General features: G+C 41.1%; 2 protein-coding genes across 3 annotated transcripts; both read left to right on the top strand.

The window, feature by feature from the left end:
- Positions 1 to 224: 224 nt before the first annotated feature.
- Positions 225 to 15,896, top strand: LOC139465291 (cytochrome P450 3A14-like). The gene is made up of 14 exons (XM_071246971.1): positions 225 to 298; positions 2,115 to 2,202; positions 4,240 to 4,292; positions 4,835 to 4,931; positions 5,726 to 5,842; positions 6,762 to 6,850; positions 8,914 to 9,065; positions 10,698 to 10,834; positions 11,491 to 11,599; positions 12,307 to 12,464; positions 13,483 to 13,571; positions 14,052 to 14,189; positions 14,778 to 14,928; positions 15,819 to 15,896. The coding sequence occupies exons 1-14, from the start codon at positions 225 to 227 to the stop codon at positions 15,894 to 15,896; spliced, it is 1,530 nt and encodes a 509-aa protein (XP_071103072.1).
- A 13,342-nt stretch (positions 15,897 to 29,238) lies between these two features.
- Positions 29,239 to 53,320, top strand: LOC139465290 (uncharacterized). 2 transcript variants are annotated; one of them, XM_071246968.1, is made up of 13 exons: positions 29,239 to 29,329; positions 34,682 to 34,762; positions 36,510 to 36,754; positions 39,641 to 39,731; positions 40,234 to 40,362; positions 41,663 to 41,800; positions 42,701 to 42,924; positions 43,349 to 43,497; positions 43,838 to 43,977; positions 46,466 to 46,556; positions 47,328 to 47,499; positions 48,544 to 48,664; positions 50,207 to 53,320. In XM_071246968.1, the coding sequence occupies exons 2-13, from the start codon at positions 34,696 to 34,698 to the stop codon at positions 50,413 to 50,415; spliced, it is 1,776 nt and encodes a 591-aa protein (XP_071103069.1). In that variant the 5' UTR covers positions 29,239 to 29,329; positions 34,682 to 34,695; the 3' UTR covers positions 50,416 to 53,320. The 2 variants fall into 2 exon arrangements, with proteins under 2 accessions (XP_071103069.1, XP_071103070.1); XM_071246969.1 differs by lacking the exons at positions 36,510 to 36,754; positions 39,641 to 39,731.
- Positions 53,321 to 53,827: the final 507 nt, after the last annotated feature.

Raw genomic sequence — 53,827 nt, 5'->3', positions numbered from 1 at the left:
CAATTAAATATATCGAAATTGTTCACAACAGGGTGCATATATAATACTTAATTAGACACCCTAATAAAACCATTGTCCAACAACTATTTAAAAGCCTTGCTGTGTCAGCGTCACTGACAGTCAAAGTGGACCTGCTTTTCTGCATAGTTGATGGACCAGCCTTCTTATTTCTGAACGTTTTGGGCATTAGAAAGGACGTGCATGACTTTACCCGTCATATCAACATGGAGATATTTGGTCTTGTGGACGTGCCACTGAATCTCCTTCTGGCCATAGCGGCGGCTGTACTGGCCTATAAGTAAGTAGACCGTCATATACAATCACTTATTTCATGCCAATAGCAAGTTTCAGAGGTTTTCCTGAAGACAAGCATTATATTACACAAGTCATCATTCTAAGCTTCCAAAACGTTGTGACGCTTCCGTGGTCTAGTGGTAGAGCGTCCTCCCGGAGAGCGGCAGGTCCGTTGTTCGATCCCCGGCCGCTTCATACTAAAATACGTTAAAAGATTGTAGTTGTTGTGCCCTGTCTGGCGCTCGGCATTAAGGGACAAAAACAAGGACTGGTCGGCTCGGAGTCAGTATACTGTGTCTGAGTGGGGTACTCATCTTCAACTGAGGCATGGTTTCTCTGTGGGATAGCACTATAAATCGACATCAGTCCGGACTTTTAAAAGCAGCCACACACACATGCATGCACATCGCTATATAATTACAATAGTGTAGTTAAACGCCGTTTTTAATAGTATTTAAGTCCTAACAATGCGTGTCAGAAAGTTCCCAAAAACAGTTCCAACTGATGCATGTCTTAGACGTTTACTACTTTTGTGAAAACCACAAACCTGAAAACATAGTCAGGGCGAATCTTGGGTTCGAATCCACGATCACCGTGTTATGGCACACCTAGGGGACGCAACTCTGCACAGGGAATTGCAGCATATTACACGCCTGGGCGGCCTATGCTCACTCTTCAAAATGAGTAGTTTAGACTTCCTTTTTAAACAATAACATGCTATACTTATATATTGTTGAGAATAACAACATTCGCCCTTTCTAGAAAATGGCTAGTGGTATTTTGAAGTTCGTTTGAAGTACAAGGACCAGTTCTTACGGTTAAACAACTTCTCGATAACATTTTTGTTTCTATTATTTGTTGTTTAACGCCGCGCTCAGGAAAATACCAGCTATATGACGGCGATCTGTAAATAATGAAGCATGGACCAGATAATCCAGTGATTGACATCATGAGCATCGATTAATGCACTTGGGATAAGATGACACGCATCAACCAAGTCAGCGAGCCTGACCACCCGAACCCGCTCGTCGCCTCTAACGACAAGCATAGTCGCTTTTGGCGGCACGCATGGGTTGCTGAAGACCTATTCTACCCCGGATCTTCACGGACCACTTCTCTATGACAATAAAGGCGACGTTTTGGTGTAGATTGTGACGTGATTTAGGTGAAGTATGGGGTTATATACATAATGGATGGTTTCTGTTTATACAATAAATGGGATGGATGTACAAACATAATGACGTTTAAACATATTTACATGCTTCCCCTTTTCGTGAACACCTGGTATCATCACTAATCACTAATCCATTCAAATAACCTTCGCCGCTCTGTTGCCTGTTACGCCTAGTGGAATCTGTTTCGGCGGATAATCAAGATTGGTTATTCTCTTGTGGTGACGTTTTAGATTTACATCGTCCGCCTGAGATATCAACCTTGAAGCAGTCCTGAAAGAACTATCAAACGCCAGTGTGCCTCATTCCTTTAGAAACCGCCTCCGTGTTCTTGTGAACGAGACATACCAAAACATTTTATAACATGGTACTTGTTGTGTCTCTGTCTGACAACAACATTGCGGCGATGAAACAAGGACTGTGACTGAGTGTTATCCATGTATCCATGTTAAACTGCGGCATGCTATCGCAGTGGGCTAGCACTATACAACCGGTATTTGTCCGGACTAGTTTACACGCGCACGCACGCACATACATGTACATCCGTATATATACGTGCAATAATCTTGAACGACGTGACGTTAAACCCAATTCCACCTCGCCTAATCTTTTGATCTTTTAAAAGTACACCTAGTTTCTATGTTACAGATACGGCACCCGGAACTATGATTACTTCAAGAAGCAGGGCATCCCTGGACCAACACCATACCCTATTATTGGAAGCAGCCTTAGCTTTGTAGGTTTAAATAATCACTTAAACATTTCCTATGTGTAACATGGCTTTTGCAGATGTACGTGTCGTGTTGTTAAGATGAGCAATTCCGCAAAATATATGTTACATAACGTAAACTATAACAATTTGGTTAATCAGGCATGACATAACTGGCATAGCGTCCGTGGCCGTTCATAGCATTTACGTCAATAATGGTAACAGAAGTACATGATGAATGGCCAGGTTCGTAAGGGCAATCCTAGTCTGATCTCTACAGACGTGTGTCTAATGCCTCGCGTTTATATTCACTTAAAAAGCATCAAGCGCCCTCTGCGTCACGAGGCTTTGAAAAACCTGTGCACTGTCCCTAAATCTATGGCATAGAAACCATGTTCTGAAGGAATAATTCCTTGTCGAAAATAAGGACAAGAATCACGACATTTAGAAAGTGGTATTCATAACAATTCATTGTGTGAATTAATGACAAAATTGATGCTTAACTTAAACATGCTGCTGCAGGGTGTCACGGACAGCTGTTGGTTGGTTGGTTGTTTAACGCCGCACTCAACAATATTCCAGCTATATGACGGCGGTCTGTAAATAATCGAGTCTGGACCAGACAATCCAGTGATTAATATCATGAGCATCGATCCAAGCAATTGGAATCGATGACATGCATCAACCAAGTCAGCGAGCCTGACCACCCAATCCCGTTAGTCGCCTTTTACGACAAGCATAGTCACCTTTTACGACAAGCATGGGTTGCTGAAGACCCATTCTACCCAGGATCTTCACGGGTCCATTGTTGCTACAAACAACTGTTTTGGCCTAACCATGAATTCCTGTAATGAGATTATCAAGAACGTGTATCCGCCTCAATCCTCGACCTCCTGCATCCAGTGAGACATCTGATGCGCTCATGGGGTAGGTTTTTGCCATTCTCGGTGCTGAGCCTGTATCACTTCCTGTCGATTGGATACTGTTGGGTCCACCTTCTCTACCTGGCGTCCCAGGATGTCCCAGATGTCCACTTGCATACTTTCTGCAAACATGTATATCATTGTACTCTCAGTTGGAAATATCTAAAGACTTACAAATACAATTTTAATAAACCATATAAATAATCTTCATTTCTTACAATAAGCATTTAAAGAAATGACAAACCAAACTAAGGTTTCAAAATAATAAAAAGAACAATGCCACGTTTCCCTAATTTCAAGAAAAATATAACTTGATAAATAGCTCTGGACCCTTCATAAACATGAATAACTGATTTATGAATAAATCATCCTGAAAAGCCCTAATGTGTAACGTTCTGATATTTGTCCCTTTTCAGACCGCCATCATATAGCTGGAATATTGCTGAGTGCGGCGTAAACCAAAAAAAACCCCAACCCTTTTCAAATTACACTGACAAATACAAAAACGTATCTGCTCAAAATGTTTCTATTTAGAGGACCCGTGAAGATCCGGGGTAGAATAAGTCTCCAGCTGCAGCAACCCATGCTTGCCATAAAAGGCGACTATGCATGTCGTAAGAGGCGACTAACGGGATCGGGTGGTCAGGCTCGCTGACTTGGTTGATGCATGTCATCGATCCCAATTGCGTGGAGGTTTCACCGAATTGGTAATCGTCTGAGACCTACATCACTTCGGGCGTTCCTCTCACATGAAGCTGACACGCCGCGATATTACTGGAATACTGTTTAAATCGGCGTTAATCCCAACTCACTCACTCACTCAATTGCGTGGATCGATGTTCATGATGTCAATCACTGGATTGTCTAGTCCTGATTCGATAATTTACCGACGGCCGTCATATAGCTGGAATATTGCTGAGTGCAGCGTTAAACAACAAACCAATCAATCAATTCTATTTAGAGCAAGAAAGTGTAGATAAACATCCCGGATACCCATTAATTTTGAATCCGGCCCCGAATGTTCCAGAAACCTGCATTATGTTCATTCATTTGTTTTGTTTTGTTTGTTTTTTAACGCCGCACTCAGCAATATTCCAGCTATATGACGGCTATATATCATTCTATGTTTCTATTCCTACAGTTGATCTTCTCCAAGTTCTACTCCTGGAAACAGCAGTATGGAAACATCTTTGGGTAGGTTCACCTATCATCTCTTTAACAAACAGAGCAACGTTTAGATCACATACATGGAAACGATCGGGCGGACAGGCTCGCTGACTTGGTAGAAGAGAGTATTTATTTATCTCACATCATACTTTCGATTGAGCAACCCATGCTTGCTGCAAAAAGGCGACTATGCTTGTCGTAAGAGGCGACTAACAGGATATGGTGGTCAGGCTCGCTGTCTTGATTGATGCATGTCTTCTACAACCCATGCTTGTCGTAAAAGGTGTCTATGCTTGTCGTAAAAGGCTACTAACGGGATCGGATAGTCAGGCTCGCTGACTTGGTTGACGCATGTCATCGATCCAAATTGCGCGGATCGATGCCCATGATATCAATCACTGGATTGTTTGGTCCAGACTCAATTATTTACAGACTGCCGTCATATAGCTGGAATATTGTTGAGTGCGGCGTTAAACAACAACCAAACTAACATCCTCCCCGAAGAGGTTTTGTTTGAGGTAGTTCTTGGTGTTCTAATTATCATGCCATGTGTTGTTTCGTTGCAATAGGATCTTTATAGGAAAGGTCCCAGCCTTAGTCATTTCCGATCTGGACATTCTAAATGAGGTCTTTGTCAAAAGTTTCAACGTTTTCAGAAACCGGATGGTAAGCATTGTCACTCATTAATCATTTTGCCCATAAACCTGCAACAATGCTATGTTATCAGGATGGACATAGAGATTGGTTGGCTTGTTGTTTTACGCCGCACTCAGTAATATTCCAGCTGTATGACGGCGGTCTGTTAATAATCGAGACTGGACCAGACAATCCTGTAATTGATATCATGAGCATCGATCCACGCAATTGGGATCGATGACATGCTTCAACCAAGTCAGCGAGCCTGACCATCCTATCCCGTTAGTCGCCTCTAACGACAAGCATAGTCGCCTTTTACGGCAAGCATGGTTTGCTGAAGACCTATTATACACCGGATCTTCACGGGTTGGATATGAAGAAAATAGGGCGTCGGGGAAGATCAGTGGTTAAAGTGTTCGCTCGTCATGCCGATGAACCGGTTTCTCCCGCCGTGATATTGCTGGAATATTGCAAAAAGCGGCGTAAAACCATACTCATCCACACGAAAGGAAATAACCGTCGAAAGTGTACCCGTCACAAACACATTCCAAAGTCCACCTACATAACACATACCGGTTTTTATGGTACAGGTAAAAATAGGACATCGGACATTTTGTTTGTCACTGATGCGTCAAATTTGAAATATTACCGATGGCTTGAATGTTGTAACCTAGATCATACTATTTTGTGTGAGTGGTGTGAGCAACTATATACAACTGAATCAACGTTTAGAGGTCGTGCAAAACCTCGCTCACCCCGACAGATAGTGATTACAGTTGACGCGTGTTCAATAATAAAAGTTTCTGTTCTCATTTCTTTTCCAGAAATCCATTATCATACCGTACCCATTCAGTTTGTCTGTGTTTTACCTTGACAACGCCCACTGGAAGAGAGTCAGAGACATCATCTCCCCAACCTTCAGCGGCGCCAAACTGAGGATGGTGAGTCCCGCTCCTTGTCTTTGGGTGAGGCATCTCATTGTCTCTTCCTATACATATAGGACATATGATCATGGTCGGTGGATGGTATGCTTGTGGTATTAATGTGCATGCCACGTCGCAAATGGTATTATCAATATGAGCTCATGTCATTGTAAAAATGATGATACTGTATGCTACAATTAAAATTGTTTCCCGTTTATTTTGGTCTCCAGGACAAGTAAACGACAGAAACGTTGTTTTCAACTTGAAAGGTCGTATATTTTTGGGGTTTAACAATTCATCAATGCCTTACCATAACTGGGGAAAGCCCCGTAGACCCGTAAAGGTCAGGTTTCGAGAGTCATCCAATCATGTCATTGTAAAATGGATGATACTTTGAGCTGCATTTAGATTGGATGACAGAAGTCTTGGCTTTTCCCTGCGTATGAATATTTTTCTTCATACGCATTTGAAACGGTGAATTGGATACTATTTGTCAGAGCAACTTAATTCTTAAGTCTTTTTCTGCATTCTGCTAAGTTGGTACGTCTAGTGGTCCACGTGTCACAGTGCGTTATGATGTTATGACATTGAACAACGACGGTTCCTATAGAATTGGGGGCACGGGTGATCCAGTCGTTTAAGGAGGCGCATCTAGATGCGTCCCTTGTGCATGCCGGAAACCTATGATTTTGGGTTTGAATCCTGATGTGCCCCGATTATGTTTCTAGGTTTGTCAGCACTGTACCCGTGCTCGTGTGTGTCATCAAAGTGCTAAACGTCTGATACACGATTCACTTCCGAATTTCCTCCCACATTGAGCTGACTCGCCGTCTTATAACTGGAACACTCACTCGCATAATCACACTATCAAATAGCGAAACAATGAATTCATTGTAGTGGCATTAGATGTACAGAGAGTAAACTCGTCTATTCTTAGATGTGTGTTGCCATCAACGATTGCGCAAAGACTCTTTCTTACAACTTATCAAATGCGACTGAGAAGAAAAAAGGGGTGACTGTCAAAAAGTAAGTATTTTTGTATCATGCTAAACTTTGTGAAACAATTGATTTGCCTTTGCATGGGTTTGTGACGGGTGCATATATGGTCCTGATTTTCTCGTGATTACTGAAAGTTTTGTTGCTTTTATTTAATCATATGCTCGACCATATGCTTTTGAAGGGACTTTTTTAATTATTTGTCTTGTAGTGAGTGAGTGAGTGAGTCAAGATTTAACGTCACATCGGCAGTATTTCAGCCATATCGTGACGAGAAATACATTAATAATACATAAATTTATACAATATAAAAAGCTGTCATCGATGGACAGTACAATAACTAGAATATCACAGAGTCTATTTAAAACTACTTGAGAATATATAAAAGTCATAATTATTAGTGAACAACACAATGTAAAAATGGGCTAGAGATCGTCAGTGACTAAAGGGAGATCACCATACTAGGGACCATGGGGACTTACAGTGCCTTTGCTTCCTGCATGGACCCTGACAGGATTTATATCATCCCTTCAGTCAATGGCGACAGTGTACCAATTTAGCCAAAAATTAAAATGACGAATATTCTACGTTTAAAAGCCTGGCATGCAGAAAAATACTTCGAATGATATGGGACTTACATACCCTCTTAGGGGGACAATAATTTTACGCTACTTCAACCCCCCTCGAGGGTACAGCCACTAACAATCTAAGTTCTTAATTCGCACTACCAATTTTTAAAACAATACAGCAACTAAATCAAAATTTATGTATAAGTTCTATTTCTTTTAAAAAAACCATAGTATTAAATGAGAGTTAACTTTACTAAAAAGGTCCTTCACTGTTTTTAACACTATCTATCCCTTGTAATGGAAAAATCAATGACTATATCATCGTCAGTTTTCATTTAATATCGTTGGTTGGTTGGCTTGTTGTTTTACGCCGCACTCAGCAATATTCCAGCTATTTGACGGCGGTCTGTAAAATAAATTATTTTACAGACCACCGTCATATAGCTGGAATATTGCTGAGTGCGGCGTTAAACAACAAACAAACAAACAAACATAACTTAGCATACGCATGCCTTTAGATATTCCCTACCATGTCCCAAGAGCTGCCAGTGCTTTCAACGTCCGTCCTGCATTTGGTGGAGTGAATGTGTGAGTGAATAATGTTTTAAACTGATCTTAGCAATTAGCTAGCTCCTTGTGGAAACACAAAGACAAGTAAGTCGCGTCACCCATTTTACACACATGGAAGAATCTGAATTACGTCCTTGGTGCGACGGAGGACGCTTAATCATCAGGTTAAACCTAAACCCTTTGCCATACCCCGAAGACGTAGATCGTTACGAACGACGTCGGTGCTTGCCCCAAACTCAATTGTTAACAGGCCGCTGTGATAATTTATTTGTTTGTTTGTTGTTTAACGCCATACGCTGGAATATTCAAGCAAAATGACGGCGATCTGTAAGTAATCGTGTGTGGACAAGACAATCTATGTGATTGACATCATAAGCCTCGATCCATGCAATTGGGATACCATTACATGCGATCCGTGAAGATTCCGGGGTAGAATAGGTCTTCAGCAACCCAGGCGACTATGCTGGTCGTAAAAGGCAACTAACAGGATCGGGTGGTCAGACTCGCTGACTTGGTTGATGCATGTCATCGATCCAAATTACGTGGATCGATGCTCATGATATCAATCCTGGATTGTCTGGTCCAGACTCAATTATTTACAGACCGCTGGAATATTGCTGAGTGCAGCGTTAAACAACAACCCAACCAACCAACCATTACATGCATGAACCAAGTCAGCTCACCACCCGATCCCGTTTGTCGCCTCTTACGACAAGCATAGTCGCCTTTAACGGCATGCATGGGTTGCTGAAGACCAAATCTAACCCAGATCATCACGGGTCCCGCTGAAATAAAACTGGAATGATGTTTACTTACATTATATAATACACTTATTGGGTCACTAACAAGAACGTCTCCATGATTAGCACAGAGTCTGAATTATATATCACAGAAAGCAATGTGGACGTGTTCCTTTGACTGCAACTACTTAATTGTCACACATTTATCTTTCAGATACTTTGAAGCGTACACGATGGATGTCATTTCAAGAACTGCCTTTGGTATAAAGGTCGATTCTCAAAACGAGTTTGATAACCCTTTTGTCGCTCATGCTAAAGACATGTTTAAACAATCAAACATGAGAAGATTGTCATCACTGCTAGCAGGTACCTTGTGCATTTTTTTAAGAAATGTGTATTTTCATTCTACCGCCTTGTATATAAATATACACACCGAAAAAAATTTAGAACCCCTTCGATGATAAATCATAACATGTCACTATTTTTTTTACTGTGATGGCAATGATGATTATGATAGATTGATTGATTTGTTGTTTAACGCCGCACTCAGCAATATTCCAGCTATATGACGGCGGTCTGTAAATAATCGAGTCTCGACCAGACAATCCAGTGATTGATATCATGAGCATCGACCCACGCAATTGGAATCGATGACATGCATCAACCAAGTCAGCGAGCCTGACCACCCGATCCCGTTAGTCGCCTTTTACGACCAGCATAGACACCTTTTACGGCAAGCATGGGTTGCTGAAGACCTATTCCAACCCGGATCTTCACGGGTTGTATATCATAAAGTTGTGTAGTACACCACCGTGTACAAATATTTGATTTTTATTCTAAATAATGTAATTATTTGTATGCATTGGGATTTGTTTGTAACGTGTGACTGACAAACATTTTGCTAAATTCAATTAATTTGATAACATGTGTTTTTAATAATTGAAGCACCAATGGGACATTCAGATCAGAATATATGTTCTTTTACAAAATCATTTCAATTATAGTTCATGGTGGAATAAAGTTTATTTTTTAATTTAAAAAATAATGATTCATGACACTAGGTCACAACCATTAGTGGACAGAGATACAATTTTCAACATAATGTCAGAACTGCGTTAGTGCGTCAAGTTGGCCCATACTACAGTTACACAAACGTATTGTCGTTCCTTGTCATGGTCACTTAAGCCATGACTTTGCATCTCGCCTTGTCAGCATCGGGGCATCTCAGTCAAGGGGTGGTTAGCCAATCAACACTAACTCCGAATTGTCTCCATCAGCATTTATACTCGCATAGTAAAGAAACGCAACGCCAGCTTTATACTCACATTAGTTTTAATTACTCTCAGTCCATCTTTCAAAACATGGCAGGATCAGACCGACGAGGCTCATCACTGAGTGGGGACAACTTAGAACGATCAGGATTCAACTCGATCGGCTGCAAACCGCGCTCTCCTCTCCTAATGTTGACGGCATCATTTTAAAGTATTCCGGTCTGGCCTGTCTTTGTCACATGTCCTCATAGATCATCTTAATTGGTCAAGAACAACATCAGACCATGAACTCGTATTTGTGTCGTGATCAGAAAACTACCGGAACCTACTAACCATTTAAATATGTCTGTTCATTAATTGGCGACAACACCACCGAAGCTACATGTATCCCGAAATACCCTGTGACTGTCATCGCCCTATTGATTTCCTGATTGTTTGCGCCAACACTTCGGCTTTCTGTCTCCATCGTTTTTAAAGCTACAACCATCAATTTAAAGGTTGTAATTTTCTGAGGTTTTGGGGATGCATTTTTACCTTATAACAATATTGCCTTGATTGTGAAATGAAAATAGGATATGCTTCTATTCATTTACAGGTTATAGCAAACAACTCTTTTTAGAGGTGCACTTAATATAAATTTGCTAATATGATCACACGATTTTTATCACTTGTTCCACATATACATATACATGTATGTACTTATGGATATATTTTCCCACATTTACAGGTTCAGTTCCTGGACTTGCACGAACCTTAAGGAAGCGAGGGTTTGGAATCTTTCCACAACACGTCATGACCTTTTTTCAAAGAACCGTCCGGGAAATTATCAAAGAGCGACAGGACAACACACATGATCAACGACAGGTTAGGCATTACATTTTGGGCCAAATGTGGTGGTTATAACTCCTGCTGAGGGGACACGCATAATAATATTTGAAAAACCAAAGCTGGACTAGAGCTAGTGTTGGTTATCGTTGCGGTGGTTAATATCATGCTCTGCATTTCCATTTATATCAAATACATAATATACATTATCACTGTTAGTGGCCCTGGGTAGAATAGGTCTTCAGCAACACAAGCATGCCGTAAAAGGCGACTATGTTTGTCGTAAAAGGCGACTAACGGGATCGGGTGGTCAGGCTCGCTGACTTGGTTGATGCATCTCATCGGTCCCAATTGCGTGGATCGATGCTCATATTGTCAATCACTGGATTGTCTGGTCCAGACTCGATTATTTACAGACCGCCGTCATATAGCTGGAATATTGCTGAGTGCGGCGTTAAACGACAAACCAACCAAGGATTCATGTTGATGATGTCAGTCACTGGATTGTCAGGTCCACACAAGATTATTGTGGGCCGCTGTTATTATGCTGGAATATTGCTGAGTGTGGCGTTAAAGAACACACAATCAATCAATATTACAGTTAGTATTATGCTTAAACAACAGAACTACCTAAACTTGCCTTAAGCAAAGACGATGTTTAAAAGAATTATACAAAAGTATTTTCGTATTGACAGCAGAGACCTGACTTCCTGCAATTATTGATGGACGCTGAGATAGAAGCAGATGCAGACAATAATGTTCACGCAGCCAATGGTCAGTTCACAGAGAAACATTCAGTCAGACGTGAGTACTAATTACACTCTTGAGTGAGTGAGTTGTTTGGAACAGTATCGTGATTATATATCAGCTGAAAGAGGGAGGTAGGCCTAAAGTTGTGCATATCGTAAATGTTTACCTTTGACGTGAATTACGATAGTTCTGGTAACAAATCAGAGATCATACTCGGAGGAACCGTGAAGATCCGGGGTAAAATAGATCTTCACCTACCCATGCTTGCCGTGAAAGGCGACTATGCTTGTCGTAAGAGGGTGGATTGGGTGGTCAGGCTCGCTGACTTGGATAATGCAAGTAATCGATCCCAATTGCGTGGATCGATGTTCATGGTGTCAATCACTGGATCGTCTGGTTCAGACTCGATTATTTAAAGACCGCCGTCATTTAGTTGAGTGCGGCGTTAAACAAGAAACATGCCAGCACATCACATCTGTGAAGATCCGGGGTAGAATAGGTCTTCAGCAACCCATGCTTGCCGTGAAAGGCGACTAACGGGATCGGGTGGTCAGGCACCATGACTTGGTTTATGCAAGTAATCGATCCCAACTGCGTCGATCCTTATTGCGTGGATCGATGGTCATGATGTCAATCACTGGATCGTCTGGTCAAGACTCAAGCCAGTGAATGATATCCTGATTATCGATCCAAGCAATCGGGATTGATGGCATGACGTGAATGACCCGATATCATCTGCGCACCTTTTACTATATTTGCAGGTCTGTCGACAGATGAAATAGTTGCCCAAGGCATACTTTTCTTCATTGGTGGATACGAAACGACGGCTTCAACGCTTGACTTTTTGTCCTACAGCCTTGCCACGAACCCGGATGTCCAAGAGAAGGCACACAGTGAAATCGAACAAGAGTTGGAAAATGTCAGTAGTAATCTTATCACATTAATGTTGGTTTAATCGGGGGGGGGGGGGGGGGGGGGGGGGGGGGGTTAACGCCGCGCTCAGCTATGTGACGGCGGTCTGTTGGACCAGACGATCCAGTGATTAAGATCATGAGCATCGATCCACGCAATTGGGATACGATGACATGCATCAACCAAGTCAGCCAGCCTGACCACCAGATGCCGTTGGTCGCCTCTTACGACAAGCATAGTCGCCATTTACGGCAAGCATGTGTTGCTGAAGACCTATTCTACACCGGATCTACATTCCTGTGGTAGTTCAAATCATCAGTATTAATATACTTATAATAGCAAAATCACGACAGAGAGTACCCGAAGTGGGATTCACACATTGTACCCTTGTCGGCGTGAAGAGTGAACGCTTTAACAGCAGGTTTTAAACCGGTGCAGCAGGTTTCTGAGATATACTAATGGTGTACATACGCGCCTGAATGAGTGAGTGAGTTTGGTCTAACGCCGCTTTTAACAGTGTTCCAGTTATATCACGGCGTGTCAGCTAAATGTGGGGGGGGAAAGCCCGAAGTGATGCAGGTCTTAGACGTTTACCATTTACGTGAAACCCACGAGCACGGGTATGGTGCTGACAAACCTAGAAACATAATCCGGGCGAACCGGGATTCGAACCCACAATCATAGGTGTCTCGTGTGACCAAGGGACGCGACTCTGCGCAGCGCCGTTGACGATTTCGCCACCCACACCCCCCACAAACGCGCCTGAGAGATACACTCAAGGCAAATATATATAACACTTTGATAAAACAGAACACTCCTGTCGACTTTTCATACTCAATGAATTATCATGTATGCAATGCGAAAACAAGAAGGAATCTCAGAAATAAAACTTGGTTATTTTAACTTTTCAGAAGTAAATCGATAGGCATACCATAGGGTTCGAAGTGTTAAATGAGATTCATCTTGAAACACTCGATCAATCTGATCAATCATTTTGTCCATCAGTCAGAGGTATTTTTCCCCAGGAGGAACCAAATTACGACAACATAAAGAAACTGAAGTATCTGGACAGCGTCATTACCGAGACGCTCAGACTCTACCCACCAATAATTGCGTAAGTTTACAAAAATCGTAGGACCAGGTTGTTGCTTCTCTCCATATCTTCTCAGGGATTTGTTTGTTTGTTGTTTAGAGCCGCACTCAGCAATACTTTAGCTATGACGGCGGTCTGTTAATAATCGAGTCTGGACCAGACAATCCAGTGATTGACATAATGCGCATCGATCCACGTAATAGGAATACGATGACATGCAGCAACCAAGTCGGTGAGCATGACCACCCGATCCCGTTAGTCGCCTCTTACGACAAGCATAGTCGATTTTTACGGCAATCATGGCTTGCTGAAGAATTATTTTACCCTGGATCTTCAGGCTCTCGGAACCTGTTCGGGTTGATTATCGAGACTGATTTATTCTCAGGCGTTTACATATATTTGATTGTAGATGCCAGCTGTATTAAAAAGAGCCACCTTTTGTGAACTGATCTGAAACAGTACATGTGCTTGAATTAACATCAGTGTACTACTATATTTAAGGTTACATCGCAGAGCGTCTGAGACGTTTCAGATCAAGGGCTTGACAATCCCCAAGAATCAAACTGTCCTTATCCCCACGTTCGCCCTGCAAAGAGACCCTCGGCTCTTCAAGGATCCAGATTCCTTCAAACCAGAGAGGTAATGTTTTGTTTGTTTGTTGGTTTGTTGTCTAACGCCGTCTGTAATTAACCCTGGCTGTAAATAATCGAGTCAGGACCAGACAACCCAGTGATTGACATCATGATTGGTTGGTTTATTTGTTGTCGCCGCATTCAGCAGTGATTGATATCATGAGCATCGATCCACGCAATTGGGATACGAAGACATGCATCATCCAAGTCAACGAGCCTGACCACCCGATCCCGTTAGTCGCCATGCACTTACGACAAGCATGGGTTGCTGAAAATCAATTCCACCCGGATCTTTATGGGTAGAAAGGTAATACGCCATCTACCAGACGTGGCTAATGGAGGATTAAGTTCGAGAAACCAAGGATTGGTTTTGGTTGGTTTGTATCACGGGTCTCATCATTATGAAAACAAATAATCCCAACATATGTTCCTTCACTATCTCTCATTTCCATTTAATATGCAAACACGGATTGTAGAAAGACTTCCGTCAATTTTAAGACAAATATTTTCCTTTTTGTCAAGATATAAAACTGAAACATGATATGTTACTGATGCCAGTGATGTGAAAGGTTATTTCCCATTAAATCTTTTTCAGACATGATGAAAAGTCCAATCCACTTTCCTTCCTAGCCTTTGGACATGGTCCGAGGAAATGTATTGGAATGCGTCTAGCCCTGGTTGAGGCTAAAATAGCTCTGGTTCATGTTCTAAGAACTGTGAAGTTTGGACGAATGCCAGACACGCCGGTACGTTTAATATCAGTTGGTTGGTTCGTTTGTTGTTTCACGCCGCACTCAGCAATATTCCAGCATTATTACGGCGGTCTGTAGTAAATAATCGAGTCTGGACCAGACAATCATCCAGTGATTGATATCATGAGCATTGATCAACGCATTTGTGATCGATGACATGCTTCAACCAAGTCAGCGAGCCCGACCACGCGATCCCGTAGTCGCCTTTTACGGCAAGCATGTGTTGTTGTAGACCAATCGCTGTATGACTGGAATAATGCCGATGCGACGTTAATTTTTTTAACCCGGGTCTTTCATATTAGTAATATAATCATCATTGTAATAGTCATGCTCGGTTGTAAACGATCTACTGGCGTCATCGAAAGTTGTGTAGTTTATTCGGATATTGTCTTATGCTAAAATCCACTGAAGAAAAAAATATTTATTCCAAAATAGACACCTTCCTGGATATGTAATTGGGTAGATTACATCCATCTAAAATACTATCACATCTTATATTTTGTGTTTAATCGCATATTCTTAGCGTTCTAACTTGTGGCCTCTTCTGCTACATATATTTCCGGATGTTACGTCACCAAGATAAAATCTCGCTCCAAATCAGTTGCAGGAATACTGTTCAGAACGGCATTAAACCCAACTAAATCACTCACTAATGATATTCCCCAAGACATCATATTCTTGACATGTATGAAATTTTCGAGGTATATTTTCATGACATCACCACAGGATATCATATTCACTTCATGCTCTCACAACATCATATTGATGACATCGCCGTTAAGTGGTGAATAATTCCTTTAGCATAATACACCTAATTATTGTCATGCTTTCATGACTAAATGTATAGATCATACTGTTTGTACAATACGTCTTGTTGTTTTCAGGACGTTTTGAAGTTTAAGAGCACCAACATTCTTCAGACAGACAAGGACATAATACTGAAGTTATCTTCAAGATGCTGAACAATGACGGAGAAACACCAGCCAAGATGCTGAACAATGACGGAGAAACACCAGCAAATAATGTATTCAAGATTGATATGGGAGGGACTTGTGAAGATTCCGGGGTAGAATTGGTCTTCCGCAACCACCGTAAAAGGCGACTATGTAAAAGGCGAGTAACGTGATCGGTGGTCAGGCTCGCTGACTTGGTTAATTTATGTCATCGCTCCCAATTGCGTGGATCGATGCTCATGATATCAATCACTGGATTGTCTGGTTCTGTCTCTTATCATTTTACAGAGCGCCGTCATATAGCTGGAATATTGCTGAGTGCGGCGTTTAACAACAAACAAATACAGAAATATATGGGAGGAACGTTATTGATTACGGCCGATGGATTTGAATGAAATTAACTTGTCAATTTTCTTCAAGACATCACTGAGCACTTGAGCAGGGGAAAAGGAAACCATTTTCTATCAATCGATGATTTTTACCAATTGGGTAAGGGTTCCTTGAGTGCAGTCTAAGCGCCAGTACCATTTTAAAATATGATAGCGCTAACTTAGACAAGATATATTCAAATAAAAATCAGACATACATGTATGATAATCACCTGACAGGCATAGTTTGCCCCTCAGTGTATATACTTTTCTCAAGGGTTTCACAGTGTAACCAGAGCCCTCTATTGTCAGTTCGCTACCTAGTTGCGCAAGAATCAACCGCACATTCCAGTTGTGAAGTCAAGTGCACCGTCGTCATATTGCTTAAATATTGCGACAAGCAGCACTAGATCTAGACCCAACTCACTCACTCATGCGATGTCCACAACAGTTTGTGTTACTACCTAGCAACCAATACAGTTATTCATACAAATGTTCATATTAATTACAGACTTTAAGACTTCTGTGAAAAGAGACCGATATACCTAATCTTAATCTTTGCGTCTCTAACATTCAAACATAATAAAAGCATGATCATATGGCTAATACGTACATTGTATACCTTTGACCATATTCAAGTGTCAGCGTACTGTCTAGATAATATGTAACAAATAAATATCAATGCTACATATACATATTTAGTTTATTTGTATTTCTTTGAATTGACTTGAATGAGTGACGGGTGATTCCGATAGGGCAGATCGTGCTTGCCCGTTTCGTTAACACCTTGTGTTACAACTGGTTTTCAGTGATCTGTTCATATAGTTTTTACTGCTATTGTGACTTTCACGCCAAATGGAATATGTTTCGGGAGATGCTCGAGGACACGCGAAGATCCGGGGTAGAATAGGTCTTCAGCAACCCATGCTTGCCGTAAGAGGTGACTATGCTCGTCATAAGAGGCGATTACAGTGATCGAGTGGTCAGGTTCGCTGACTTGGTTGTTGCATGTCATCCAATACCAATTGCGTGCATCGATACGCATGATATCAATCACTGGATTGTCAGGTCCAGACTCAATTATTTACAGACCGCCGTCATGCAGCTGGATTATTGCTGAGTGCGGCGTTTAACAACAACAACAAACAAACAGCAAACAAACGTTGAGTATGTTCTGGTTAAAGATCATATTAATAGAGCACTTCATCTCGGTTTTTGTATTGTAAACCACATTGGAGCAATATTTTACAGGTGCTTCAGAGAATTTATAGATATACCTGATGTGAAATATGACGTGCAGAATGTTTTGAGAGCAGAGATATTTTAAAGTTAGTGTTGCTTTGAGCGAAGTAAAACAGAGTAATATGTGAAATATACTGAGTGAAATAATTATGGAATGGAATTAAGTATGAAATGCGTTGAGTGATTGCATTATTGAAATACAACTGTGCTTTCTGCATTATTTCAGAACCTTATTTCAGAACCCTGTCTCTTCTGGAAGCCAGCGCGTCTGAGTCAATTGCACAAACACCATCACCAGAAAACAACCATGTCTTTATCTGTTTGTCTTCGAAAGGCTACAGGGACATCATCACAAGGCATTTTGAAAAGAGTATTTCTAGGTTGGAGTGCCCTTCAGATCCTACATTGATGAGAAATGTTTCATATTGACTAGTATTGTGCACAACAACCGTTGGTTATTGTTGGTTGGTATGTTGTTTAACGCCGCAATATTTCTGCTATATGACGGCGGTCTGTAAATAACCGAGTGGACCAGACAATCCAGTGACTGATGTCATGAGCATCGATCCACGCAATCCATGCACCCTTTCTCAAAATGCCTTGTTCCTGAATGACATCCCAGACATTCCCACAGTCTCGTCTTGGGCAAGCTGTGAGTCTTCGCATCCACTTGTGGCCAGGGGAGAGTACTTCGCCATCTGGGAATAATGTATTGGCAATCAATAAGCATGCGAAACACGGAAAGCGATACTTGTGTTGTCCACATTGATACGACAATTATTCCTTCTGCTATTTCTCTAATGATTTTCTGGATACACCTTCCAACCCAATTAAATGGAGGAAAATGATAGCAAAATTCTACCGCCATTACCCATGGTTCTCTTTTCCAAGATTAATATCTCTCAAGATGAAAGTTAACTCTAGAAGCAAATAGATCAATATTTGGTGATCCCCACAAACAAACATCTTCTCTGAATTAGGAGTGTTTTAACGTCCACTCTGTGGTCCTTTCTGGATTCTCTATCAGCTTCTTTATTCAAGACCCCCGGTAAATGAGATGGTGTAAGCCAAATATCTCAATGTCTACCAATATGCAGTCCTGACATGTTCTCACAGAACCAATGTTCTGCCAACTCTACTGCTGTCATTTCAAGACAAGTAATGTGCTTTTCAATTTCCTGCTCTGACCACTGACCATCTGTGAAGTGTAGGCTATACACAGCCCCCACTCCTTTTTTATGCTACCCGTGAAAATTCGGGGTAGAATAGATCTTCAGCAACCCATGCTTGCCGTAAAAGGCGACTATGCTTGTCGTAAGAAGCGACTAAAAGGATCGGGTGGTCAGGCTTCGCTGACTTGGTTTGATGCATGTCATTGTATCTCAGTTTCGTGGATCGATGCTCATGATATGAGGCACTGGATTATTTACAGACCGTCGTCATATAGCTGGAATATTGCTGAATGTGGCGTTAAACAACAAACCAAGCCAAAACCAAACCCTTTTTTGATGCATCAGTTTGCATAATGTCATCCGGATTGCCTTGAGAAATGAGATTAAATGTAGTGAGGGAAGAATTTTCCATCAACAAGTGTAAGTCAGGTTTACCCTGTGATATCTCCTAGGCTGCATCAAAATTTCCTTGCCGTTGGGTCAACTATCTGGACTTGTCATTATCCAAGATTCTATAAAACAATTTTACTGAAGGAAACCTGGCCACCATTCTACCAACAGTCTCGTCCACTAACCTAATAGATGGTTTTGAAAATTCCAACAATTTTCCACATGACAATTTCAGAGTGTGCTTTCTCTTCTGTCAGTCTAACAGTCATAGAGACTGAATTGTTTATGAACCTCAAACAGACAATTCCCTTAGCTCGATGAAATGTGAAACCTGCCTATGTGAAAAGTTCAGTTGAATCAGCAACATCTCATAAGTGCATCCCTAGTCTTGCCTAACAGCAATCATCAATATCTTCTGACAATAGACATTCTTTCTCAAACAGGAGACAGACATATTTCCTTGGCCCTGGGTGCTTTTTATTGTTGTTTGATGTATGGTAACCATGGTAACCGCCTACGCAGAACCCTTTGAGGAATCTACCTTGAAAGGGCCTTCGACATAGGTAAAACCCATGATATCCCTGTCCGGAGACTTGATTTCCGATTCGGCTTCTATCAGAAATGTCATCACAAAATAGTAGTGAAGTAACAACAGTATTTGAGCAAAGCTGTCGATATCGACTGCTCAATGTCAGTCTGATGAGATCTCTGAGTTTCTGGTAAAGTTCTGCTTTGGCATTGCATAGTAGGGCGACTGAATCAAAGTCAGATCAGTGACATCAACATATCGACTGCTCAAAGTCGGTCTGATAAGATCTCTGCGTCTCTGGTAAAGTTCTGCTTTGGCATTGCATAGTAGGGCGACTGAATCAAAGTCAGGTCAGTGACATCAACGGTACTCATGTCAACCTGTTTTTGCTGAACTGCCAGTATTACTTCCATAATTTGCACCATTGGGACGCCAGATTTAACCATTCTGTTCTGGTTATTTTGCATACTTAAGTACATGTATGTCCCTGGACTTTTCTGGATCTAAACTGTCCCAGATTTCTTTTTTACAGTAGATGTCACCAAGGCAATATTTTCTGGCACCTTATACCAGTCGAGAGTAGTTTTCAACTTACATTTGAAACTTATTATTTCTCTTCCCTCAGGACAATGCGCCAGTCAGTTATTGCCAGATCACTAAAAGAAAACATTTGTCATTTGATTTTTCATTTCATTACATTGCGTTCAAATGCAAAATAAATTTCAAGCGAGAAACAATTATATGTTACAATATATATGGAAGTTCCGATATATCATATATCCGGGATAGAATAGGTCTTCAGCAACCAATGCTTGTCGTAAAAGGCGACTTACGGGATCTGGTGGTCAGGCTCGCTGACTTGGTTGATGCATGTCACCGTATCCCAATTTGCGTGGATGATGCTCATGATGTCAATCACTGGATTGTCTGGTCCAGACTCGATTATTTACAGACCGACGTCATATAGCTGTAACAGGGCTGAATGCGGCGTTAAACAACAAAGAAAGAAAGAAACAAATATCATATTTCTGACAAAACGAACGCAATTTGTTTGGGTTGTCACAATGTGATGCGATACAGTGAGCTGCTCGGGAAATCTGTTTTAAAGAATCTTGACGTCAGTGGTGAGTGAGTGAGGTATTATTTAACGTCACATGGGCAATATTTCAGCCATATCGTCACGAGTGACGTCAGTGGGTGTGCATTGATAGTCGAAATTAACTCCCATTGTAGGTTGTGAAACAGGCGGATTCAGCTTCCGATCTTCGATCTAGAGCGTCCGATCTTCGACCGCGTCATACCAAAAGACGTTAACAGATGCTACATGTGGTTACCCTGCCTGTCTCTCGGCATTAAGGGGATAAAACATGTACTGGTCGGCTCGGTGGCCGTATACTGTGACTGGTGGTATTCATGTCAGACTGCGGCGTGATATTTCATTGGGCTAATGCTATAAACAAGCACACACACACACACACACACACACACACACACACACACACACACACACACACGTCACAATCTTGGACGCGACACTAATCCCAATTACACCACTACTCACCGCATAGTCACAATGATACGTTAGTGTTGGTTGTCGGAGCAGCTGTTTCACAGACTGAAAGCTATCTGACCATCCAGTACATGTACGTGTAACAGGCAGTGCGCAACTGAAATCAGTGGTTCTGAAAATGATATTTCTGATGTTGTATTGATATACAAAAAGCGCGTGTTTGTCTTTGCAGTTGATCTGCCTTCAAGAATCATAATCTTATAGTGTGGCTGTCCCTTGCCGTCATATAACAGTGATGAGATAACGCCTATCTTATAGTGTGGCTATCCCTTTAATATGTACGGTTTAGTCGTATTACATCTGACGGTCATATAAGGTACAAGGATATCACATAGAGTGGCTATCCTTTTAGTATGTATTTGCATTTTTTTTATTACACATCAATTTGTTTTGTAATAATACTCTACTGTGTTTGAACTTGATGTCCGGTCTGTTTTAATTGTATTCACATCCACATTCGCTACAGTTTGAGTAAATGTTGGTCTGTATTTATCTTGTACGTATCCTCAGATGCGAATTCCGTCCATCTGCCTCGTCAAGGTATGAGTAGGTGCCTGTTGTCAGAACTAAACATTTTAAATATACTCATTTATCATGACGTTTATCTCGTGTTTAAGAAAATGAAACACCGATACCTGCTGAATCGTTTTCACAAGAACACTGCTTTGTCAGATGGTCAAAAGTACTTTGACAAATCAACTCGGACAAAGAGGCAGTTACAATATATATGGAAGTTCCGATATATCATATATCCGGGATAGAATAGGTCTTCAGCAACCAATGCTTGTCGTAAAAGGCGACTAACGGGATCGGGTGGTGAGGCTCGCTGACTTTGTTGATACATGTCATCGTATCCCAATTGCCTGGATCGATGTTCATGATGTCAATCAATGGATTGTCTGGTCCAGACTCGATTATTTTCAGACCGCCGTCATATCGCTGAGTGCAATGTTAAACAACAAACAAAAAACTTCATAGAGACATCATTTGCAAAATAATTGCGGCGTTCGGCAACAAACAAATGCGTATTTTTTATGTGAATTGTGTGAGTGGCGGGTGCTACAGATAGATCAGGAAATGCTAACCCCATTTCGCAAACGCCTGATGTCATTGCTGATTCATATGTAATTGTCACCACTATTTTTACCTATTACGCCCAATGGAGTCTCTTTCAGCAGGTAATCGAGACTGGGTATTCTCTGGCGGTGACATTTTATATTTACGTGATGTGAAACTCTACCCCGATAAGCAATGAAATAAAGTTACTAGTATATTTGCAGTACATTCGGTTTGACAATAACAATGATACTAGTGATATTGAAATAATATTAAACAAAATTTATGTTGAATTTGCTGAGCTTCTGAAATGTTTTATTAACAATAGAAATATACAAATCCAATTTTATTGACAAAGGCCCATCGCCTCCTAAGTTTTAAACGCTGATTGCCCATACTGTTCTGAGGTAAAATACGATGGCGAAATGCGATTTAGCTTTGTAAAATAAGCATTGATGATGATGTTTAACCATTACGTTTTCCCGTAAAATGAAAGTTTAAGTTACACATGAGATTTCTTAAAATTATCGAAGAGCTGCGATGCATGTATACCATTCGTGAGTAAGTCATACTCTATACAAACTCCCTGTCCTAGTGGGTTCCATTCCTCTACAAATAACTCCAAATATACCCGTCACTACTCATTTTCCCTTTTACCTAGATCTGTCTTCTGGTACTTTGGTTACTCTAAGACGATCCCAAGGTACGGCTACATGCATTTTTCCTTACAAGTTTGTTTATATACTCTTCAAATAAAAAGAAACGCAAAGCCAGATTTGTGTGAGATAAGAAAACACAGTTATACAAGGAACCGTACAAGGTATTGAGCCAAAATATTGTGGAGAGAACACTTGGTGATTGTTGTATGCCAACTGCTGCAACGTCTGGGGTTGTGGTTGACGTCGGCGAAGCCGTCTTTCCAATTCATCCCACAGGTGCTCTATCAGGTTTAAATCTTGGGATCTGTAGGGCCAGGGGAGAACATCAACGTTGTTGTGTAGACAGGCACTTGTGATCCATGCTGTAGGTGGTCGAGCGTTGTCCTGTTGGAATACACCGTTGCCGTTGGCTGCAGCGGGGAGGACGTGTGGTAGGAGAATTTCGTTGATGTATCGTTGAGCCGTAAGATTGCCCTGGGTATGGACCAAAACTGTCCGGCAATGATGAGAGATAGCCGCCCACATCATAATGCTACCCCCACAAACCTGTCCACTTCCTGTACGCAGTCTCCGGCGTAACGTTCTCTCTGACGTCTGTTGACCCGTGCTCGTCCACCCCGTCGACGGAGAAAAATCTTAATTCGTCATTGAAATAGACATTTCTCCATCGCAGTTGAGGCCATACCCTGTGTTGACAACACCAATGCAGTCGTTGTCGACGATGTTGTCGACTCAATACGACGCGTCGAACATGACGTCTTGCTCGTATGCCTGCTGCTTATAAACGATTTTTTACGGTCTGGTCGGAGATTCTGCCCAGCCCGGGCATTTGGGATTCGGTTGAGGTGTCTGGTCGACCTTTCACGTAGGTGGCGCAGTCGCATGTAGCGATCTTTGGCGGGGGTGGTTACTGGGCGCTACAGTGAAAACCCTGGGTACAGCTACTCGGGATCCCGTGCCTGCAAGCGGCCTATGACGTTGTTTCTTTGCACTTCTGTTAATCTTAGCATGTTGTTGAACTGTTACTGTTCGATTGACGCAGATGCCAGGCAATCAAAAACCCTACACTTTAATTCAGTTCTCAGTGCTGCGGCTGCACGTGCAATAGGCGCAGCTCCATTGCCCTTTTGTGAATGCACTGGGTGCGTTTTTCCGATTCGTACGTGTTTCCCGACTAATAGTTTGCATGTCCTTGCCCTGATCATTCTGATCCGGGGAATTTGTCACTGACACTCAAACACATTAAGCCTCTTCACCTCTTGGTCCGTTAATTTTACTTTTATGACCAAAAATATCCCTATTGCGTTTCTTATTGTGAAGAGTTTAGTTTAACGCCATACTCAGCAACATCACAGCTATTTGATAGCGGTTCATAATTAATCGAATCTCGACCAAGCAAACCGGTGATTGATGATGTAATCCGTTTGGGGACAATGACAGGACATTCTCCAGGTGAGCCTGAAATTTGTTCTTCCAGTCGCCTCGTTCGTTGCTGGTTACATATTCTAACACTTACTTGTATTCGCTCATCTCAAGTAACCTACATATGTTCACTCATCTCAGTTGTAAATGTGAGTCTTATTTCTACAGAATCATTTCGCTTGGGTAAACCCTGTCATTGTGCTCAATACCATGTCGAGTCGCTGTCATGTATAGCCACGTTGCTCTGTAATGTTAATTTGGAATTACTCAAGTTTATCAGGATGTGAGTAATGGGTTTCTGATTACATACATTTCCAAGCGATGGCGAGATTATGGTTACCATAGATGATAGTCCAGTAGTTATTTCTGCATATGCTCCACATATTATAGATTTAATTTACGCCAATTATTTGCATTGAAAACTTTACAAGATCACGTTCAATATATACACTTAAAAAAGTCGGGGATACCAGAACTTAAAATTTCCAAAATTGTGAGAGATATTAGTTTCTGGTAATAGTTGTATGATAATGAACGAATTGGGAACACATGACATCCGTTAGTGAAGTATGATAGTAGATGTTATGACTGCCAGCGTTCTTGAAGGACGTTAGGGATAAGTGAGTGAGTGAGTTGGGTTAAACGCCACTTTTAACAGTACTCAAGTTAAATCGCGGCGTGTCAGCTTAATGTGCGAGGAAAGCCCGAAGTTTTGCAGGTCTCAGACGTTTACCCCTTCTATCAAACCCACGAGCACTGGTATGGTGCTGACAAACAAAATCGGGGCGAACCGGGATTCGAACCAACAATCATAGGTTTCTGGCGTGCCCAAGGGACGCAACTCTGCACACCGAATCGCGGCGCCTTAGACGACTGGGCCACCCGTGCCCCTGATAGGGGTAAGATAGGAAATTTGAAAGGTGACGTTGTTAGATCAGGAGTACGTAATAGCGCCACGATTAGTCAACTATTCATTCACTCGACATCCTGCTGGGAATCATGCAGGTGGCAAAGGCACTGTAAGTCCCCATGATCCCCAGTTAGGTGGTCTAGCTTTGGTTACCAGAGGTATATAGCCCAGTTTTATCTTGTACAAAGTCTACTGAAGAATTCTTTGTTTTTTATTGTGAACTGGTTTGTTTTATACATTAGCTGTGATACATGACTTACTGTTTTACTGTCCTTTGTCGACGGGTATTTACTATAATTAACTTGTTTTCATCGCAATATGGCTGCAATATTGCCGATGCGATGTAAAATTTTAACTCACTCACTCACTCATTCACTCGACGAGGCATACTGAGTCTCCCAACAGCGATTTGAGGGAGTCGGTCCCACTCCTCTAGTAGCGCTTGGCTAAGTTCAGACAACGTGGTCGGCGGCCTATGACGTTGACGCACACGTCTCCCTATCATGTCTCCCCAGTCAATGGGGGAAAGACTGGGCTCATTCCCCACAATGGCATTGTATGGATGTTGCGTTGCTGGAACGAGCGAACCCTTTACCCACAAGGCTACCCTATCATGCCGACATATTGAACAACCTGTACACGCGAGGCAATACCTCAAGGCATAATACATGTACATGCACAGCAGAAGTTTTGTCCCCCGCCGCGCCAAAGCGCGGAGCGGGGGACATAGTATTCACGACCGTCCGTACGTCCCACCTGTTTGTTGCCACGATATCTTAAGAACTAAACACTGGATTGTCTTCATATTTGGAACTACGGTGTATATACAGACTCCGCAGAGACCAGTCGGTTTTGGTGATCTTGACCCCATTTTCAAGGTCACAGCTGGCAAATCTGCTTTTGGAGTTGGAAAACGGTGTTGCCGCGATATCTCAAGAACTAATCGCTGGATTGTCTTCATATTTAGAACTATGGTGTATATACAGACACCGCAGACACCAGTCGGTTTTGGTGACCTTGACCCCATTTTCAAGGTGACAGCAGGGAAATCTGTTATTCGAGATGGAAAACAGTGTTGCTGCGATATCTCAAGAACTAATTTCTGGATTCCTTCATGTTTGATGATATTGGCTTTTGGAGTACGACAAATAGTTCCATGGAGGTATCTAACAGAAAATAATATTATTCAAAAGGAATACAATAATTGGAAAAAAAACACATATTGCAGAAGGCGGCGGGGGACATTTCGTCACTTTGTGACAAATACTTGTTATATGCTTATTTGTTTATAGGCTGAACAGCACCTGTGTAATTCCAGGCCATCTCATTGCAGGTAAATTGCCTCTATCTACTGGAGGGAAGACATTGTCTATGAAAACAGCAAATACATACAAACTAAAGGCTGAGTATAGATAATTTTGTTATCATTGGAGGTAAGTGACCAGAACTTTGAGAACACGCCTACGTGTACCCACTGAACACAAAAGGGAGTTTTGTTGTTAAAGACCACGTTACCTGAAGCATAACGCTTCTTGGGATGTATGTATCTTACATTCTGAAGAGCAGCCTGCCGTGTAAACACTTTAAAACGAAAAATAACATTACAGCTGGCATTATTAAGTTCCGTGGAGCATATCCTATTCAAATAGTTGGCCCTGTTGACACGTTTTATATATTGGATAGTTGGATAGTTGTGACTTTCAGTTTTAGACTAGCAAATGCATGCGAAGATATAACTTGTATTTAGAAGAACATTTGAACAAATATTTGCTAAGAACACTTGTCTACAGACCGGTCTCGATATATTAAGGGAGCGACGTTTCGTGTAAATAAATAAGATATGAAGTTACTTCATGAAAACAGTTTATATGAGGCCACTGTGTGATAATGAATTATTAGAGGAAGTTTATCCATAGACTAACATTTAGTACAATAAATAAAGTTATCTTATTTCAAATATTAAAAAGTATATTCTCTAGATACGTTTATCCTCAATATCATATTTGCAGCTGCGCAACAGTATTTGAAGTAATTTACTATATGTAATTTACAAATGTAAATGATTGAATCTACTTGTCTCAAACGAAAGACTATATTTGACAAATAGTCATTACAGCAGATATCATTTTAAGAGAAATAAACAAAAATGTACATTTTGAGTACTCTCTATATTGCCAATGAGCCAAGTATCAAGGCTACAGACCCGTGAAGATTCCGAGGTAGAATAGGTTTTCAGAAACCCATGTTTGCCGTTAAAGGTGACTATGCTTGTTGTAAAAGGCGACTAACGGGATCGGGGGGTCAGGCTCGCTGACTTGGTTGGTGTATGTCATCGTATCCCAATTGCGTGGATCGCTGATAATGATATTAATCACTGGATTGTCTGATCCAGACTCGATTATATACAGGCCGCAGTCACATAGCTGTAATATTGCTGAGTGCGGCGTTAAACAACAAACAAACAAACAAATCATAAAACGTGTTGATAGCCTTACTAATATAAGGCCATTGATGTTGTAACCCTGACCAATCGACGTTTGAGCAAGTCGTAAGACGCTTTGCGAAATCCTCGTTGAAACAGCATAGTGCGGCGTTAAACAACAAATGTAACCAACCAACCAACCAAAGCTCATCTCAAGTAACCTACATATGTTCACTCATCTCAGTTTTAAATGTGAGTCTTATTTCTACAGAATCATTTCGCTTGGGTTAACCCTGTCATTGTGCTCAATACCATGTCGAATCGCTGTCACGTATAGCCACGTTGCTCTGTAATGGGCGAACCGGGATTCGAACCCATAATCATAGGTTTCTGGCGTGCCCAAGTGCGCAACTCTGCACACCGAATCGCGGCGCCTTAGACGACTGGGCCACCCGTGCCCCTGATAGGGGTAAGATAGGAAATTTGAAAGGTGACGTTATTGGATCAGTAGTACGTAATACCGCCACGATTAGTCAACCATTCATTCACTCGACGAGGCATATTGAGTCTCCCAACAGCGATTTGAGGAAGTCGGTCCCACTCCTCTGGTAGCGCCTGGCTAAGTTCAGACAACGTGGTCGGCGGCCTATGACGTTGACGCACACATCTCCCTATCATGTCTCCCCAGTCAATGGGGGAAAGACTGGGCTCATTCCCCACAATGGCATTGTATGGATGTTGCGTTGCTGGAACTGTCAGTAACTGTTGAAACACGAGGTAATATAACACTGATATACTGCAGCGCCTTATTGACGACTGAGTTTGCGCTCCAACATGTGATGAGTGAGTGAATGACGAGCGAACCCTTTACCCACAAGGCTACCCTACCATTCCGACATATTGAACAACCTGTATACGCGAGGCAATACTTCAAGGCACCATACATGTACATGCACAGCAGCATTTTTATATGCTTATTTGTTTATAGGCTGAACAGCACCTGTGTAATGCGGCGTTAAACAACCAACCAACCAACCAACCCGCGACCCCATATGACAAATACTTCGAATGACATGGGTCTTACGTACCCTCTCATGGGGACAATTGTTTTACGATACTTCAACCCCCTTTGCAGATACAGCCACTAAAAATATCAGTTGGCCTGCAATGGCCAATACGACATCTTTGCATCAAATGACCTCTACAAATCTGGACTGACAACCCAAGTAGGTGTAACCGATTGTTGGTTTAATAGCATGTTATTTATTTTATATCTACAGGAGTGTCCCACTTCTTGTTAATGAGGTCGCTGATGTAAAAAAAGACAGGTTTGTAATCACTGTGAGGTATCACATATGGTGTCACAGATTTGTCGAGCGCTGCTTTAGCCTTTACAGAACGGACTGGCATGACTGGTCATGCACTCAATGAATACAGTGTTCATTTTATTTCCTCTGTCTACATCAAATAATTACTCTTTTGTTAGCTTCATTCATGTGAACATCTCTCTTGAAGTTGTCCCGTTCCAGTAGAGCGCTGATGCGTATCGAGATGACACTGCGCATTTCACTCGAAAAGAGAGAGAATAATATGCACGCTGCTACATCCGACGATCAGTCCCCCTTTTTCTCTGCAGCAGTCTGCATGTTCCTAGTTTAGTGAGTGACATAAACCAGCTGGAGGTCCTGTTGGTCAGAACCGGGTAAGTCGACACCTAAAATCACCATGAATGTCCATGTACACTTTCCGTATCGCAAGTTTACTTATGTCGAATAGTCTCGATATTTATCTTATGTTTATTTGTTCATTTGTTGTTTATCGCCTAGCTCAGCAATACTCCCGCTACATGACCATGTCCTGTAAATATTCGGGACTGGATAAAACAATCCAGTAATCGAAATTGTGAGCAATGATTCACACCGTCAGGTACGATGACACTCTGAAGTTACCGAGCCTGACTGAGAGATTCTGAAGTTACCTCTTTCGACAAGGTGATGTTGCTTCCTTGGGACCTGTTCTAATCCGGATTCCCCACAGGGGGATATATATATAAATTGATATATATCAATTGCAAACATATGAGCATATCCTGTCACAGACACATGCAAAGGCGAGTCAATTTGTCACTTGAAAACACACGATACCACATATCCATCATAAAAATTTGTGAACGCTTTACAGAGACCTTGAATGATTATTTCCAGTTCAGATTGGTAAATCAGTTGGAGGGAATTTCCGATTTGATGGTTATCAGGACATCGATATACCTGAATGCTGAGATAAACGTCTTGGCTAAATTACCTTGTTTTGACTTTTCCAATCCAGCCATAATTCCGATTCATATGCAGAAAAAAGCAAGTATCTCACCCCAACATTTCACATACTGTTTTCTCAGTGAAATTCAGATGTAATTGAACCTCAGAAGATAGATATGTAAACATAAAACGTCAGCGCCAGGGAATAACTACTCATGATTATCCGCCGATACAAATTCCAGTGGATGTAAAAGGCAAAATGGTGGTTAAGATTATTCGAGTGGGTCGCTGAAATCAGTGATTACACCGGGTTGCACCCAACACTCACGTAACTTACAAAAAAGAACTAATTCTATGCACATCACATTTAGTAACATATCTCATGGGTGAAGGAATGAAATTTTCCCTTTAGTCTATCATGTGGGATATTTGTGTACAAATTTGAAAAATGAAATGTTTTGATAGAATTGAACTTGTTTTTTGTTTTTTTGTTTTGTTTGTTTGGTGTTTTTTTTGGTGTGTTTTTGTTTTGGTTTTTTTGGGGGGTGGGGTTGTTTTAGAAATGCTCTATTGTACATGGTATTAATTCCTCTTGCCTCAAATACTTTCCGTGAATATATAGAAAGTCTTTCCGTCAAAGTGTTAAGGATTATGGTTAATCTTTGATGCAGGGATTTGGTGGACCCAGCAGTATATCTCTCTATGTACGCATATTTATGGCGCAGTACAAGTGAGTGAGTGAGTTAAAATGTAACGTCGCATCGGCATTATTTCAGCCTAATAAGTTCACATATTTACAATTTAGCTAATTATGCAAAGTTTTATTTGAAATTAAGCTGTTGTGTCGACATCTGCGGGTGAATAGAATTACTACTGTTTGGAGTTATGTGCAAGCAACCTGCTGGTTGTGATTAGCAGTTTTATAGTTAGTGGAATGTATGTTTATCATGTTTAGTGAGTTTGTGCCATGTTGGCTTGAATACCAGTTTTGAACTTTCGTTGGGTTGTAATGCTTATGCATACATGTTTCCCAAGTTTGTGCAAATCTTGTTGAATTTGCTGGAACTAAAAAATATATATATACTGAACTTGTCACGGGAACCGGAGCATTAGTGACATAGCAGAATTAAACAATTAAACGAGACTTACCTGTAAGTTGAAGTTTGATTGGGGTTCTGCTACGTCACTGGAATGCTGGAGGTTTACATGCCCTCCTCATCCCTCCCTCGTACCTGTAGTGGCACTTGGTGTCACAAGCATACATTGAATCCTGCCGCACGATCGCACTGCGCAATCTCATGTAAACCTCCAGCATTCTCGTAACGTAGCAGAACCCCAATCAAACTTCAACTTACAGGTAAGTCTCGTTTAATTGTTTACTTACCCTCCATGTATAGATAGCTTCGCTGTGACCCCCTTTTGACACGTTTGCACTTATTCACTCCCGGAACCGACAAAACGGTTTGAGGGGTTTCTCAAAGGCTGACTGTACCTTATATAAGTGCGAGACGAATTTTCTTGGTCGATAACAAAACTCACTGCGCAGAATAACAGTTATGGTGTTATGTCCAATATATCTGTCAATTTGGGCGAAACTTTCGAAACAGGCATAGATATGTACCCCATGACACCAATACTAAAGAGAGAAAACGTCGACCTTTAGGTTGGATTTGTGAACTGCATTTGGGGAATTCTTTGCATCTGATTATATCAGCAATTCCTTCACCAAATTTTGTTTTGGCACTACTTAATAGATTAACCTCTACGCCAACTAAAACATACGTGATAGGTAACTAAGACAGATAAAATAGGATCAAAATGACAAATATTAACAGAAATTCTTTTGAACACTCCCCTCAACACTGTATGACAAGATAAATGACTTCAACTTTCCAATAGTCCACTTTCCCTTCATGTCGAGCAATATTCCAGCAGCTCCAGCCTTTAGTGTTTACATTTCACAACTTTTGAGATACAATCGAGCATGCTCTTTCTTCCAAGATTTCAAAAAATCTTGCTCAGAACTTGTTTGATCAAGGTTACAACATTCAAGTTCCTCAGTAAAGCTTTCAGAATGTTTTGCGGTAGACATGTTGGGGACATTTCGAAATTTGACGCATCCGTGATTGAAATTATGTCCGACGCAATTCCCTATTTTGACTTGTACCATATATTCACGTGTTTTTTCAGGTGAATATTTCGACGTGACTGTTATCTTATCTGCTTGCACTATCTTTCCTAGGCATTGGTGGAAACTACTTTTACAGTCAGTTACCTCCACTGCCTCGGGAAGATGTACTTGCCCATGCGGACGTGATACGGGTTGATGATTGATCATTAAAAAGTTTTATAGGTGTTCGGGCAACTAGGCCCATTTACACCTTGCCCTTATTAAATGTTTGCCAAGTACCTGGATATTTTATAAAGTATCAAAACTGCCACACTCTCTAATATAAGCGGTGAAGGTGAACAATATTCCCAGAAGATAAAATACCAGACAATGAGAAGTCAATATTGAGAACTGTTAGAGACTCCACCATTGCCTTACGCTGATTAACATACTTTTGGCTATGCAATAATAAATGAGCTACATTATCAAACTGATTACACACTGTACAAGACCCGTGAAGATTCCGGGCTAGAATAGGTCTTCAGCAACCCATGCTTGCCGTAAAAGGCGACTATGCTTGTGGTAAAAGTCGACTAATGGGATCGGGTGGTCAGGCTCGCTGATTTGGTTGATTCAATCACTGGATTGTCTGGGCCAGACTCGATTATTTACAGACCGCCGTCATATAGCTGGAATATTGCTGAGTGCGGCGTTAAATAACCAACCAACCAAACCCCGTTTCACGTCACCTCACTGGTTTCACAATTTAGTAATGGATTTCGGAGGTCACCTCAGCGTTTCAATTTGGGAATGATATAACACGATTGTGATTTCAATTACCTGTAGATTTACACTTGACAGGCTAGACTTAATGTTGAATTGAACATAGCACTACCAGATTTACTGGTAACAACTAACACTACGGCTCTGCCGTATTTACTGGCACAAGTGCTTAAAACAACAGTACATTCTAGGATTCTCCATGCCTTTGAATTATCACATAAATGGCAAACCATTCGAATATTCTACAATATACCTCATTTCAAGATGAAAATTACTAAATCTCTCAAAGACAAAACTCCCACACGGCCCCCAAAATATGTCCATGAGAAGCAATATCATTCTGTGCCATCCAGTAGAGCTAAATCATCCATCCACCTATTGTCTCGAACTACGGTTGACTTGGTTTCCATAGTCTTCAGGACTTGAGTATTATTTTTCAGTGGTTTAGGAAACACGTGAGAATTTTCATTTTGACTCAGAGCAAGGGCTGAGTTGGTAAAAAACTACGCATATCCTATGAAATCTCATCACTATTCTACCCACTTTTCTCCTCTGCACCTGTTTAGGCACACATGTGAAATCATACAGGAGTGTCAGGTACGAAGTGTTTGCATTGATGTCAATTATCAAGTAGTAGTTTTGTTCCCGCGCGAATGCTGCTAAAGTTCAACTCAACAATCGAACGATCACTTCTTTCAAATACAGACACGCACACTGCCTTTAATGCATCAGTATACTTCATTACACTCTTTATTGTTTGGCCTAGATCAAACCGTAACATACCGGACGATCTCGAAGAGTACATAGAATTATTAATATAGTCTATTGTCTGGATTTGTCATTATATTTAAGAAATTAAGCATAAACTATGCCAGCTAAACACTGTGGCCAATGTGGCTATGTAACGGCATGTAGTTGAAGCTGGGCATGGAGTCATCCCAGAGCTGACATCCTTACTTTGACAGCTTGCTGACGGGGTAAAATTTGGTCATGTGGACAAGGCGTTCGACCTCGGATCAGAAGGTCCGCGGTTCAAATCCCATCCTGGGACTCGGAAATTTTATGGCCGCTACATTGGCACCCAACATGGGATTGAGCCCGTTCATATTAAATTTGAGCAAAATAAGTCTCAGTACCCTACCATGCGCCCCGGGACGTGACAAATTAAAAACTGTAGACCCGTGAAGATCCGGGATAGAAATAGGTCTTCAGCAATCCATGCTTGCCGTAAAAGGCGAGAAAAGGGATTGGGTAGTTAGGCTCGCTGACTTGGTTGATGTATGTCATCGTATCCCAATTGCGTGAATCGATGCCCATGATGTCAATCACAGGATCGTCTTGTCTAGACTCGATTATTCACAGACCGGCGTTAAAAAGCTCGAATATTGCTGAGTGCGGCGTTTAACCAACCAACCAGCCAACAAACCCTTCATCATTATGAGCCTATTTCCTTCTATCTGATTAAGAACCCGTGAAGATTCCGGGGGAGAATAGGTCTTCAGCAACCCATGCTTGCCGTAAAAGGCGACAAACGGGATCGGGTGGTCAGGCTCGCTGACCTGGTTGATGCATGTCATCAATCCCAATTGCGTAGGTTGATGCTCATTATATTAATCACTGGATTGTTTGGTCCAGACTCAATTGTTTACAGACCGCCGTCATATAGCTGGAAAAGCTGCAGAGTGCGGCGTTAAACAACAAACCAAACCAAAAATCTGATTTAGACGTGTGCAAAACCAACAAAATTGACCACATTGAAGAAGTGTGTGCAAGCCAGTAGTCTGCTCCCTTGGTTTGGACTACGGACGTCAGAAAACCGTGACATTTGAACTTACTGTAGTGGTAGTATTTTGATGTATTCAATATGTTTCAGATATCATGTAAATGATGTTTCTTATTTTGTCAGACACGCCTGGGGAAATGTGCTTAAACACCATCTACAACATTGGGGCTGTACTGCTGTTGTGTCATGCTGTTGTGCAAGCAGGTAGGGCAACGACACTAGTTGATAGATTGGTCTATTAGCCTGATACAGATGCAGTGTTAATTCTATATTGATATAAGTGAATACGTGTTCACATCGCATTAAGCTATATTTAACTACATCACGGCGGGGGACAAATGAAGTGTCCTTTTAACACATATATCATGAGAATGTTTTCACGAATCACTTCCAAACAGTGAACGTTTGCGTTGTTCTTTTAAATTATTTGATAGGCATTACTTAGAAGTTGACAGATGACAGGGTAGGCACAATATTATGGATAACAACTGTTACTGTTACTGTTAATCCTCTACTGTTATTCCTCCACCTACTATATAAATTCTTTACCATATCCATCATTCAGTCTTGCTTGACAACGGTATAAGGATCTATACCGATAGTTCTAAAGTTCGTAATAACCGTAGTACGTTATATACATCATATATACAACAAATGGCCAGGATAAGTTCGTTACATCGGTCAGGTCGTTATAAACACTCGTAGTTTAATGTGTATGGGAATGATGGACTCACCAATGTTCCGTCTCTTCTTTAATAACTGATAAATAATAAATGTATTCACACAGGAATTGAACTAGTAGATTACCCCACAGATATCATGGTTTACTGTTTAAATGTCAATCTCGAATTGCACTCATAATAGTTTTCTATTAAAAACAGTGACAAAACCCTTTCCACAATCATGAGAAACCAGTGTATGATTAAAAGGGAACTATGCTTGTCTTAAGAGGCGACTAACGGGATCGGGTGGTCAGGCTCGCTGACATGGTTGATGCATGCCATCGTATCCCAATTGCGTGGATCGATGCGCATGATGTCAATCACTGGATTGTCTAGTCCAGACTCGATTATTTACAGACCGGCGTCATATAGCTGGAATATTGCTGAGTGCGGCGTTACACAACAAACAAACAAACAAATCATAAAACGTGTTGATAGCCTTTCTAATACAAGGCCATTGATGTTGTAACCCTGGCCAGTCGACGTTTGAGCAAGTCGTAAGACGCTTTGCGAAATCCTCGTTGAAACAGCATACTTGATTGTACCTCAAAGTTGTGAAATGTAGGCATCAAAGCCTGGAGGTCCTGAAATATTGCTTGACATAAAGGGAAAGTATATATATATATATATATATATATATATATATATATATATATATATATGAAAGTTGAGTTGCCCCTTTATATGCCTCTGCCATACAGTATTGTTGAGAGTTATTTGTTACTTTAAATAATTATTTATGCACAGATCTAAATATCAAACAGATGAGGCGGTTTCACCGTTTAAACCTAATTCTCATGATATAGTCGGAATCGTCCAATGGATTCTGCTTCCAGCACAGATTTCTTATGAGTCACATTTAACTTTTTTTCTCCAAAATATTCCCATTGTCTGTAGCACATGATATATGAGAGTAAGTGCGGTTGAACAAATTACAGATATTACATTTACAATCTATAGATGTCCAGGTTCCCTACCATTTTAATAAAATGACAAGTAACGTCGGTGTACAAGGTTTGTGTTTCGAATGGAAATATTTTAAACCTGGCATCATCACTATTTGATTGTGATTCATAACCACATGCTTATGATACGTTTGAATTGTACACTTGACTGTTTTAGAGTTCTTTTGATTATAGAAATGGTATTGTTCTTAAGTATAACTTATGGTGTCTATCCCTATTCTTGCCCTCATGAATCGCCTACAACTTTAAACCAACCGACTGCAGAGGTCACCGCACCGCCGTCATTGGTTTTCAGCGCAAATGCGAGAACATGTGTCACCGAGAGCTTGGGGCTACTAGTCATCCGAATCAGGAGACCATCATCGGATAAGTCGAGAATGACTGCAGCAGTAGCCTATACTAATGGCGACGCATATTCGACCACTGACTACGCCAACAATGTCACAACGCTCACCTTTGGACGTCGAAAGAGAAATGCTTATCTGGAAGTGCCTATCATCGACGATCTGGTAAGAGTGGAGAGAGAGAGAGAGAGAGGGGTGTACATGTAGGGTTTATATTACCCTGGATGAGAGAGGGTCAGATATACATTAAGGGTTATTTTTAACCCTGGATGAGGGAAGTACAAGTGTTCATGTAGGGTTTATAGTTAGTGAGTGAACAGTCACATCGGCAAAACTTCAGGCATATCGTGACTAATTCAAGTTAGACAGTAATACAAACAATTTGATTATAAAACCTGTCGGCAAAGAGCAGTAAAATAACTAGATTATCACAGATGTATATTTTAAAACAAGTATGGAACCATAAAAAGATATCACGGATAACATTACATTATAAAAAAGGGGCTAGGGATCGCCAGCAACCAAAGTTAGGCCACCATACTAGGAACCTTGGAGACAGTACCTCTGCTACCTCCACAGCAGGATTTACACCATCCCGTAGCTGCTGGCGATTATCATCAAGTTTAGCGAAAGTTAAAACAAACACGCATACTACGACTAAAAACGGTAGTAGGAATGAACTTACTTCGAATGATGTGGTCTTACATACCCTCTCAGGGGTACAATACTTTTACAGTACTTCAACCCCCTTTGAGGATACAGCCACTAACATTCTCAGTTACAAGTTAAACACTACTGATACAGTAAAATGATGACTATGTACACATATTCAAAATTTATCTAGCAGTTCAATTTCTTTAAAAAAGATGATTATTTAATCAGACGGAACATTATTAATTAGATCCATAATTGATATTGCACTGAAATAGCTATCCCGTGTGATGGAATGTAGGGTGTATATTACCTTGAATGAGAGAGGGACATGTGTACATGTAGGGTTTATATTGCCCTGGCTGAGGGAGAAACACGTGTACATGTAGGGTTACAGAGAGTCAGATCTACATGTTGGGTTTATATTACCCTGGATGAGAGAGGGACGGGTGTACATGTAGGGTTTATATTACCCTGGATGAGAGAGGGGCGGGTGTACATGTAGGGTTTATATTAACCTTGTTGAAAGAAGGACAGTGTACATGTAGGGTTTATTTTACCCTGGCTGAGGGAGGAACACGTGTACATTTCGGGTGTATATTACCCTGGATGAGAGAGGGACAGGTGTACATGTAGGGTGAGAGAGAGAGACAGATCTACATGTTGGGTTTATATTACCCTTGATGAGAATCGGACGGGTGTAGATGTAGGGTTGATAATACGCTTGATGAGAATCGGACGGGTGTACATTTAGGGTTTATTTTACCCTGGTTCAGGGAGGAACACGTGTACATGTAGGGTGTATATTACCCTGGATGAGAGTCGGACAGGTGTACATGTATGGTTTATTTTACCCTGGTTGAGGACGGAACACGTGTACATGTAGGGTGTATATTACCCTGGATGAGAGAGGGACGGTGTACATATAGAATTGATACTACGCTGGATGGGAGTCGGACGGATGGACATATAGGGTTTATATTACTCTGTATGTGAGAGAGTCAGATCTACATGTAGTGTTTATATTACCCTGGATGAGAGAGGGGCGAGTGTACATATAGGGTTTATATTACCCTAGTTGAGAGAGGGACGGTGTACATGTTGGGTGTATTTTACCCTGGTTGAGGGAGGAACACGTGTACATGTAGGCTGTATATTAAGCTAGATGAGAGAGGGACGGGTGTACATGTAGGGTTCATTTTACCCTGGTTGAGGGAGGAACACGTGTACATGTAGGGTGTATATTACCCTGGATGAGAGAGGGACGGATGTACATGTAGGATTGATACTACGCTGGATGAGAGTCTGACGGGTGTACATGTAGGGTTTATATTACCCTAGATGAGAGAGGGACGGCTGTACATGTTGGGTTTGTATTACCTTGGTTGAAAGAGGGACGGTGTACATGTAGGGTGTATATTACCTTGGATGAGAGAGGGACAGGTGTACATGTAGGGTGTATATTACCTTGGATGAGAGAGGGACAGGTGTACATGTAGGGTTAGAGAGAGACAGATCTACATGTTGGGTTAATATTACCGTGGATGAGAGAGGGACGGGTGTACATGTAAGGTTTATATTACCTTGGATGAGAGAGGGACGGGTGTACATGTAAGGTTTATATTACCTTGGATGAGAGAGGGACAGGTGTACATGTAGGGTTTATATTACCCGAGATGAGACAGAGTCAGATGTACATGTAGGATTTATATTACCCTGGATGAGAGAGGGACGAGTGTACATGTAAGATTTATATTACCCTGGAAGAGAGAGAGTAGGATGTACATGTAGGCTTTATATTACCCTGGATGAGAGAAGGGCAGATGTACATGTATGGTTTATATTACCCTGTATGAGAGAAGGATAGATGTACATGTATGGTCTATAATACCCTGGATGAGTGAAGGGCAGGTGTACATTTATACTAGCCTGAGAGGGTACAAGTCTCCCAGTGTTGTGTGTGTCTCCGATGCCAGGTGGCCCAGTCGCCTAAGGCGCCGCGATTCCCTGTGTAGTGTTGCGTCCCTTGAGCACGCAAGAAACCTATAATTGTGGGTTCGAATCCCGGTTCGTCCCGATTATGTTTCTAGGTTTGTCAGCACCATACCCGTGCTCATGGGTTTCACCAAAGGGTTAAACGTCTGAGACCTGCATCACTATGGGCTTTCCCCCAGCATTAAGCTGACACTCCGTGATATAACTGGAATACTATAAAAAGCGGCGTTAAACCCCACTCACTCACTCACTCACTCACTCACTCACTCACTCACTCACTCACTCACTCACTCACTCACTCACTCACTCACTCACTCACTCACTCACTCACTCACTCACTCACTCACTCACTCACTCACCTATGCCAGCAAATGTCCGGGAAGTTGTATATGTGTTATACCCCAGGTTGTCGAATCACGGGAAGTGTTCTCAGTGACAATCAGTGCTTCGGGCTACGATGACATCACCATTAAGGGATGCATAAACGACGACGACGGTTAGTAATATATTGTGATATTTCTCATTTCGAGCATATAGTATACACCATTTTCTGGAACCAGTTGTTATCCATGAAGTTGTTCGTTTTCTTTTTTACTCACCAACTTCTAGAATGCCCATCAAATATTTTCCACATTCTTTTTTCGAAAAGTTTATATCTTAAGCGTGTTCGGATCTAAACATTAAGACATGCGTATATTCTCATCGAACAATAATAATAAAGAATCGTTTTGTGTAAGGCACCGACCATGTAATACCCTCAGTGAGGATTTGGTGGTTTAGGGTTTTGAGGCTGTGTGGTTTGGGGTTAGAAACACAATTTATGTCGTTTTTCGGTCACTGTTCAAAGACATGTGAAGGATGTGCCAAACATATATTATTTTTTTTATAAATATTGTGGGTATAAAACCTGAGACCAAATTATGTTTTAACCAGCTCCCCCGATAATTGCGGCCGCTAATTTGGATATGTGTAGGAATTGTTGCTGTTCCATGTTCCAGCTGCGGTTCTATTCGACTGTAACCGGTACGGTGTTTCCTGCAAAGCCGGCGTCTGTCCGCCCAGCAGTCCGACTTGTGACTGTTCCTCCGCTACTGGTAGAACAGGATATGACTGTGGTATTATTCAATGTAAGTTTGTAGCATCAGAACAAAATGTACGATTGTCGTCATACCATGCGGACACGTAATGTGTTACCATACAGGGATTATATATAGTCTTTTAGGAATGTGTTTTCGATGATCTAATTCAAGCAACTGACTCTTTATAACTAAGTATCCAATCAGCTTGTTCATCTAGTCAGGCCTGTGAAGACCCCGGGGTAGAATAGGTCTTCAGCAACCCATGCTTGCCGCAGAAAGTGACTATGCTTGTCGTAAAAGGCGACTGACGAGATCGGGTTGTCAGGCTTGCTGACTTGGTTGATGCATGTCATCGATCCAAATTGTGTGGGTCGATGCTCATGATATAAATCACTGGATTGTCTGGTCCAGACCCGATTATTTACAGATCGACGTCATATAGCTGGAATATTGCTGAGTGAGGCGTGAAACAACAAACCAACCAACCAAATTAATATCGATATCATTTTGTTCAACATTTAAATTCCTACTGTATTTCTGGCTTCATTACCTGTGTGCTATTTGTTATTCTTACATAACATCTGGCTTTATCCAATAAAATGTGTGTTACTTGTTGTCAATCACCTGTTGTTGTTAATGTTAACCTTTGCTTATCACAACATATCATGTATATATACCTACCATTACTTGGTTGAAGTCAGCCCAGCTTGATAACGGTTTTAAAATCTACATCGAAACGTCGCTATATGCAACGAAGTTGTTCGTTTTGTTATTTACCCTACAACAGTGCCAATCTTTCACCTGGATATATATCTTTGATGAACAAATTCTATAGCAAAATCCAACCTACAGTTACATACAGGGGTATCATTTTAACTTTCTGTCGATCTTGATTTGCTGATTTGATCATTTAATTTAATCATAGTCATGTAGAGGATTGAATGATTGAGAATGCTTTTTATGTCGCTTTTAGTTATATTCCAGGATCATCACGGCGTGGGACACCAAATTGGCTAGACACATGGTACCCATATGTGGGATCGAAACGGGGCTTACGAGCGAACGCCTGAAACACCACCACCACCACACACCACACACCCCCACACACCCCCAACCCCAAACCCCCACCCCACACACACACCACCACCACCAATCCACACCCCCAAGTAGAGGAGGTTGCGATAATGATACCATTGCTTTCTTGAGACACGAAAAATGGGCTTCACACATAGTACCCATGTTGGGAATCGAACCCGGGCCACGAGTGAACGCTTAACCCTCTTGGACACCTCATCGCCTCTTTTGTAGTTAAGGCTGAGATAATATTTTCATTGCTTGATCATTGCAGCTAACATCAATGGTGCAGGCTGTTCTGGCATGGACTGTGGAAGTAACGGACAGTGCGTCTCTGATGGTTCAACAGGTGCATGTGTATGTGGTTCTGGACATTACAGTGGCGATGCTGGGAAGTGCGAACGCAAGAGGAGTACGTTCATATATTACTCAAGATAGTAACAGCTTAAATTCTCTGTGATATTCTTATAATCGTTTTAAATGAAATGAGACACATCATCGTCCATGGTCATGTCCACAGATTGAAAGGCAGAAAGGTGTCATTGGAGCAAATGATTACGGAACCTGTAATCGTGCATACTTGCTGATATTAATTTGTTATACACGTTCACCTTAATATAACCACATATTTTTTTATCGTTATTTGTATATGATTTATAGTGTGAGTAAATTGGTTTAACGCCGCTTTTAACAGTATTTCAGTTATATGGCGGCATGTCAGCTTAATATGAGAGCCTGCAGTGATGCAAGTCTCAGACGTTTACCACGAAACCCACGAGCACGGGTATGGTGCTGACAAAAATAGAAACATAATCATGGCGAACCTGGGATTCGAACCCACAAGCATAGGTTTCTGGCGTGCCCAAGGGACGCAACTCTGCAAAGCGAATCGCGGCGCCTTTGAAGTTCAATATCAAATGTTTTTGGACTATCATCTTCAGTATTTTGTTTCTGGTCACAATAATCTTTTTCCCATTTTCATCTCTTAATATTACTGATGGACATAATAGACAGACATGTTCCTGAAATGTATTTTGAAATTTGTTAAAAGGGATCATTTTGCATCCTGAGGCTAATTTATCAGAGACTGATGAAATCTGAATTGTAGAAGTAATTAGAAAGGAGTAATGAAAACCATAACGCATCTGTGCTAGACCAAACATTTTACATATTGATAACCATGAGACCTTCTGTATCACATAAGATAATAATGCACCTGCTATTATCTGGGTACATTTTCAAACGTATACACTTCATAGGCTGTTGCTCAATGTCTGTGACTGCTCATGTTGACTATATCGCCTATACCTAGCTACCATCACATCCTGTGATAACAACAAGATGACAATCTGCATGAACCCCATCAACCTGTATCAGCCCCTCATCACGGTCTCTGGCTACACCTCCACTGAATGCACAGCCAATCCAGTAGGGGGTATCACTGACACTGAGGACAGGATCCCCTCAGACATACAAGGCCAGTGCATCACTGTCGGCTTCAGTGGCAGCTGTGGAACGTACACCACTACGACACAGGTAAGAGGAGAGCTTTGGATGTTTGACGTCAGCACTTATCTTTGTTCAAATGCTTGGTAATTACAGTTTTATTTCATGATCTCCAAATTTGGCTGATTGTATATCTTAAAATATATTACGTTTGTCGATATCTATATATTTGATATGGATCTTTCACACGTAGCACGAATCCAGGAAATATTTAGTTTAGAAAGACGTCATTTATGATAATAATAATTTGATGATATTCGTCAAAGACTATTGGACATACATACATGTACATACATGTATTGCCATACTACCCACTAAACGACAGGGAAATAGTAAGGGCAAGTGATGGTGACCATTTTTATGAGGAAACAACGTATATGTATTACGTTTGCTATCATTGTGGTAATACATCTAGTTTCGCGACAAAGCAATGTGTCATCATTATGTTCTGCAGGGAGGGAACGTGTGTTATACAATACCATACCGCATCCAGTACAACCCTATCATGCTGGTGGCCTCCGATGAAGTTGTATATGGCAATTGTTGTGTCAACGAATCAAGGCAAACCATATCCACAGATGCCATCCTAGCAGATACTGCAACGTGAGTAATATACCACGAATGACTGTTTTACGCCGAGAGGAGGGTGAGATTATGCAATGCCATTTGTATTATTCAAAATAGCCATACGTCATTATTTGTAGTAGCAGTAGTAGTAGTCGTTCTAGATGTATCTGTGGTAATTGGTAATGTGGTAATATGGTAATTGTTGTGTAAACAAATCCGGGCAAACCATATCCACAGATGCCATCCTTGCAGACGTGCAACGTGAGTATTTTACCACGAATGAATTTTTGATAATTGATACATGTAAGTGTAGTTTGAGTGAGGATTGTGTGTTGATATATACTTATCAAGTAGGGGAATTGCTCTGTTATTACAGAACATTTGTCAACAAACAGCAGGAGAGTGCTAACTTTTTGGGAGTCAAGTTATCCGCCACGCTCAGTAATGGTCTCGCTATATCCAACCCTGTTCCACTTAACCAAATCTACAGGCTGTGTTTAAACATTGCAGATGATGGTAAGTATTTCGTTAATTATGATGTTCAGTCAATTAATGTTGATCTTTAATAAAAGCAAATAGCTAACATGTCTGAAAATATAGTAGAATTCACTGGACAAGCAATGATTAGTCGCAGGCAGGTGAACCTTCACCATCTGTATAGGTCACTTGTGACCAACATTTTGGTAGGAAACTGCGCTTTTAAGAGTACAGAACGATATCCTCAGGTCCATGGATAGACAGGGGATAGCTCTTCAAGTTCTGCTAGATCTGTCAGCTGCGTTCGACACCATCGACCATGGTATAACATGGGAACATCATTGGGAATTACAGGCACAGCCAAGAGTGCTTCAGATCTTACATGTCCGGCCGAGTTGATGGTGTAATGTCTGAGGAACAGAACTTCTCATTTTTTGCCCCCCCCCCCCCCCCCCCCCCCATGGTTCTGTCCTATGGCCTGTCCTGCTCTCCATCTATTCACAAAAAAATGAGTTAAGCACACCCTGATATATTTCATTATTGTTTGGTCCCAATATTTGTAACAGTCATGAAAGATATAATTACGGGAAGCATTATGTTTTCTCGAGATGATGTAATTAGTCATGCGTGAAGAAAGCTCACTTGCCATGGTATGCCCGTGCAGCATGCTACCCTCGACTATCTCTAAAAGCAGTATATCCAAGCGTTAAAATTGCTTTCTTAAGCTCGGTTTTAAACAGTTATCCATGAAATTGTGTTACCATGGCACACAGGCAATTATCAGAAGGCAAATAATCGGCATGCATAAAGCTGGAATGTCTTGTAATGATCGGAATTTGGGGTATCATCACACTGTCGTAAGCCGTTTAGTCGAGAATCATGCTCAGACCGGTACAGGACCGTCCCAGATCCGGAAAGCCTCCTGTGACGATACATAGCGAAGACAGGGACCTTCTTCGTCTCAAACTCAGCAATATCTTCTCTATTTGTTGTCAAATGTTGGTTCTATCCGATGACATTGGTATCGCCCAGCTCCTGTGGTCAGTCATCCAATGCCATGATGTTTGCCATTTGTCATGGTTCAGAAATAGGGGTGTGCTTAACTTTTTTCTTTGTGTATACATCCTTCCCATCGAAAATATGTTCAGAAAACATAGTTTGGAATTTCATGGGTATAACGAAGACAATCAGCTATACTTCGGCCCTGAACGCACATGAATGCCAATCTCAAGTTGAAGCCTGCATTAGGGATATCAAACACTGGATGCATCAAAACTTCTCAAATTGAAAGGTGACAAGGCAGAATCCGAGTTGGAGCAAGACATTATGACGCAGATATTTTCGCGTCGTACGTAGGAGATAGTGATTCTAGGCCATACTAAGTCCTACGTAAGAGATAGTAAGTCCTACGTAGGAGATGATAAGTCCTACATAGGAGATACTTAGACAACAAAAAATTCACCGTAGTCCTACTATGCTTCCCTAAGAAGTCAAGGCGACTATTACTTAAATGACCATTTGTTAGGCAGTTATGTGTCTATATATATATCGAACCAACATGCATCTGGGGTCATTACGCCGGATATGCATACAATATATATTAGAGGTGTTAAGAGGCATGTGTCTTTTTGTTTTCATTTTGTACTTCACTGGGGATGCATTTTACCCAACATGCATTATAAGGTAACACGATAACTTTGAACCAGAGGATTAACACTGCGCAAAGACTTTGTAGCATACCTACCTTATGATGCAAGTACCTATGCTGTCATAAAGCGCACATATGTAACCCAAAAGATAAAACAAATTGTAATTTGCATGTAGTACCTACAGAATATTTATGTAATATAAAAGTAGAAAAGAAGCATACTAAGAAAACAAAACGAATAATATGTTATCAACAACAATAACGTCCTAAAACATTTGTTATTGTTTTCAATGAACATTGGGTATTAAGTTGACACAATCCTTATGGTATGCATGTTACTGTTGACATTGACATATCTACAGTGGTAAAGGTTTAAATATTTTTGAAAATTAATCGTTTCAAAGTAATAGCTACAATGTTGTTATATGATGTTACAATGAAGTAGATCAGAACATGCAGGTATTGTTAAAATTGAAACCCACAACGTTGGGAATGTGTTTTTATATATATATGTAACCATGAACCATACATCTCTATGAGAGTCACCTACCGTATGGTAATATGTTTACTCCTGTAGCCTCACACGTCAGTTATTAGATGTTATTAGAGAGAAACTGGTTTACATTTAGGATCCTAAGCATGTATGCTAGAAGCAAGGCATGTTTCTGTAGTTTGAGGGTGTAGTATATACATATTTACCAAACCGAAGAAAGTTATTACACTGGAAATGGTGGTAAAGGGCCGCGAATGTTTTTCAAGCACTTCAAAACAAGTACTAGTTGATATACGTGGTTGAAATGTGTAGCTTTGCTTGGTTACAACATTAACCTGCTCAGTGCTAAGGCTTGTGCAGTATTCATTATTGATTTATCTCTGCAGGCTTCTCGTATCTTGGCTTGATCAGAATAATCGTCCATAATGGTCAGACGGATTCCTCGCGGAAAGAGGCAGTGGTGTATGGAAACGATGGGTAAGAACAACGTAAATCGATCCACGTATACTCAAAAGAGGTCACCGCTTCAAACACATTCAGCATGGTACTGACTATATCATGCGCATGTCATTATGATTCACTATCAAATTGTGATGATACCATAATGATGCTCGCGAAAAGATGAACGTATCCTGCACCACCGGTGGCACCCATCACAAACACATACAAAGGCAAGTCAATTGTTCGCCTAAAATAAACACGGGACGTATGGCACGCATTTGTTTGCAGGATGTGTGCCACAATCGTTCTACGATACTGTTTAGGGCAAGACATTGTTGAGAAATTGAACAGACTTAATCGTAAATGTTTTCAGCAAACAGAAACGTTTCCAAAACAACATACAGTTACAATTTATTCAAATCAACGTATGGTGTTCACCAACAATTATTTTCAATAGAGCAAAAATTACAACTAATAAAACAATTTGTGACATTCGATGAGGTTCGTAGTGGGTTTTTTTAACTCAGACCTTTTTCTTATTGAAATAATGTGCATAATTTAACAGTCTTTATGTTGCCGAAAATATAACATAGTTTCAATGATAGTTACACATATCACTGCGAACGAATGACATCGGCGCTTTGTTGCACTGGTGAGCTACAGTGTTCTTTTATAATTGGAATGTATCAGCTTAAGAAGAGGAAATACGTTCATTTTCAAAATCATTATCAAAGATAATCTTGTTATCTTTTCCACTGACAATTGACAGTAATGAAATATTGAAATCGCGATTTGTTCTTATTCCAGATGCAGCGACGAGTCCGGTAAGTCAATCGTGCACTCCTATCCAAGCAGGGTGAGTGACACGCAGATTTGCATGCAGTACAGACCAGGTTACTTCCGACCAGGGCCTGCAGCCGTGGTGCACGACATGAATTACAAACTTTGCCTCTCCGAGGATCAAGCTGGCTGTGAATTGGTGCGTGTAGTTACCGGTTCAAAGACAAATAGCCTATCTTAGTCATAATGGGTTGAAATATGTTGGTAATCTTACGCAGAGGTTTGTGCGTTTGAAGAAGGTACTACATAATTTGATATTAAGGCAATGCGGTTGTAGGTGATACACTTTGACCATTGACACACGATTATGTACACTGTCTTGAATGGTTTATTTTAGGGTTCAGCATAGATTGACTTATACATTCTTGATACAGTCTTGAAACATTGGGATCGTAATTATGTATTTTCTGCAAATTCCTTTACTGGCCCTTTAATGGTAAGGATTATTGTTGACAGGTACAAGCTATTATAAAAAATAAAAATAGTAAATATTACATCTTGTAACTAATGTAGCAAGTACATGTTATTATCATACCAACATTATTTTCAGGTTTTTAAACGAAACATCTTGCAACATGGAATTTACCCTTTTACACCCTTTACATTTCTTATAGCATTGCTTGTTATGATTTAAATGTTGATACTATTATACATTCTCAGTACTTAGAAACTTTGTGGGCCCTTTACAGCCTACACAAGTTCATTTCATATTTTATTTACATCCATGTATTTGGCCTTGCACTGACTAAAACACGGATGATTAACCAGGACAAACCAAAGAAAGTAGAGAAATTAAATGAAGCACTCATAAAAGATCTAAAGTGACCTCCTCACATGTGGTAGCGTACAACGGTAATAGTTAACTTATATTTAATTTATCAATGGTCGGTTTCAACTTTATGTCTATACACCTATGTAATTTAGGTCCTGTTTAGTGATGACACAATGTATCTCCCGCGAAGTGCAGATATCAGTGTAAGGGTGTACATACAACGTAACGGACCAATCTGCCAGTAATCCTCAGAAGCACCTGTTTTCGGCGTCTACAATCTGTTGTTGATGAGACATGAACTGGAAAACTGTGTAAATATTACCGTATGTTAGTTTTAAATAACTTCAGTCTGAAATTGGACACATTTCTGTTAACAGTATGTATGTACTTCTTGCATGTATTTATTTCAAGACAACATGTGGAGTAACGGGAAACAGAAAGAAGCGTCAAACCAATGACGGCAGAGTTGAGTCAACAGCCAACACCACAGTGTACTTTGAGGATGACATCACGGCAGCATCGCAAACAAACGGTAGGTTCTGCACAACAATGTGGAAATAGTGTTTCTCATTAAATTGTAGTCGATATAAGACTAGTCTGTGCCAATCCCATCAATGACTCACGCTTCATGAAAGTGATGACATTTACTAAACAAGTACAATGCTCGAGTGAAATGAGAGAGCACGCTACATCAATGTTAATGATATATCACATTGAGCTGACTCGACAGTAAGAGCGGATATACAGTTCCCTTTTGCGAGATGAAAGTTCTATGACATACCTATTAGAGGCGAGTAGTGTCTTTCATTTGTTTGTTTGTTGTTTAACTCAGCAATATTCCAGCTATACGTTGACCGACTGTAAATAATTGAGTCTGGACCGGACAATCCAGTGATTGGCAAAATGAGCAATTGGGATACGATGACATGTATCAAGCAAGTTTGCGAGCCTGACCACCCGATCCCGTTAGTCGCCTCCTACGATAGTATAGTCCCCTTTTTAACGCATGCTTGGGTTCCTGAAGACCTATTCAATCCCGTTGCTTCACACATACATGAACAATGGGTATACTAGTATTCGAGTATGTGGAGTGAAAAGAGGTTTTGTGAAGTAGAAGTGGGGCTTAAAGTCTCATTCAAGACTATTATATTCATACAGCGACGTGCATGCATGTATGCGTGCGTCTACTTGTACTAGTGCCCACCCGGGGTGAAATAGGTCTTCAGCAACCCACCGGGATCGGGTTGTCAGGCTCGCTGACTTGGTGGATGCATGTCATCGTATCCAAATTGCGTAGGTCGATTGTCATGATGTCAATCACTTGATTGTCTGATCCCGACTCGATCATTTACAGGCTGTCCTATAGTTTGAATATTGCTGAGTGTGGCGTTAAACATCAAACAAACAAGGAAGAGAATATGTGGAAGTCAACTTGTTTATGATGAGGAACACAAAGTGTCGGAGTATATGCTTACTCCTTCATCAGCTTCACCTGAGTAAGCATATACTCCGAAACGTTGTGTTCCTCATAATAAAAAAGTTGACATCCATATATTCTCTTCCTAATATGTATCACTACTAAATGCCTTTCAAAGACCTAAAACAAACAAACAAACAAGCTAGTACGCACTTTATAGGGCTAGCCAACCAAGAAACCATACCAGTGGCATGAATACAGACGGTTTTTACTCCGAGTAATTGTTTTATCCCCTTAATGGCAAGCTACAGGCAGGATACCAGCAAGCATCAACTGACGTAAATTGTCTGTTTCCAGGCAGATGCTCTATCCACTAGACCACGGATGCGGTTAGTGAGACGAAATATAAACGTTTTAACTGCTGGCTATGCATAAGATGTTAGGAAGGTCAGTTGGGTTTTCCACCGTTTATAGTATTATTCTGGCCATATATGATGCCTTGAATGGGCTTTACACATTATACCAATTTAGGGAGTCGAACCTTCAGAGACACACCACTCAGCTACTCCACCAACAGAACCCGGGCAGATCTCTGCAAAAGTACGCAATTAGGGAAGTTCTACCAATGGATAAAATACGATATGAATTTCTTTCCAGGCGATACTAGTGTTTTTCCAACTGCAAAGAGCTGCCTCCATGAGATGCCTGTGATGTTCCCCGCCATCATCGTGGTCTGCATCGTCGCCCTGATACTCCTCCTGATCATTGTGTACATGTGTTTCCTGCTCATGAAGAATCGACGCAAACAAGAGGATGAAGACAATGAAGTGAAGTCCCAAAAGAGTCGCATGTCACACCGCTACTGATTCAGCTCATTATACTTAACCGCAAAAGTAACGTCACCCCAAGTAATATTGCATGAAAAGTTGTCATTTAAATATCTGGGTAATTTTTTTCAAGGTTTCTAAAATTTAACATTACTTTGAAAAATTAAATTTGATGATGAAAAAACAATGCAGATGACAATATAACCGATCGCCTAACCGATCACGGCAAAGGCCATGGTAACCCAATGCACGTTCCGCGCAAATTGAAATGCACATGCGTTCCCCCATTTCTTGCCCTTAAAAAATCCACCAAGATCGGATAACATTCATTCGTCATTGAATTGCTACCACATGCCAAGATTGACAAGGAATCAGTGACACCAAGCCCTTGGACGATTGCAAGCTAGACAAACCGCCCGGCAAGTAGCCAATGAATTTCAAGTCCACGTAAGGACCATATACAGGCTCCAGCAACGGTACCAAACAACCAACACTACAGATAACCACCCACGCAGTAGAAGACCAAGGGTCACCACCCGACGTCAGGATCTTCAGATTGCGTGACAGCATCTTCAACGCTTTGTTACTGCTGCGGAAACTGCTCGACAGACCATGGGGACACACCAGCGCCACATTAGTGCAGATACCGTGCGTCGACGATTGACGAGTAGACACCTCAACTGTCACAGGCCACACCGAGGACCCATTCTGACACCCCGTCATCGCCGCGACCGTCTTTAGTGGGCAACAGAGCACCAGCAGACGAGAGCCGTTACTGTAGCTTAACAGCAGAGGGAGAGAGAGAGATTCTGGCGACGCCGTGGGGAACGTTATTCGGATGCTTGTGTTGTTGAGAGGGACTCGTGGGGTGGTCCGAGCATCATGGTGTGAGGTGGAATTGGTCTTGCACAGAGAATCGGCCCTGTGGTCTTCCAGAACATCGGTCCAGGGAGAGGCAATGGTGTCACAGCCTCTCGGTACATTGATCAAGTCTTGAGACCACACGCCATACCTCGAGCTCATTTGGCACGTCGCCCCAACCATGAGTTTCAGAATGATTACGCCCGTGTCAACACTGCGGGAGCAACAAGAGACTTCCTCTGCAGAATGGCACCAGAACCATGCAGTGGCCTGCCCTCAGTCCCGATTTCAATCCCATTGAGCACCTGTGGGACGAGATTCAAAGACGTCTGAATGAAGTCCTACCAATGCCGACAACTGCAGCTGAACTGCGTCAGGCGTTCCTCACAGTGTGGGCTCAAGTGCCTATGGCCTTCATCAACCCCCTCATCCATCCCATGTATCGACGTTGCACAGCAGTCATTAATGCACATGACGGACACACGAGATACTGACTTGTGATGCCATTTTCTCAGAGACTAGTGTTGTGTTTCCCTTTAAGAACATTTGACACTATAATTTCAAGCTTGATGATCGGTTTTGCGAAGTTTCATCTTTTTAATATGTCTCAAAGTATGTTTACAGTGTTTGGACAAAAAAGGTTTCTCATATATCTATCCATAATTTCTTTTGCGGTTCAGTATATGTCAAGTCAGGCAAAGCCTGACAAATAAAGCTGGAAATAGATATCAATTAGTCGCACTATTAAATTTAATTGTAATTCTACACACACACAAAGCAAACTCTTTCCCATATATTTAGGTCGTAAAACGATGTTCACTGTGATCCAGACCAGGCGAACAAGTCAATTTAACAATATGCAACCATCCATGCTGTCGAAGTAAACTGACTGGCAAAAGATTGTATACACCCAAATTTGATGGTGTCTGAACAAACACAAAATGGTTGGTTGTTGGACGGTTTGATACGGGAATCATTGTTGTGTTTTGGACCTTAAGGTTGCAGCGTTTCGGTGACTTTCATCGAAGTGAGATTTTGATAACGTTTTTAATTTTTTTGCTTTCTTTTGTTCGGCAGTTTACATAACTGTCGACTTGGTTTCATCTTTGTAGAGTTGAGTAGCAGAGAAAGACACCTCGTTTAACAATCACACAGCTCTTACGACAAGTATGTTCTTCTTAGGATCTATTTTTACCTTGAATCCGGATCCGGGGTTGAATAGGTCTTCAGCAACTCACGCTTGCTGTAAAAAGCGACTCTGCTTGTCGTAAGAGGCGACTAACGGGATCGGGTGGTCAGGTTCGCTGAATGGTGGATGCATGTCATTGATCCATATTGCGTGGATCGATGCCCATGATGTCAATCAATGGATTGTCTGGTCCAAACTCGATTATTTGCAGACCGCCTTCATTTAGCTGGAATATTGCTGAGCGCAGTGTTAAACAACAAGCAAACAAACAAAACAAAACTTGTGGTTGACTGCGTGTTCTTCTACAATTGCAATCGGTTTACGATCCGGCAACTCCAAGAAAATTGAAATGCAAAAAAAAACAAAAAAAATCAGTGAAGTTTCAACTCCATGCACTCAATCTCTATCAATCTTAAACTCTCTGAGCATATCGAATTCTGAAGAAACCCTTTTCCTTCCTGCCCAGACTAACCGAACAATTTGAGGAAATTAAACACTATTCATTTGAAACTGTTTTTGTTTATATTATTTTTATAACCGACCTACCAAACTATGTTAACCCCAAATATGGGCATATCATTGAAAAGATTGACTCTAGGGCACTTGTGACAATGAAATGATCCAGTTTCATCGAGATCACCTTTGTAAGCAACAACAATAATAATATATATCCATAACTATGTTTACGAATCACTATCGAATCGTGATGATACCAGGTGTTCGTGAAAGGGCGAGCGTATCCAGTCCCACCGGTGGCACCCGTCACAAAGTCCATTGTTCACCTTGAAACACATGTCAAAATAGGGAATTGCATCGGACATATATTTTTGTCACTGATGTGTCCAATTTGGAAATGTCCTACACATGTCTACCATAAAGCCTTTTGAAAGCTTTAATGAGGTCTTAAAGGTTGTAACCTTGATCAAGCAACTTCTGAACAAGAGTCGTATGACGCTCTTTGAAATCTTGGTAGAAAGAGCATGCTCCATTGTATCTCAAAAGTTGTGAAATGTAAAAACCAAAGGCTAGAGCTGCTGGAATATTTCTCGACATAAAGGGAAAGTTGACTATTGGAAAGTTGAAGTCATCCCTTTTGTCATACAGTCTTGTGGAGAGTGTTTTGTCACCTTGAATCTTTATGCATAGAACTAAGTATGAAACAGATGAGACCGTCGCCTTTATTTCGAGCTCGGGTGTGTAAATCAGTGGAAAGGAATTGGCTGTTTGATTGTGAATGAACGCGTTATAACGCGAGCAGTTATCACACTATTGACGAATAAGATGAAATTGCATATTGCATCAGGAACCATCATGTGAACACTGTTCAATGTGTGATATACTATAGGCATATGAATAAAAGAAATTGATAATTTTATTGTTGTTTATGTTTCATTAGCCAGC

The sequence above is a fragment of the Haliotis cracherodii genome, unplaced genomic scaffold (assembly GCF_022045235.1).
Source record: "Haliotis cracherodii isolate W230 unplaced genomic scaffold, xgHalCrac1.p SCAF_18, whole genome shotgun sequence".
In the NCBI taxonomy this organism is placed as follows: Eukaryota; Metazoa; Mollusca; class Gastropoda; order Lepetellida; family Haliotidae; genus Haliotis; species Haliotis cracherodii.
The sequence above is the reverse complement of the archived record's forward strand: the minus strand, read 5'-3'. Positions and strand labels throughout refer to the sequence as shown.

What these genes read in the sequence shown, in the direction of transcription:
- LOC139465291 (XM_071246971.1), top strand. Translation starts at nt 225, where the DNA reads ATGGAGATATTTGGTCTTGTGGACGTGCCACTGAATCTCCTTCTGGCC. An exon ending in CAGTATGGAAACATCTTTGG is followed by an intron (nt 4,293 to 4,834) that starts GTAGGTTCACCT and finishes TCGTTGCAATAG; the next exon opens with GATCTTTATAGGAAAGGTCC. An exon ending in CTCTACCCACCAATAATTGC is followed by an intron (nt 13,572 to 14,051) that starts GTAAGTTTACAA and finishes ACTATATTTAAG; the next exon opens with GTTACATCGCAGAGCGTCTG.
- LOC139465290 (XM_071246968.1), top strand. Translation starts at nt 34,696, where the DNA reads ATGTGCTTAAACACCATCTACAACATTGGGGCTGTACTGCTGTTGTGT. An exon ending in ATGCATAAACGACGACGACG is followed by an intron (nt 39,732 to 40,233) that starts GTTAGTAATATA and finishes TCCATGTTCCAG; the next exon opens with CTGCGGTTCTATTCGACTGT. An exon ending in ATCCTAGCAGATACTGCAAC is followed by an intron (nt 43,498 to 43,837) that starts GTGAGTAATATA and finishes CTGTTATTACAG; the next exon opens with AACATTTGTCAACAAACAGC.